The sequence below is a fragment of the Macaca fascicularis genome, chromosome 10 (genome assembly GCF_037993035.2).
Source record: "Macaca fascicularis isolate 582-1 chromosome 10, T2T-MFA8v1.1".
NCBI classification, from domain to species: domain Eukaryota; kingdom Metazoa; phylum Chordata; class Mammalia; order Primates; family Cercopithecidae; genus Macaca; species Macaca fascicularis.
The window spans coordinates 56165383-56237471 of record NC_088384.1 but is presented as its reverse complement, the minus strand read 5'-3'; the positions used below and the strand labels follow the sequence as shown (position 1 = coordinate 56237471).

Sequence of the window (72089 nt, the reverse complement as noted above, 5' to 3'; positions counted from 1 at the left end):
TAGCCCTGGTCCTACCGTATCCCTGGCCTTGCCCTTATCCAGACCCTGCCCCTGCCTCTGCCCTGGCCCTGGCCTGGAACCTGGTCCTGTCAAGGACTTGGCCCGACTCTGCCATGGCCCTGGCCCTGCTCTGCCTTGGTCCTGGCCCTGACCCAGACCCTTTCCTGGCTGTGCCCTGGCCATGGCCTTTCCCTAGCCCTGAGTTGGCAGTGGTCTGCCCCTGGTCTTGCCACCACCCTACCCTGCCATGCACTGGATGTGTCATGAGCCTGCCCTGGCCCTACCTTGTCCCTCACCCTAGTCTTCGCTAGGCCCTGCTCTGGACCTGGCCCTAGCCCAGACCTGGCCCTGAGCCTGGCCCTGGCCTTTGTCCTTCATAGCCCTGGGCCTGAAGTGTACTTGGAGGTGTCCTGGCCCTGGAGTGACCTGGCTCTGCCTTGGCCTGTCCTTGCCCTGCCCCTACCATCACCTTGCCCTTTTCTGTCCTGTCCTAGTACTGACCCGGCTGTGGCATTGCCCTGCCCTACCCGGCCTTGGCTGTGCCCTGGCTCGATTCTGGCCCTGGCCCTGCCCTGTGCATGCCATGACACTAACTCAGCCTTGGCACTAGCCTGGTCCTTTCCTGGCATCAGCCCTGCTCTTTCTATGGACCGCCTTTTGTCGTGTCCTGCGCTGGCCATTCCATGCCCTGCCCTGCCCTGACTCAGCCCTGGCCTTGGCATTGCCCTTGGTCCTGCCATATTTCTTGCCCTGTCCCTATCCTGGCCTTGGCCCTGACCCTAACCTTACTCTGGCCCTGCCCTTGCCCTTACGCAGCCCCTGGCCCCATCATGGACCTGCCCTGGACCTGTCCTGGCCCTGTCCCTGCCCTGCTTCAGACCTTGCCCTGGTTCTCCCCTGGCCCTGACCGTGAAATGCCTGGCCCTACCCTGGCCTTGCACTGCCCTGGCCCTTGCCCTGACTCTGGTCCTGTCACTGGAAAAGCCCCAGCCCTGTTGCTCATCTTCCCATGGCCCAGACCCTGCCTTGGCCCTGCCCTGACACTGTCCTGGACCCTGGCTGTGCCAAGAACTTGCACTGTTGTTGCCCTTGTTTTGCTCCTGTCCCGAACCTGGTCCTGCCCAGGCCATGGCCGTGGCCCTGTCCCTGCCCTGGCTGTTCCCTGGCCCTGCTCAGGTCTTGGCACTGTCCTGGCCCTGCCCTGCCTTGGCCCTATGCTTTCCTGGCCCTGCCTTGCCTGCCCTGGTCCTGCCTTGGCCGTACTCTAGCTTTGACCCTGCGCTGGCCCTACCTTGGCCTTCACCCTAGCCTTGCCTGGGCACTGTGCTGGACCTGGCCATAGCACAGACCTGGTTGTGGCCCTGGCCCTGCCATGGCCCTGTCTCCGACCCTAGCCCTGCCAGGTACCTGTCTTGGCCCTGCTCTGGGGCTGGCTTTGTCCTTGGTTCTTAGATGACCCTGGCCCTGCCCCTGCCCTTGCCCTGGCACTGGCCTTGGACATGTCCGTGGTCCTAACCCCGGCCCTGCCCTGGAGCTGTCACTGTCTTGGCCCTGCCTTGGCCCTGGCCCTGCCACAGCCATAGATCTGCCCTGGTTGGTCATGCCCTGCCTTTACCCAGTGCTACCCTGGGCCTGCTCCACCCTGCCCTGGCTCTGCCCTGCCTTTGGCCCTGCCCTGACCCCGCCTTGGCCCTCACACTGGCCCTAGTGCAAACCTGGTCCTTGCTCTGGCCTTGGCCCGGCATTGACCACTGCTCCTGACCCTGGTCGTGCCATGGCCCTGGACCTGCCAATGATCGTGACAGTCCTGGCCCTGGCCCTGTCTTGGCCCTGTCCTGGCCCTGAAGTGGATTTGAAGGTATCCTGTCCCTGGTTTAATCTTGCTCTGCCTTCGCCCGTCCCTCTCCTGGCCCTACCATGGCCCTGCCCCTTCCCTGGCTCTGCCCTGGTCTTGTGCTTACCCTGAGCGAGAACTTGACCATGCCCCAGCCTTGTCCCAGACCTGGCCATGGCCCTGCCCCTGCCCTGGGCCGGCGCTGGCACTGGCATGGACCGTGGACCTAGCTCTTGGCTACTTAAGGCCATACCCTGGCCCAGCCCTCCTCCTGACCCTGTCCTGGCCCTAATTTGCCCTGGCCCTACCCTGGCATGCTATTCTGGCCCCACCCCAACCCTGTCTCTGTCCTGGCTCTAGCCAAGTTGCTGGTCCTGCCATGGCCGTGTTCCTGACATTGCCCTTTCCTGGTCCTGGCCCTGGCCCTGCCCTGGCCCTGCTCTGGCCCTGGTCTGAACTCCGGCCCTGCAATGGACCTGCCTAGACCCTGCCTAGACCCTGGCTCTGGCCCTGTGTCTGCCCTGGCCATACCCTTGCCCTGGCCTGGACTCTGGTCCTGGTCCTTGTCCTGCGCCAGCCGTGGCCCCGGCCCTGTCTTGCCTGTACCCTGTTCTATCCTGGGCTGGCTCTGCCGTGGCCTGGTCTTGCTATTGCCCTGCCCTAGCCTGCCTTGCTTGTGCCCTAGATCTGCCCCGGCCTTTGCTCTTGTCTTGGTTCTACCACTGACTCAGCCCTGGACCTTCCCTGACCTTGCCTCAGCCCTGGCACTGCCCTGGCCTTGCCTTGGCATTTGCCCTACTCTCTGTAATGCCTGGCTCTGGTCCTGCCTTGCTCTGCTCTTGTTCTGTCCTGGCACAGCCCTGGCTCTGGCCCTGGTCCTGCCCATATGCAGGCCTGACCCTGCCACTGCTCTGGCTTTGACCTGGACCTTGGCCATACAGTGACCCTGCCTTGACCCTTTCCTGGCCCTGGCCTGGAACCTGGCCCTGCCAAGGACTCTCCCTGGCTCTGTCATGGCCCTGGCGTTTTCCTGGATTTGGATGTGTCCTGTCCCTTATTTGCCCCGGCCCTTCCCTGGCTCTGCCCTTCCACTTCTCTAGGGTAGGGACAGGGTCAGGACCAGGCTAGGGCAGGGTCAGGACCCGGGTAGGACCTTGGTAAGGCCTGAAGATGGGAAGGGCCATGGTAGCGGCAGGGCCAGGGAAGGGTCAGGGCCAGGGATATGGTGAGACTAGGGGCAGAGCCAGCGCTAGGGCTGAGCCAGGGTAGAGCAGGAGAGATTACATTAGGCTATTATTTACAAATTTTGTTGTAGATTTTTAAGGTAACTATAGTAGTAGTAATAATATCTGTACTATGTTGTTTGTACTAGCAATAGTATTTGTAGTAAATAATTACTAAATTTTAACTTATACTTTGTTTGTTTCCGGTAGTGTTCTATGAGTATGATTTTATAAATACGTATATATGTGAGGCATCGATTCTCACAATTACTCTATGTGCTGGGTACTTATGACATCCCCCTTTTCCTAACATAGGAAACAGACCTAAAGAGGTTAAGTACTTGGCCAGATTACTCCCAGCACTTTGGGAGGCCAAGGCAGGTGGGTGGCTCGAGCTCAGGAGATTGGGACCAGCCTGGACAACACTGTGAAACCCCATCTCTACTAAAAATGCACAAAAATAGCTTATTAAAGTTTCTTGTAGGATTCTGGTTACAAAACACTGGTCAAATACACAGGGCATGGTTTGGGCAGGGCGGCGTACAAGGTCGGGCCAGGAAGGGGCCAGGGCCAAGGCAGGGCCAGAGCTAGTCTTGGAGGTGTCCTGGCCCTGATTTGCCCTGCCCCAACGTTGGCCCAGCCCTGCTCTGGCACTTCCTGCCATGCCCTGTCCCTGGCCTGAGCATTGGCCCTGGCGCTGTCCTGATTCTGGCCCTGTCCTGGAGTTGACCAGGCGTTGCCATGGCCCAATCCTGCCATCGCCTTGCCCTCTGTCCTGGTGCTGCCGTGGCCCTGCCTTGGCCCTAGCTCTGCCTCAACCCTCGACCTGCCCTGACCCTGCTCAGCCCTGGAACTACCCTGACTCTGCCTTGGTGCTGGTCCTCTCCTCTCTATGGCCTGGCTCTGGCCCTGCCTTGTACATGCTCCGCCCTGCATGTCGCAACCTGGGCCCAGCCCTGGTCCTACGGTGTTCCTGGCCCTGGCCGTACCCTTGTTCTGGCCCTGACCGTGCCCTGGCCCTCTTCTGGCCCTTCCTTGGTCCTGCTCTGCCCTTCCATGTCCTGGCCGTGCCCTAACCCTGCCCTGGCCCTGCATTGGTCCTCCTCATCCCTGATACTGCCTTGACCCTGGCCCTGCCTTCTCCCCGGCCTTGTCCTTGCCCTGCCCTGACCTGACCCTGGGCCTGCCATGTCCATGACATGGCCCTGGACCTGCCTTGCCATTCTCTGTCCTGGTCCTGTATTTATTTATTTATTTTTTTTGTTCATTTATTTATTTTTTTTTGAGACGGAGTCTCGCTCTGTCACCCAGGCTGGAGTACAGTGGCCGGATCTCAGCACACTGCAAGCTCCGCCTCCCGGGTTCACACCATTCTCCTGCCTCAGCCTCCCGAGTAGCTGGGACTACAGGCACCCGCCACCTCGCCTGGCTAGTTTTTTGTATTTTTTAGTAGAGACGGGGTTTCACCGTGTTATCCAGGACAGTCTTGATCTCCTGACCTCATGATCCACCCGTCTCGGCCTCCCTAAGTGCTGGGATTACAGGCTTGAGCCACCACGCCCAGCCCCTGGTCCTGTATTGTCCCCACCATGCTCTGGTCTAGCCCTTGCCCTGGCCCTGTTGTAGTCCTGCTACTACTATGGCCCTGCCCTGTTTTTGGCCATGCCCTGTGTTACCGTAGCCCTACCCTGCGTTGGCCCTGGCCCTACCCTGGCCTTCTCTTATCCTGGCCTGTCCCTACGCTGGCCTTTTCTACCCTGGCCTTTTCTACCCTGGCCTTGCCGTTCCCTGGCCTTGTCCTGCCCTGGCCTTGCCCTTGCTCTGGAACCTCCCTGGTTCTGCCTTCTCCCTGGCCCTGCCCTTGCTCTTGTCCTGTTCCTGGCCCAACTTTGTCCTGGGTCTGGCCCCTGGCCCTGACAATGCCCAGGTCCCACACTGACCATGCCTTGACCCTGGCCCCTCCTTTGGCCCTGCCCTGGCCCTGTGCTATCTTAGTCCTGCCCTGACCCTGAACTCGCCCTGGCCCTACCCTCACCCTACCCTGGCCCTGCCCTACCCTGGCCTTGCCCTGCCATGACCTTGCCTTTGGTATGCCCTGGCTCTGGTTCTGCTCTGGCCCTGCCCTTGCCCTGGACCCTCCCTGGCCATGTTTTTTCCCTGGTCCTTCTCTGGCCTTGCCCTGGCCCTGGCCCCTTTTTCGTCCTGCCGTGTTTCTGGCCTGCCCTGTCCATGTCCCAGACCTGGCTCTGGTCCTGGACTTACCTGTCCCTGCCCTGCCATACCCTGACCCATTCCTTGCTCTACACTGAACCTGGCCTGCCTTGGCCCTGTGCTACCCTAGCCCTTCCCTGACCCTCTGCTGGCCCTGGTCCTGCCATGGTCCTGGTCCTGCCATGTCCCTGCCCCGGCCCTGGTTCTGCCCTGCTTTGGGCCCTGGTCTTGGTCCTGACTTGTCCCTGGCTGTGACCCTGCCCCTGGTTTTTCTTTGGCCGTGACCCTGCCCCCGTTCTGTCCTAGTCCTGGCCCTGTCCCAGTTCTGGTCCTGCCCTGACCCAGCCCTGACTGGTCACTGCACTACCTTGGCCCTGCCCTGCCCAACGCTGCCCATGCCGGGGCCCTGCCTTGGCCCTGGTCCTGACTTGACCATGCCCTTGGCCCTGGTCCTGATCTGGCTCTGGTCCTGCCCTGCTTCTGGCCCTGCCCTGGCCCTGGCACTACCTTGGCCCTGGCCTTGCCAAGGCTCCCACTTTCCCTGGCCTTTCCTTGACCTTGTGCTACCCTGGCCCTGCCATGCCATGGCCCTGCCTCTGCCTTGGCCCTGCTCTGGGCATGGCCTTGGCATTTGGCCTGCCCCTGCCCTGGACCTGCCCTACCACTACCTGGCCTGTCCCAGCCCTGCCCTGGCCCCATCCTGGCCCTGTCTTGGCCCTGTGCTACCCTGTCCCTGCCCTGTCCTGGCCATGCCCTTGCACTGGCCCTTCCCTGGCCCAGGCCCTGGATTAACAAAGTTGTACAATCATCAATCACCACTGATTCTGTGCAGAACATTTTCATCTTCCCAGAAAGAAACCTGTTAGTAGTCACTCCCTGTCCCTCTCCCCTCGCAGCCCTTGGCAACCACTATTGTAATTTTTTGTCTCTGTGGATTTACTTACTCTCAACTAGACATTTCGTATAAATGGAATCATTAACATGCCTTTTTTTCTGGCATGTACCAAGATTTTTGAAGTATACTTTTTAATTTTTGTCGGATGTTTTCTAGATTTTAAAGTTTAGATTTTTTAATCTTTCTGGATTTAGTTTTTTTGTTTGTTTTTTGGATTTTTTTTTTTTTTTTTTTTTTTTGAGACAGAGTTCTTGTTGTCCAGGCTAGAGTGCAATGGCGTGATCTTGGCTCACTGCAACATCTGCCTTCCAGGTCCAAGCAGTTCTCCTGCCTCCGTCTCCCTGATTTAACCTGGCTCTGCCTTGGCCTGTCCCCGCCCTGGCCCTACCATGGCCCTGCCCCTCCCGTGGCTCTGCCCTAGTCTTGTGCTGACCCTGACCCAGACCTTGGCCCTGCCCCAGCCTTGTCCTAGACCTGGCCATGGCTGTGTCCCTGCCCTGGACCGGCGCTGGCACTGGCATGGACCCTGGCCCTTGCCCTGGCCCTTTGCTAGTTAAGGCCATACCCTGGCCCAGCCCTGGTCCTGATGCTGTCTTGGCTCTAATTTGCCCTGGCCCTACCCTGACCCTGCTATTCTGGCCCTAGCCCTGGCCCTGTCCCTTTCCTAGCCCTAGCCCCATTGCTTGTCCTGCCATGGCCCTTGTCTTGACATTGCCCTTTCCTGGTCCTGGCCCTGGCCCTGCCCCAGCCCTGCTCTGGGCCTGGTCTGAACCCTGGCCCTGCAGTGGACCTGCATGTAATCCCGAATAGCTGAGATTACTGGCATATGCCACCATGCCCGGCTAATTTTGTATTTATAGTAGAGATGGGGTTTCTCCATGTTGGTCAGGCTGGTCTTGAACTCCCACCCTCAGGTGATCCGCCTGCCTTGGCCTCCCAAAGTGCTGGGATTACAAGTGTGAGCCACCATGCCTGGCTAAAAAATATGTTTTAAAAAATGTATTACAAAAAACAAACTAGCTAGATGTGGTTGCAGGCACCTGTGATCCCAGCTACTCAGGAGGCTGAGGCAGGGAGAATTGCTTGAACCTAGGAGGTGGAGGTTGCAGTGAGCTGAGATCATGCCACTGCACTCTAGACTGGGCAACACAGCGAGACTCCATCTCAAAAAAGAAAAAAGGAAATAATAAAGTAGTATTCTTACCCTTTTCTACTGACGTTCCCACTGAGCTTATTAGTATTATTGGCTGATGTTTATCCTTCCACTCACATCTACTTACCCATACATTCAAATGCAAAATACACACATGTAGGATGGTTGTGGTTGTATTTTAAAATGAAATTATTTTATGCACATTACTTTGCATCTTGCTTTAAGAAAATATTTTAGCTGTTCCTCAAAGTAGTTGATAGAGATCTAACACATTCTGAGTGCTCAGCAGACAGCTTGTAAAGGCAGCACCACAGCAACAGTTGCTCAGAGGGAACTGATTCAGGAACCTCAATTTAGCAATAGAGCCTAGGGTTTTTCAGCTCAGTGTCTTTAGCCTGTCTCTGCTCGTCATGTAAGTTACGTACTATTCAATCCAGGAGGCGCTATTTACATTGTAGTACATACACAGTCATTGCCTACTGAGTCATACAGATAGAAAAGTCAGTTATAAATTTTATGCCCCCCATTTGCTGCAGCTCTCAGTGGTGAGAAGAATGAGTGCAGCTATAGGAGACTAGTTCCATTGGCATGCCACCTGCCTAATATACACAATTTTGTTAAGATATACAGATAGAATTATTATGCTAATAGCAAATATTTTAGGTAGCTCACTATGTTCCATGTACTCTTCTAAGGGCTTCATGTTCGTCCCCAGTTAAACCTGGTTGGGGGAGGTGACTCATGCCAGTAATCCTAGCATTTTAGAAGGCTGAGGCAGGAGGATCGCTTGAGCCCAGGAGTTTGAGACCTGCCAGAGCAATATAGTGAGACCCTGTCTCTAAAAAAAGAAAAAAAATTTAAACACTTACTGAGGCATGGTGGTGCATGCCTGTAGTCCCAGCTACAATGGGAGGCTGTGGTAGGAGGGTCACTTGAACTTGGAATATTGGGACTGCAGTGAGCGGTGATCAAGCCTCTCTTCTGCACTCCAGCCTGGGTAACAGAGCGAGACTCTGTCTCATAAGTAAAACATTTTGTATAGATTCCCATAGAAATGAGTTAGACATCAGGCATAGAATTATTAGCCACTTCATGTCTGCCTTGAGTGTAAAACATGTAGTAAGGGGCAGCTTTAAACCATCTCAATCAATAGCCTCTAACTTCTCAAGAAGGTTCTTATTTCATTAATTTCTAAGCAAGAGACTACCTGGATTAAGACATTTGGTGGAGGACTCTGGTCTATTCCATTGGTCTATATCTCTGTTTTGGTACCAGTACCATGCTGTTTTGGTTACTGTAGGCTTGTAGTATAGCTTGAAGTCAGGTAGCGTGATGCCTCCAGCTTTGTTCTTTTGACTTAGGATTGTCTTGGCAATGCGGGCTCTTTTTTGGTTCCGTATGAACTTTAAAGCAGTTTTTTCCAATTCTGTGAAGAAAGTCATTGGTAGCTTGATGGGGATGGCATTGAATCTATAAACTACCTTGGGCAGTATGGCCATTTTCATGATATTGATTCTTCCTATCCATGAGCATGGTACGTTCTTCCATTTGTTTTTCATTCCATTTGTCTTTTATTTCACTGAGCAGTGGTTTGTAGTTCTCCTTGAAGAGGTCCTTTACATCCCTTGTAAGTTGGATTCCTAGGTATTTCATTCTCTTTGAAGCAATTGTGAATGGAAATTCATTCATGATTTGGCTCTCTGTTTGTCTGTTACTGGTGTACAAGAATGCTTGTGATTTTTGCACATTAATTTTGTATCCTGAGACTTTGCTGAAGTTTCTTATCAGCTTAAGGAGATTTTGGGCTGAGACAATGGGGTTTTCTAAATATACAATCATGTCATCTGCAAAGAGGGACAATTTCACTTCTTCTTTTCCTAACTGAATACCCTTGATTTCTTTCTCTTGCCTGATTGCCCTAGCCAGAACTTCCAACACTATGTTGAATAGGAGTGGTGAGAGAGGGCATCCCTGTCTTGTGCCAGTTTTCAAAGGGAATTTTTCCAGTTTTTGCCCATTCAGTATGATATTGGCTATGGGTTTGTCATAAATAGCTCTTATTATTTTGAGATACGTCCCATCAATACCGAGTACTTTTTTAAAATTCTACTAGATCATTGAACTTTGATACTTTGTCTTTTTAAATAAAACTTAGACTTGGCATAACAAACATTTTGCAATAATACTGTTCTTTATTTGCTTTTTGGTTTTCTTTTTTTTTTTTTTTTTTTTTTTTGAGACGGAGTCTCGCTCTGTCGCCGGGCTGGAGTGCAGTGGCCGGACCTCACCTCACTGAAAGCTCCGCCTCCTGGGTTCCCGCCATTCTCCTGCCTCAGCCTCCCGAGTAGCTGGGACCACAGGCGCCCGCCACCTCGCCCGGCTAGTTTTTTGTATTTTTAGTAGAGACGGGGTTTCACCGTATTAGCCAGGATGGTCTCGATCTCCTGACCTCGTGATCCGCCCGTCTCGGCCTCCCAAAGTGCTGGTATTACAGGCTTGAGCCATCGCGCCCGGCCTGCTTTTTGGTTTTCAACTTACAGCAATTTATTGTTAATATTTAGAGAATAAGTAGTAAAATAATTAACTTATTAAAAATGTTCTTCCTATAAAATATTACTGTACACATCCAATAAATTATGTGCAATGGTCTCACTCCCAGAGAGAAGATTTTCTAGTCCAATATCCAGGTCTAAGAAGGTTTTACGTATGCTCTACTTACTGCCTAATTCTCTGGAACTATTAAAGAATGAAGCATACAATATATTCTAGACTTCAAACTGCATTATCATCATATTTGTTTTACTTAAACCCTAATAATAAGTTTCACTTTTGACACCTGAAATTATTACAATGGGATTCCATCATGCCAGTCTCAACCTCTCAATATTTCTGGCATTTGCAGTATTTTTCTGAGATATTTAAGAAGAATCATCTGAATAGTATTTTGTTTATCGGAGCCTCAATGAATATATACATAAATTTTTGGTTAATACAGACCCTTAATCTCTAAATACAAGTACTAAAATATGTTTTTATTTTTTTGGCTCAACTTTTATAGTTCAGATAGCCCAGGATTGGAAAGACCTGTTGATGTCTATTACTGTTTTATTCTCTTAGTTCTTGCTTACTTGTTTTTTTGTTTTTTTTTTCCCAAACTGAACCTATGTTCTAAAATTCTGAAATGAATTTTTTCATGCTAGTATGAAGAGGGTTTAATTTGAACTTTTTTTTGCATCTGATCAGGGTATGTAAAAATACACTTAGAGTTTGTACATATAATCTCCAGCTAAAGATAAATATTAATAGTTTTAGTATTATTGTGTTAAATTTTCTGAAAGTATATATATCATCAATGTCTTCTATAAATCCATGATTTTTTTATTTCCTCTTGTTTTTATTTCTATCAGCCACAATATATATTAATAAATTAGGCTGTATCTCTAACCTATTATCATATTCTGTTTTCCTTTTCTCCAAATAAATCATTAGTAAGTATATTTTTGCTTACTATTAAAAATGTTGGCCAGGCTCATTGGCTCATGCCTATAATCCCAGCATTTCGGGAGGTCAAGGAGGACAGATCATGAGGTCAGGATTTCGAGTCAAGACCAGCCTGACCAACATGGAGAAACACCGTCTCTACTAAAAATACAAAAATTAGCTGGGCATGGTGGCACTTGCCTGTAATCCCAGCTACTCAGGAGGCTGAGGCAGGAGAATCACTTGAACCCAGGAGGAAGTGGTTGCAGTGAGGCAAGATTGCACCACTGCACTCCAGTCTGGGTGACAGAGCATGACTTCGTCTCACAAAAATAAACAAACAAAAAAGTAAATAGTTTATCAGTTGTCCATTTTTACAATATTTCCCACTTTATATGTTACTAGTATAAGACATGTTTACAAGGATTTTAGAGAATTGTTTTATTTTAATTGTCAATTTGAGCTATTATTTATTGGCTTTTTTTTTCAAGTGGTTATGGATTTTGTATTTGCCCATGTTTAATGAGCCTTACAACACTGGTATCAGAGAACATGAGTTATTTAATTTTTCTTTTTATTTTTTACATTGACACCTAAAACATGTTTTTCTCATTTATAACATTGAGTTATCAATATATATTATTTTCATTTACTTTATTAATTTTATTACTGATAACTTTACAACTTCTAATTTATACATATTTTATAATATATATACAAAACCTGTCAGTTTTCCCAAAGTAAATATATATTGAATGTATATTAACTATTATACCATTTTCTATTATTAAATAAATGTTTTGGAAACAACTGAATAGTAAACACATTTTCATTCTAAATTATATATCTCAGTGTTACAAATAAACTAAATCAGGGCATTCTTAGACATAAAGAACAGTACAGTGTTTACTACTATAGCAAACAAGGAGATATTTAAAAACAACAAAAATATTTAAATTAATTATAATATCAAAATATTTTTAAAAAGTATTTGCTTTAAGCAACAACAGTTGAAGATAAAACAAAATTTGTTACATATGTTATCAGGATGTTGTTGGACCATCTAATAATTGCCGCATTAATTTAAGAGTAGTCATTTTAGTTTTTAACCTTATAAATTGTATTCTTTTTTTTTTTTTTTTTTTTTTTTGAGACGGAGTCTCACGCTGTTGCCCAGGCTGGAGTGCAGTGGCGCGATCTCGGCTCACTGCAAGCTCCGCCTCCCGGGTTCCCGCCATTCTCCTGCCTCAGCCTCCTGAGTAGCTGGGACTACAGGCGCCCGCCACCGCGCCCGGCTAATTTTTTGTATTTTTAGTAGAGACGGGGTTTCACTGTGGTCTCGATCTCCTGACCTTGTGATCCGCCCGTCTCGGCCTCCCAAAGTGCTGGGATTACAGGCTTGAGCCACCGCGCCCGGCCTCCATAAATTGTATTCTTAATGCAAAATTTAGGTAAATATGTTTTCATGGAAATTACCTAGAAATTTTATGACAGATTTTTTTCAAAATAAGATGGAGTTGTTCTTCATTAAATGTATAAATTTTACATGTGTAATTGAAATTAAACCAGAGTTCAGTAAAAATCAGTGACAAATTATTAAAACATCAAGAATATTATTTTTAAAATTTTACTTTAAGATGAAATTAAACTACTGCCATAATTTTTAGAAATTAGTTTCTTATTTATTGTTTCTATAAGCATAGATTTGTTGGACATCAATTTGTAACATGAATACGTTAAATGTTTCTTTCCACCTCTACAAATTAAAGAGAAAATAATGTAGATAAATTATGCCAATAAAGTTAAATTAATATGCTAGTTGAATTTTAAAGAATATAAGAAAGTGATTAAAATGTAAAATGAGATATATTATGTTAACATAAAAAATATAAGTGCAATGCATGAATACTATAGAATATTGATATACCAAAGTAAACACTAAGAAAGAGAGCTAAATTATTTATAACACTATAAAGTTATATTGGGCTCAAATATACAATGGAAAAATAATACTATAATCAGTTATTGTGGAATTAAATGTCAGTGAAAACCATTAGATTGTAGCTTAATTTTTCTAGGTCATAATTCAAAACACAACCATTTTTCATATTAAGCCTACATAAATAACACTGTAGTTATTGGTCTGAAAATTATACTGTGTTACTAAATAGGTTTGATATTAAATTACCTACATAGGATGACCGCACAAAACTAATCTACCACAAAAACTCAAGTTGCTATGATTCAGAGAAACTGAAAGGAAAAAGGTACTTTTAAAGTCCTTTTTGGCTCATTTTACAAACAAAGGAATAAAAAATCCACAAAAATATTTGATTAACATATATTGTAACTTGTTTGTAAAGATAACCTGATTTCTGCTTTTGTCCCTATTCTGAAAAAAAAAAAAAAAAAAAAAAGACAGGATTTACTTATTATGCTGGTGCTCTCCAGTGAGGCCTCTTTTGTAAAAGTTTTACAACTTTTGGTCCTGATTTCCTCCCCTCAAAAAAAGAAAGCAATGGGGCTAAACCTCCATTGCATGGAAATCCACACAAGAATGGCTAATCTAGTGAAAGTACCAGCCTGTGGCTCAGTATCTACCCTCTAATAATATTATTTAATTATTACTCCTATGTGAACAAGGCTAGTCCTTAATTTTTCTTCCACAAGAAAGCCTCAATGGAGAACATTAGCATAGGATGCAGCCATTCAGAGAAAGCAGACCATACAGTCTCTACGGATACAGAGAGATTACAAAGGTGTCCTGTTTGTGCTGTTACAACAAAATATCTGAGACCGGATAATTTATAAAAAGCAGAAATTAGTTTTCTTACAGTTCTGGAGGCTGCAAAGGTCAAAGTCAAGGCACTGGCATGTTTGGTTGTCTGGTCAGGGCTGCTGTCTGATCCCAAGATGCTTGGTTGGTGCGTTCTTTGTAGGGAAAGGGTACTGTGTCCCCACAAAGCAGAGATAGAAGGACAAGAAAGCTGAGTGCAGAGTGAAGCCTCTTTCATAAGAACCTTCCCATTCACAAGGGTGAAGCGCCCAAGACTGAATTAAAAAATAAGGAGCGTATTGAAGTTCAATTTAAAAATTATTTAAAAACATAGCGTTAAGTGCGAGTAAACATGCCTATTTCTGTACCAATAATAGAAAACCTAAGGCTTCATGCTTACAGAAATTCATCAGATGAGGCCGTGATCCTAGATAAGAAAGATGAAGCTTAAAAATAAATAAATAAATGCCACCAAAAGGCCAAACGTATGTTTACAGCTACCACAGAGAGAGTACAATGGGGTATTTTTTGTTTGTTTCTTTGTTTGTGTGTGTGTGTGTGTGTGTGTGTGTGTGTGTGTGTGTGTGTGTATGTATGTGTATGTATTTTCTTACTGTCTAGTTCCTTGCTTTAAAAGTTTGGGTAGGGACAAGAGGGGAAAAAAAAGAAAAAAAGAAAGAAACTCAACTAAACGTTTGTGGCAAAACCCTATGTTTAAGCAAACTTAGCAATTTACACTCACACTGTATCTTTGGTTCAGCAGCTTCACCCTAGAATATAATGTGTATGAACTGATAATATCTCTGGTTCACCTAGTAGAATTGAAACAAAAATAAACGTAGAATATAGAGACAATGTCTCGTATCATTTCAAAAATTCATTTTTTTTTTTTTTAGGATCCATTGCTAGAGAATTACTGTGTTTCTTTTGAAGATGTCATAACATTTTGCTTTTTCATAGTTCTAGTATTATTACACTGATTTCTTCACACCTGAAGAAGCAGTCACTTCTTATTTTTCAATTTACTTTCATTGGGGCAGGACTTTTTTTTTCAGGCTGTGACTAGGATGTATGTTGATGGAGGTCATTTGGCTTCGCCTCTGGGGTGCTTCAGCGGCGAATATTCAGTGTGGTTTTCTTGATGATAAATAGCCTTAGGGCCACGGCATTCTCAAATGCCAGTTGTAGTAGTCGTGTACTGGGCAGGTGAGTGGGCTCACAGCCTCCTGTGTAGCTGGGATGATGTGGGTGATGATAGTAGCAGAGAGCAGAGGTAGTAAGAAGCTTGTCTTTTTCCCAGGCACTGTGCACTTCTGTCAGCAGATGTGATGGACTGTGCAGGCTGACTTCCAGGCCTGTAGGTAGCACTTGCAGGTGACAGCCAACTGCAGCAGTGACAGTGAGTTTATGCTTGACCTTTGTTAACCAGGTGGGGTACTTGGGTGTCCCAGGTGATAGGTTGACCCATGGAATACTCAGTGGTTCAGAGGTCCTATGCTCGGCCTCTGAGGTGTAGGGCAAGGGTGGGAATCAGTGAAGCTGGCAGGGCTAAGCCAGACAAGCCTGCACTTGGAACCTGCGATAGCAGAAGCAAGTGCCAACCCAGAGGGGTGTGAGGCTCCACAGGCAAGTGAGCAAGAGTTGGACCCATTTGACTCTCACACTCTGGAGCAAGTGAAGCTCCCTTCCACAGCACAACCGCAAAGTTCATGTCAAACCTCACTCAGTTAGCACGGATAATAGTGCTCTAAAGATAAATAAATCATCCCAAGTCAGAGCACAGGAAGAGCTTATCCTCAGTAAATAAGACTGCCAACACAATCCACAGCCAAATTATTCACAGCAACACATTTCAAATTAAAGTAGTTTAGACAGGTTTAAAAATAAATATATATGCATACATAAAAAATCCATTAAGGGGGCCACATTATGAACAAAAGCATTGAAACATTTAGAAATAAGAAAAATAGAACTTAAATAACATAATTTTATATCCGTATATATTTATGTTGAGTAGATTAGCCATTGAGATTAAAATGAAATGGCTATATAAAGTAGAAAGTTAGGTTAATCTATAAATAATTAGTAAAAAGAAAGATATGAAGAAGTCATTCATAATAAAGCACCAAGTGATTAAACATCTGCAATATATAAAACAGAGGTAATTCAAAATAGAATCCAAAATGATACAGGTCAACATATTTCAGATTTCCCAGAAAATGATACTGCTTTGGGAACACAATATTCAAATGAACAACGACCATTTTCTGGAATTGCAAATGGGCAGAAATGCTCAATTCAGGGAGCATAAGAAAGATAATTCACTCAGAGATTTTACAGCACCCCAGCAAATGCAAATTAGTACATCTGTAGATAAAACATATCTAAAATGTAGATTTCTCAGCCTCTGTTTCAGTCATGGGTGTTTTTTTTTTTTTTTTTTTTTTTTTTTTTTTTTTTTTTTTTTTTGAGACGGAGTCTCGCTGTGTCTCCCAGGCTGGAGTGCAGTGGCATGATCTCGGCTCACTGCAAGCTCCGCCTCCTGGGTTCACGCCATTCTCCCGCCTCAGCCTCCCAAGTAGCTGAGACTACAGGCGCCCGCCACCACGCCCGGCTAGTTTTTTTTGTATTTTTAGTAGAGACGGGGTTTCACCATGTTAGCCAGGATAGTCTCGATCTCCTGACCTCGTGATCCACCCGCCTCGGCCTCCCAAAGTGCTGGGATTACAGGCTTGAGCCACCGCGCCCGGCCCATGGGTGTTTATGTGATTAGATTTCAGTTTAATTCAACGTAAGCATATCTGATGTGGTCACTTTTCAGACTATCTGGAAATGAAAGAAAAGCTGCTTGCTCATGAGTTCTTCTTTGCTCCCTTTCTATGGTCTGCAGTGTGTTTGCGGCAGTGAGTACCTTTCACCTTGAATGCAGAAGTTAGAGTAAAAATGAGATCAATGTCCTAGGGGATAACACAGCAACAAGAAAATAGGGACCAAGGTCCCTGCATAACCAAATAGAACAGAGCTTTCCTATTAGCCTGGGCCAGCGTGGAAACAGATTACCACACATAAGCCAAAACTGTGAGATCTTTTTGTAATAACATCTTGGTATTTACTATCATGCAGATATTTAGGTACTCATATTGTTTCATCATTTGAGGAGAAAACAATAGCGAAAGGGAGAGAAAGAGAGAGAGGGTAATGAGTGGGTAAAGTCATAGGAGAGGGGAGAGACAAAAGTTTAGACTTTGTAAAATTGTCTCATGAAATTGTTTTATTTATAATAAAAAATAAAGTGAGAGAATATCAGCTTAGGGAATCCAAATACATTGCAGCTATGTGAAATTTATAAGTTACTCCCAGAAAACTTAAAGACTAAAAACATTAAAATTAAAGGTTGGAAAAATACACAACCAACAAGCAAAATTACTACTAGCCAAAAAAAAATTGTGAAAATGATATGAACAAAAATTGGCTGAAACAAGCAAACCTAAATGGCTAGCAAACATAAAAAGTGTCAAATTTGCTAGTAGTTATTGGGAAATAAAATTGACATATATGTATATGTGTGTGTATTATATATATGCATAAATGTATGTATTCATAGATGTATATATCAACTTTTAATAATTAAACTAGTAGAAATCTTAAGAAGAGAAAGCCTTGGCAAATAAACATTTATAGTACATATTGTTACAAACATTGTAGAAAGAAATCTGCCAGTGTCTATTTAAATAAAAGTCTGTAAACATACTAACCCAACAAGTCCACTATTAAAGCTCATCTGTGTAGAAATATCCATATAGCAAAATAATAAATGTGTCTTGTTAAAAAACAGGATTCAGGTACATAAGTTGCTAGGGCTGCCATAACAAAGTATCACAGACTGAGTGGCTTAAAGAATGGTCTTTTAGCCGATAGCGGTGTCTCACGCGTGTAATCCCAGCACTTTGGGAGGCCAAGGTAGGCAGATCATGAGGTCAGGAGATCAAGACCATGCTGGCCAACATGTTGAAATTCCATCTCTACTAAAAATACAGAAAAATTAGCTGGGCGTGGTGGCGTGTGCCTGTAGTCCTAGCTACTTGGGGAGGCTGAGGCAGGAGAATTTCCTGAACCTGGGAGGCAGGGCTGCAGTGAGCCGAGATCATGCCACTGCACTCCAGCCAGGTGACAGAGCAAGACAACGTCTCAAAATAAAATAATAAATAATTAAAAAATGAATAAAAAATAAAAAAGAATGGCCTTTTATTTTCTCACAGTTCAGGAGGCTACAAGATCAAGATGTCAGCAGAGCTGGTTTCTTTTTGAGACTTCTGTCCTTGGCTGGTAGATGGCTCTCATTTTACGTGGTCTGCCCTGTGTACACAACTGTGTCCTAATCTTTCCTTTGTATCAGGACACCAGTCATTAAATTAGAACTCACTCGAATGACTTCATTTAACTTAATTACTCTTTGAAAAGCTCTTTCTCCAACTACAGTCACATCTTGAGGTAGTGAGGGTAAGAACTCCAACACATAAACTTTGAGGGGACATAATTTAATGCATAACAATATAGCTGGCTATTCTACTGTATTTTTAGTAATAAAAATGCAGAAAAATTCTGAATTACCATTAATAGAGAAATCATTATGTAATATTGTAAGTCATCCATAATACAATAATTATACAAATTTAAAATATGATTTTATTAATTTATATTAATGTGTATGGATAATCATAATATGTTATGCTATGGTTTGGATATTTTTGTCCTCCAAATCTTATGTTGGAATGGAATATCCAGTTTTGGAGGTAGCTTGATGGGAGGTGATTGGATCATGGGGCAGTTTCTCATGGTTTAACACCATCCCCCTTGGTGGTGTCAGGGAGAAAGTGAGTTCTTGTGAGATGTGGTGGTTTGAAATTGTGTGGTATCTCCTCCCTCTCTTCCTTGTTCCGACTCTCACTATGTGAGGTGCTGGCTTTCCCATTTCCCTCTCCCATCATTAGAGGACTTTTCCAGAAGTAGATGCTGACACTGTGCTTCCTGTTTAGCCTGCAGAGCTTTGAGCCAATTAAGCCTCTTTTTCTTCTTTTTTAATAAATTGGCCAGTCTCAAGTTTTTCTTTACAGCAATTCAAAATTGGCCTAATATATCTGGTCAGGAGTAAAATGTAATGATGTTAGTTTCCTAGAAGGGGACACTTTTCCATTTTGCTTGCTAGAACTTAATTTGATTATTTCTTTTTTTTTTTTTTTTTGCTATTGAGTTGAGTTCCTTTTATATTTTGGGTATTACCTCCTTATTAGATGCATATTTTGCAAATGTTTTTCTAGAAGGGGAATCTGTGGATTGTCTATTATGTCAATTGATCTTTTTGATGTATGGAAGCTTCTCAGTTTGATGCAATCTTCTTTATTTATTTATTTTTTTATTTGGTTGCCTTTGCTTTTGGGGACATAGTGAAAGAAAAAAGTCATTACTTGGTCTAGTGTTGTAAAGCTTTTTTCCCTATGTTTTCATCTAGCAGTTTTACTGTTTCAGGTTCTACATTTAAGTTTTTATTCCTGTTTGACTTAATTTTTGTGTATAGAGTAAGATAAGGGTATACTTTTAATCCTCTGCATGTAGACATTCAGTTTTTCCAACACCATTTATTGAAGAGACTATGTTTTTCCTACTGTGTGCTCTTGCCTTTGTTTGAGGAAAATTAGTTGGCCTTAAATGCATGGATTTATTTCTAGGTTGTCTATCCTGTTCCGTTGGCTGATATGTCGGTTTTTATGCCAGTATCATGCTATTTTGATTACTATAGTTTTGTAACATATTTTAAAATCATTTATTGTAATGCCTCTAGCTTTGCTTTATAAAGAGTTAAAATTATCACAGGATTTAGTTATCGAAGATCAAAGAACTGTGATGAAATTGACAATGGCATATAGTTATACTGTGGTATAAATGTATCTAACTTAAGGCATGAAGAAACAAAGCATAGTGCATGTCTTCTTGGAAATAAGGTCCTGTAGTGGGAGGAAAGAAAATGAAAACAACATCCAAGGTAAGATTGAACTACTCATGGTCAGTATCTTATTCAAAATTCGCCAATTAGGTAAATGTTTATATATCAACTATTACATCATGAGTGAGGACAAAGTAGAAGCCAGGATTCTCAGGCAGTGGAGATTCTGTCAAAAAGTAAGGTAACGTCAGGAGTAGAAAAGAGGTAATCACTTTCATCAACATTTACTTATGAAAGATCATGGATCAAGAGTCATTTATGAGATTTATGTACATGTGAACATATCTGCATTATTGAAGAATAGCACATTTTAAAATATAGTAATATCAAATGTTTGAATACTCAATTGAATGCATTCTTCTTGTTGATTTTACATATATATTCTATATTTTGGATCAATATTTTCTGTCATTTTAGGTATAGTTATAGAAAGCTACACTCTTTGGAAATATAGAGCAATCAATATTCTATGCTAACAAAACAGTTATGAAAAAGCTTAAGGACGTTTTGAAATGATAATAAACTAAAAAGTAATGCTACAAGAAAATAAACGCATCATGTATTGGGCAAAATCACTGACTTTCACTAGTTTTTTTCAGGTTCTTTTATCTACTACAATTCAGGGTAGTATAATTTTAATGCTTAACAAATCATCTATATTAATGTCAAGAAAATAAAGTTAATCAACAATGTTAAATTTTTTCTGCATTTTTTTTTAAATTTGTAAGATTTTATTTTTCAATACACCAACCATTTTCTGTTGATTCCAGTAGTGGTAACTTGAGGTATATTATTATATTAACAGACTAACAAAATAGTTATATTGAAGTTCCAAGATACATTTTTTTTTCTTAATCTGCTACTAGCTAAATCTATGAATTTTGAAAACGTACAGAATATCCTTGTTTAGACGATGTTTGATGAATTATTAATTTATCCTCCTTCTTCTTTTTGTATGTACATATCAATTTGAAAATGCCAATTCTCAATATCTCAGGATTCCTGTAAATTAGAACTCATCATGTGAGAAGTAAGCAAAGGTCTCTTGGAAACCTTTGAGAACATTATGTTTTCCTTGATAAAAGTGGTTGGCAAAGCTTCTTTCCTGATATTGCCTAGACTTTAAAGACTGAAGTGATGACAGACATCTTGTTACAATGAGAAAAAGATTAAGAATGTTTCAGAGAAAATGGCTCCGCTCTAGTCATTTTATTATGTGACACAAATGAATTTCCTTTAAATTTGCTTTTCGGCCATCTGTTGGATTTTCCATTACTTATAATCAAAGCCATTTCTGATTTACATATAAAGTTTCATTTTTCATTTGAAGCACATATAGGAAGTACAATAAAAGAGAAGAAAGATTTTTAAGATTTAACATAATATAAATTATGGTATATGGGTTTTATTGTCTCAGTTATTCATATTAAACTGATTTTCATGAATTTCTAAAAAAAGTGTTTATAACAAAACAAACCATTGCATATTTCCTACAGCTATTACTGAATAAATGCTCAAGAAAAGATAAATCCTGGAATCTAAAACTTCTAGGCATGGCAACAAAAAATTTTGAAAGATACATAAAAGATACATTTTTTAGCATGTATCTACAATTCCTTGAATTTTCTTATTATAGAATAGCATTGTGTGTCCAAAATGTGTTCTTCATCTTGAAGGATCTTTCTTGAAACAAAAACAGAAACTGAACAATACTAAGCCAAGCAAGTTACAACTTATTGATTACTCTTCATCCTCCCTATCAATCAATTAAAAATGTATTTTTCCTACTATTTATTTTCTTCTATTTAAATTTTTTGCAATCTAGGAGACAGAATATAGATACATACCCTGATGATGGTTAGAAAGTTAGGAATATAGCTACATAGATATTATAAAGTATCACTTAACACTACCAGTTCTTATTATAGTTCAAACAGGGTTTCACACTCATATTTTTTCTATGTTCTTTCTTAATATCAATATATTATTAATACTAAGTTGGTCATTTAAAAAAAATCTTATTTCACAAAACCTCTATGTAAGAACATTTGCTATACTAATTTTTTCAATGAGTAATTGAGGCACAAATAGCATAATAATTTATTTAAGTTCACACAATTAATAATTGGCACAGATAAGATTTGAACTCAGACAATCTCACTTCAGAAACTAACTTTATCCTATAAAGTTTTACTGTTTCGTTTTTTTTTTAATGTTAAAGTCTAAAACAAGTACGCTTTTTAATGCTGACATTCTTGCTTAGAAATAAAAAATTATTTGAAGTTTTCTGGTCAAAAAACAAAGTATTTCTATACTTCTGCTTTTATTTTTTTGGCAGGACATTTTTACAGTTTTCTGTCATTATAACACATGAACAATATGTTGTAAATAAGATGTCATTTTAATATAACACACATTGTTTTACATTTTAATAACAATTATGTTACATAGATCAGTAAAGGAAAACATACTATTTTTCTGAGACAAAGTCTTGCTGTATTGCCTAGACTGGAGTGCAGTGATGTTATGGTTGACTGCAGCCTAGACCTTCTGGGCTCAAGCAATCCTCCTACTTCAGCCTCCTGAGTAGCTGGGACTACAGGCATGTGCTGCCACATCTGGCTAATTTTTTGTTATTTTATTTTAATTTTTCTAAAAACAGGGTATTCTTATGTTGCCAAAGCTGGTCTTCAACTACTGGGCTCAAGGGATCCTCCCAACTTTGCCGCTGTAAGTGCTGCAATTACAAGCATGAGCCACCGTGCCTGGCCCTAAAAAATACTTTTAAAGTTTTTATGAAACTTAATTTCAGGCTACATCTGAAATCTCAAAATTAGTGTGTAAAGTTTATCATATTTTCTGAAAAGTATTTTAGTTTATATTGGCTTTATAAGCAAATATACAAGTTACTTTGTCTAATATTCTTTATAAAAAATGCACTAATGTAATGAGATTAAAATATAATAAACATTAAATAACTTAATAAATTAGTACATAGAAAAGAGTCAAATGACAGTGTATAAAACTTATTTATGCCAAAGAGGAGCTGGAAAAACTGAAATTAATGTCTATTTTTAATTAGAAACTTTTTTAAAAAATTGAAAGTTACCTAATTTAAAAATTACTTTTGGAATGCAAATACATATAATTCATAATCCATATAAATTAATGATTTATTTCAATATTTTAAAAATGGAGCCTTCTATACCAATGGAAAAGAAAAAAACAGGTGTTTTAAGTATATATTTTCATAGTTGTCTCCAACATGACTGATAACTGATTAGCTATAGTTTTTCAATGACTAAAATTAAGATTTATCTGTCTGTATGAATGTTCCATTTCCTTTCCATAGCCTGTTGGAACATGAGTGTTCAAATGTTAACATAGTATTTTATACTTTTTATACTCTTAATCATAATGTCAACCAAAGTTTTGTAAACTGAATATCTGTGATTTGAACTATGGGGACCTGTATATAGTAGAAGGATCTTTAGGAGTAAGTGGTTGATTGTTTTTGGCTGTCCCAGTAACCAACTAAAACCATTATACTTTTGACCACCATTCTCAGTTTTCCTAAGGTGTTCTACCAAAGCAAAAACAAAATCGGAATAAATTTATAATAGAATTACTTCTGAAATAAAATGAGTTGAAAATGTACAGAAAAACAGTAGTACAGTAGCCCTCCTTATCCCAGTTTCACTTTCCACAGTTTTCAATTACCAGTGGTCAACTGCAGTTTGAAATTATTCAATGGAAAGTTCCAAGAATAAACAATTTCTACGTTGTGAATTGCACACAGTTTTGAATAGCACGATGAGATTTTTACCCCATCCCAGGTGGAACTGAATGTGAATCATCCCTTTGTCCCACAAATTCATGCTGTCTGCGCTTCCTGTGGGTGAATCACTAAGGAGCTAGCTGGGTTATCAGATCAACTGTTGGTATCACAGTGCTTGTGTTCAAGTCACCCTTATTCTATTTAATAAGTGCAAGAGCAGTGTTGTGCAGCAATTAGGATATGTCAAAGAGAAGTTGTAAAGTGTTTCCTTAAAGTGAAAAGGTCAAAATTCTCAATAGGAAAAGAAAAACATATATACACTGAGGTTGCTGAGATCTATAGTACAATAGAAAATGTTAAGAGAGGCCAGGCATGGTGGCTCACACCCACTTACTCCCAGCACTTTGGGAGGCCAAGGCGGGCGGATCATGAGGTAAGGAGATCGAGACCATCCTGGCTAACATGGTGAAACCGCATCTCTACTAAAAGTACAAAAAATTAGCCATGCGTGTTGGCACCCGCCTATAGTCCCAGGTACTCAAGAGTCTGAGGCAGGAGATTCACCTGAACCCAGGATTTGAAGGTTGCAGTGAGCCAAGATCGCACCACTGCACTCCAGCCTGGGTGACAGAGCAAGATTCCATATCAAAAAAGAAAGAAAAAAAGAAATGTTAAGAGAGAGGGACCATATTCACATAACTTTTATTGGAGTATATTGTTATAATTGGCAAATTTTATATTAAATAATGTTGTTAATCTCTTTCTGTGCCTAATCTATAAACTTTATCATAGGTATGTATAAGAAAAATCATAGTACAGGTATATATAGCTTTCAGTACTATCCATGGTTTCAGGCATCCACAGAGGGTCTTGGAACATATTCTCCATGGATAAGTGGAGACTACTACTGTCCTGAAATCTTAGAACATATAATCTAATAATAAAACAAAAACAAAAACTGGTTACTGGTGACATAGGATATATTTTTGGAAAGCAGATATTTACTATATGATAAAAACTATGGAATTTCTTCATATAAAGATACTGTATTTCCCTCTTCTTCACATATAGGAGCAGGTTTAGAAACTATAATACATCACATTATATATCATACTTTCTGTGTATTTGGAGGGGAAGGAAGGAAGTATCTAAATAGTTGCATCACTTTGGATATATTTGCAATACTTGTCATTTAAAATGCTTAAATTCTTTAATGTTTATAAAACTACAATATGAAACTTTCAGCCAAATCTAATATTGTTAATATAAAGACAGAAAAAATATATACACAGACAGACTGCACAGTCCTTGTAAACTATAAATCTAAATATGTGTCTTAATGATGGCCCTGAGTGTAACATACTTTTTGTGGTTGAAAAATAATGTATTCCTAACATATCCTTGCTACATAAACGATTAATCTAGGAAGAAATAAAGGAATAGAGAGGATTCTTACTAATACAATTTCTCTTGACCTACCTGTGACAAAGACTCTTTCCTTTGAGTAAACCTTTAGTCAGGTATTTGAGTCCTTCTTAACTAGTCCTGACCTCAGACTTTTCTCTGTCCTTGTAGAACCCAGTTTGAACAAGAATCTTGCTAAGTCAGTGAAGGAGTTGAAAAGATTCCACCAGAAAATATGCTACTCTGGCATATTGACTATTTCCAATAAAAACAAAGCCCCTCCCCCCCCCCCAAAAAAAAACCAAAAAAAACACAAACAAACAAAAAACAAGCAAACAAAAAAACCCAAGGCAGGTTCAAGATCACTCTTAGTTTAACTCTGTTTTTTTAAAAAACAAGAGATGAAATTACCATGTGTAATACATATTCTCTATACCAAAAGTAGTCGCGTTCTTGCCATTAATGATTGGAAGGTAAAGCTGAGGAAAATCTGCACAAATAAATCTTGTTAAACTAACCTTTTTCTTCTTAGTCACTTCTCTAACCAATAAATTACTGTAACCCAAGCCCCTTTGACTCACCACATTTCACACCCACTCATGTTTAATTCAATAAATAACGAGTTGGACTCTTAACCACCTCTTTGGGTCTTCATTTCCTCATATAGGCTTTTATGCTGAGTAAAATATATACAGTTGACCCTTCAATAATGCAGATATTAGGGGTGTTGACCCTCCACACAGTTCAGAATACATGCATAACTTTTTATTCCCCCCAAAATTAACTACTGATAACCTACTGCTGACTGGAAACCTTACTGATAACATAAATAGTCAATTAACACATACACACATACTTCATACATTGTATGCATTATATACTGTGTATATAATCAAGTGGCCAGTGGTAAAGAAAGTTGGTCAAACTAACGAATGACATTTTAGATTAAAATTGACTTTTATGTAACCCAATTATTCTTACCCTATGCTCACAAAGTTGAGTTTAAGGTAGTTCGATGCAGATGGTCACTCCATTCCAAAGCCTGGGTCCAAATACCCTGTTTCCAGGAGGAGCCAGCTTTCTTCAGAAGGTGGCAAGAGCATTGCAAAGTACTGAGGAAAACTTTTTTTGCAGTATCTTTTTTCATCATTCCATATTTTGCTCTTTATAATTGCAACTTCTCTCCTTATACATGTCTCTTTTGAGACTTCTCACTTCTCTAAGGTGCTATTTTCCCTCCTCATCTATTTTTTTATATGTAGCATGTCCCTCCTTATTGTGCTGAAAAGGCTTCTGACTTGCTGTTCTTGCCAGGAAACATTTCTGCAGTGCGTATGGGAGTGGAACGACTTACAGAGTGTCAGGGCAAGTCCTTACATTTGTTTTATGCTTAGGACACAACACAGAAGATAATTTTCTAAGTTAAAGATTGTATGATTTTGTCTTGACTTCAGAAACTGGTCATACTTTTTACTTTAGTTTCTAAGAACCTCAGAGCTGAGCTTGAAACAACTTGAATAATTCCAATGAGACATTTGTTATTTATCCTTTTAAAAAAATACTTCTAAAAAAATAATAAATCATTTTATTATTGCTCTAAATTTGCCAGGTTCATTTTAGAGTTTTATAAACTGTCTTAAAACTAGTTTACGGCCAGGAGCGGTGGCTCACGCCTGTAATCCCAGCACTTTGGGAGGCCGAGGTGGGAGGATCACGAGGTCACATCAAGACCATCCTGGCTAACACGGTGAAACTCTGTCTCTACTAAAAAATAAACAATTAGCCAGGCGTGGTGGCGGGCACCTGTGGTCCCAGCAACTTGGGAGGCTGAAGCAGGAGAGTGGTGTGAACATGAGAGGCAGAGCTTGCAGTGAGCCGAGATGCGCCACTGCACTCCAGCCTGGGCAAGATCCAGACTCCATCTCAATAAATAAATAAAAAAATAAATATAAAAATAAACTAGTTTACATTAAGTTGGAATAAAGTTAACCAAATTAACACAAACATGTTTTATTGCACTTCTCTTTATTCACAGATATGGCCGTTTTTTCTTTTATTTACAAATGAAATGTTTGTGACAACCCAGGTGAAACAAGTCTATTGGTACCATTTAATAAACAGCCTGTGCTCACTTTGTGTCTTGGTTTCACATTTTGGTAATCCTCACAATTTTTTAAATATTTCATTATTATTATATTTATTATGGTGATCTTTGATCAGTGATCATTAATTTTATGGGAGGTGGAGTTTGCAGTGAGCAGAGATCGCTCCATTGCACTCCAACCTGGGCAACAGAGTGAGACTCCGTCTCAAAAAAAAAAAAAGTTTTTATATGTAGGGTACAAAATAATATCTGACCTTAAGGTGTGTGCAGATTTTTCTGAACTAATTAAGACTTAAATATTAACACGAGTGACTGTTTTTGTTACAATCGCCAGGTTCTGATACTTTCCCCAGAAGAAAGCATATACAAAATTTTCACATAATTTAAAAACATCCACAGATATGTACTATGGATTCAGTTTATGAATCAATAATTCAGCTCTTCAGAAGTAAAAGATGACATGAGAAAATATCTGATTTTGAGTTGGCAAGGAATAATAATGTTGAAATGTACCTTGTTAAAAACTGCAAAAGTTGTGGCTAAGTAAGACGTTGTGTGTTACTGAGATGCATCCATGTGCCCAGTGAGAAGACTTGTAAGAATCCGTTTGGGAATAATGAGAACATGAGCATTCCCCTCCCTACCTCCACCACTCCCCTCCTGCCATTTGAATGTTGTGAATATACCAAACATGGTGATTTAGGTCACTTTTATTATTTCAGAAATTCCAGATACTTTACTACTCATATTAAATAGGCCTCGAAGGGACGTTTGCCATTAATTAATGTCTAATACGAAGAAAAGACAAATGTATGTGATCTGTAGTGAACAGTAATAATACAATCTGAATAATACATTTAAAATTTTTACTCCACTTTCCAAGTAATAAAGCATTGATTCTAAATATATTCTCTATTTGTCAAAACAAATAGAAATTATTTAGTGTTTCATTTAGAAAAGTAATTAATTAATGATGTCTCTAAGTTAATTTTTTACCTCTTTCCCCCATATCATTTTTGTATTATATAAGAGAGCATATTTTTCTACTCTATCTTGGAATTAATTAGCAAAACATAAAGTATGATATTTAACCCACGGCTACCACATTTTATTCAGTGTATTTAGTAGGCTCTCATATATCTGGAAAAGAAAACTTAAGATATAAACATAAGCAAACTAGAATAACATCTTTTTTTCTTCTATTTACTTTACTTCTTGAATCCAATGATACAATATGGCTTCATCTACCTCTGAGAATACACTTAAAACTACAGAAGCAAATTAACATTCTCCCGATTCACAGGTAGTGCAATATTGAAGATTTCATCTCGTTGAACACATGTTGGATCAAATTTACAATACTAAAGCGCTCTTCTAAATACTGCAATGTGTAGATGGAAGACAAGCTAGTCAGGTGGCTGAGTGAACATCATGCTGGTAGGCCTTTTCAAGCTGTCACTTGCAAGATGTTTGACTGCTGAGAATGTTAGCCATAATTAATCGCAGAGATAGGAGGCTGCAAATGGGCGAGGTAATGTTCAAACGCATGGAATGAACACTAGTCATGGTAAAAGATAATAGATGTGGCCTCATTGCTTTGAGAAAATTTAGAGAATATTTTGGGTCACACGGATACATTTCTGCCTTATTTGTGAAATGTATTTAATGAAGTTACATCACACATGTAGACTTCCAGATCCTGTGTCTAACGTACTTTCCTTGGCTTTGTGGGAGAACACATATTCTAATGAAGCTCATTTTAAGGCAAATATTTTTTGAAAATCCAAAACTGATAGATATATGTATGCAGGGTTCCTTCTTATATGTCTTTTATAAACAGTGAGGTGGTATTTCTCCTTTAGTGTTTAATGTGTTTCATCACATAATGTCCTAGAAGTTTTATCAAATTTTTCTCTCCAGCTTTTGAAGGTGTATGAGAGCAAAAAAAAATGCAGTCTGCTTCTTCACTAATAAAACTAGGACAAAGGCCATTCCGACTGAAATATGTGAAACACTCACTTTTATTCATTTCAAGCATTTAAAACTCTAAATTTGGACTTGAATAAAGACATTTCATAGAAAAACAATTATTTTTTATTTATTTTTTAATCTTTATAACTTTTAATAGTTTACAGCCACAGTGGCAGCTTTTATATGTGTACATGCATTTAAATACAGTTTTGTACCATAAATAGCCATGTGGAAAAATATCTGCCTCTAGGCAAAAAAAAAAAAAAAAAAAAAAAAAAAATCTTTGCCACTACATAAATACCTTTAAGTAATACTGAAAATAGATGTGAGGTAATTTTTTTATCTAAAGTGACCGTAGCCTATATTAAGACATATTCACTGTAACAATTCAAGTTTTAAAATCCTTGTTTTATAACTTGAAAATGTGTCTTTTTTGAAAAACATCTTTACATTTATCGCTATTGTACATTTATTTGGTAGGAAACAGGGATGTTTGATGTCTTGCAACAGGGATGTTTGATGTCTTGCAATGATAAAATGATCATATTCAATAGAAAATTATCTCACATTCTGCATAACTTCTGAACATTCTATAAGACAATTACAGAAGTGAAAAACCAATTTGTAGATAACTGAATGAGTACGACCATTTAATATATGTGAATAAAGGCATTTCAGAACATTTTAATGTACACTACACTTTCCGATAGTAAGATTTTAGGTTAAAATAAGATTATACTTTAAAAAGTTGACCATTTTGAAAAAATCATATCACTGTTGGCAATGCCATTTTCATACTTGAGATGCTAGTCCAACATATTGCTTATCCATTTGCTTCTGTTTGATTTTATTGTTATTACATTCATGATAATGCTAAAATACACACATACACAATTACTTGGGTTTTTTTTTGTTTTTTTAATAAAAAGCCCAAAGAAAAATGCTGACAACGTTCAGTTGAAATTTTGAAACTGGGTTTTATAATTCTGCCCACACACCAAAAGCTGAAATGGTCTATGAAGATGCAGTTTTTGAACTAATGAAGCAAGTAGTAAAACTGACAAACCAAGTGAAAATTATACAAGGAAACACAATAATAAGTTAACAAATGAATTATATATAATACAGTTTTTCTTCATGTTGACAAGACATCATTTAATCCTTTTTAATATTTTCCCTTCTCTTTTAAATAAATAAGCTTATTTGTTAATACTTTATCTAACTCTTTTATTCTCTTACCAGTGTCAGTAATACTTTATTTTTCATTATTTCTCTTATAAAGTGACTTCTGAACTTGCTAGTTTGTTTAAACTATCACAAGGTCAGAAAACCAAACACTGCATATTCTCACCCACAGGTGGGAATTAAACAATGACAACACTTGGACACAGGGCGGGGAACATCACACAGGGGCCTGTCATGGGGTGGGGGGCGTGGGGAGGGATAGCATTAGGAGAAATACCTAATGTAAATGAGGAGTTAATGGGTGCAGCAAACCAACAGGGCACATGTATACATATGTAACAAACCTGCACGTTGTGTACATGTACCCTAGAACTTAAAGTATACTAAAAATAAATACGTAAATAAAATAAAAAATAAATACAAACATATTAATCATAAGTAAATGAAATATCTGATGATCTTATGTCTGGTAGTAATGTCATCTAAGTATTTAAATATTCATCGATATATTCCTTTGCTAAATTTTCTTTTATTTCTCTTTTATATTACACTTTTTTTAGAGAGCACAACTCCAAATCATCTTTTATTAATGTAGAAAGGTCATATTTAGCAAAAGACACAAGGCAGGGAAGTGTCAGGCCTGAGGCCTGAGCCCGTGCTGAGGGAGAAGGGGGCTCAGGGCGTGTGGGAGAAGTGCTGGGAAGGGCTGAGTTATGGGGGCCGCAGAAAGTTCCAGTGGGCAACACTGTGGGCAGGTCATGGGTGGGACTCACGGGGACCTCGCTGCTAACTCTCGTTGCGTTGGCGGAGTGGGGTGGGGGGAAGGGAGGATCATTAGTGCTGCCACCTGGAGTGAGAGCCACCCCTTGGTTCCTGGAGGGCACCATCAAGGGACACAGGACAGGAAGCGCAGGATGGTTAGTGCAACTAGGGATGAGAGTCAGGGAGAAGCAGGTGCTCTGGAGTGGCCAGGAAATGTCCAGACACAGAGGCTTAGGAGCTTCCTGTTAAGTGTGTGGGTTCCGCTCTGTCTCTGCCAGGCATTCTGACTAGGGATGGATGATCCCTCTCTTCAGGCGCTCCGTGGTGCTCTTGCTGCCAGCAAAGGTGGTCCGGATCCCTTTGCCCATCTCCCCTGTGACCAACAGCAGTTCCATGTGGGTGCTCTGGCAGCCCTGGGTGCCAGGTGGTTTCATGGCCTACACACAGCCGATGGAAGGTGGTCCAAAGTCATTAAACAGCGGTCTGAAAGGGACAGCGGCTCCTGGCACTGAACCCGACGGTGATAGGACGCTTCCTGTAGAGACCGGGGTGCCCAGCCCAGGGGTGCTGGAGCCGGGGGTGCTGCTGGGGGCAGGCGTGATGGGTTTGTAGGACATCCTCAACTTCTGGGCACTGCGGAGCCAGCAGGCCGCTCCTCAGGGTTTGGCTGCCTGGCCGCTCAGCTGAGATCTGATTTGCAAGCTGGCTGCACACCCCGTACTAAATCTATGTTAAATTTTTTAACCGCAGTTTTTATTAATCTAAATACAGTTCAGATATTCTCGATGAAAATTTCACATTTGAGTTGAGACGTACTAAAATGTAAAATACACAATGGATTTCAAAGATTTCATAAGAAAAAAGAATGCAAACTATCTCTAGTAATTTTTACATTGATTACATGTTGCCACAGTATTTTGGATTTATTGAGTTAAAATATGCAATTATTTTTTTAAAAAATCTATGCTACATTTTTGTTAAACACATTTAAATAAACTATGAAATTACTTCTTGGGATAGAAAAGGGGACATTATTAAATATTTACCTAAATTTTTTCAAAAACGTATCTTTAACAAAAACATTTTCAAACAAAACAAAAGTATTTTAATTTTGAATAGGTAAAATAAACTTATTCCTGCTGAAATTCAATCCTGGTATGATTTCTTTTTTACACATTTGAGGACTCTGTTTATAACCCAGATAAAACATAAAGCTTATGAAACTCCTCTGAGAATGTCGAACACAAATTACCTGTGTAGATATCAGGGTGCAGATGATGCTGAGGCCGGGCTGGCCAAAGAAGAGCAGGATGAAGATGCTGTACTGGCACAGGGGCTGGCCCCAGGTCACCCGCCCTTCATGTACGTGGTGATGGTCACCTGGCTCACCAGCAAAGTGAACAAAAGGTCGGTGGCGGCCAGCCGCATACCAGTGTGTAGAAGGCGGTCTCCTTCTGCTCCTCGTGCGACTTGCACAGCAGCACGATGACCACCAGGTTGCCCACCACCCCGAAAATGGACGGTCCCAGGCCGTCCAGCAGATTGGGCTCCAGGTGAGGGACACATTGACCTGGGAAGGGGTTAACATGATGGTGGCTGGTGGTGTGCAGCCCTGGAGTGTGAAGCTGAGTCTGGGGTGATGGAAGAGAGACAAAGCCTCCATGAGTGAAATGACCACCTGCAAGATGTCAGAGCCACGCCCAGGAAATGGGATGCTAACATGACAAGGGAGGATCTCAGTCCCACTCTCTGGATTGCAACCACTTACCAACTGCAGCCACCCAAATCTCCAGGCTCGCTCTGCTCCTGCCAGCGGCACACCATTGCTGATCTTAATATGTATAAACTGAGCTTCACATTCCTCTTCCTCTCCCCCGCCCCCCCCCCCCCCCACACGCCTATCTCACTACTCTGACAAGAGCCATCTTCAGGGAAAGGTAACTCCCTAGTATTATTCCTGACAGATTCTGAGTTAATAAAATGCTCACGGAAACCCTGGAAGACAATTTGGAGAGTGTTTTCTTTCCTCCCTGGCTCCACTGGCAGTGCCCCATCTCCACGCCTTCTACCCAATGGCCCAAATCCCATGTCACGTGTAGCGGCCCCAGTGGTGGCCTCTGCATGAGCCCCCATGGTCAGCCCTCAGCTGTCCTGGACCAGCCTCCAGCCTGCCTTCACCTCCTCCTGCTCAGCCTGGAAAGTGCCAGGGCTTTGGCTTCTGAGAGCCAGGTCTCAGTGGCTGCGATTTAGGGATCTGAGGTCAGAGTGGCCAGTTTTCAAAAACGTGGGAAACAAGAGGGCCAGCGGGATGGATCTGGAAAGAACAGTGCTGGGTTACTCGTTCAATTTTTTTCCTTCCTTCAAACATGAGTCCCAGCTTTGCTGTGCCCCCCGGTGTAGGCTGTGGGAGGACAGCTTGCAGGTGTGCGCCGCACGTGCAGGTGGCAGGAAGCCTGGGTCCCAGCTCTGGCCGCTGTCCGCCCCAGCCGCTAGCAGCGTCAGCAGCTACTGATGTTGGCGGCTGCTGCTCACTGGCATTTATAAAGTACTCCACCCTTGGCTGGGTGCGGAGGCTCAGGCCTGTAATCCCACCACTTTGGGAGGCCAAGGCAGGTGGATCACCTGAGGTCAGGAGTTGGAGACCAGCCTGGCCAGTATGGCAAAACCCTGCCTCTACTAAAAATACTAGAATTAGCAGGGTGTGGTGGCGGGTGCTTGTAATCCCAGCTACTGGGGAGGTTGAGGCAGGAGAATCGCTTGAACCCGGGAGGCGAAGGTTACATTGAGCCGAGATCAGGCCATTACATTCCACCCTGGGCAAAATGAGTGAGACTCTGCCTCAAAAAAACAAAACGAAACAACAAAAACCCCTGCTCCTCCACCCCCTAGCATCAGAATACAGCAGAACATTTAGGTACCCACAGAACATAAACCAAGATGGTCTGTGTCCTGCATTTTAACAAACATTAGAGTTTTAAAAGAACTGAAATCATGTAGAATGTATCCTCCAGCCAAAATGGCATCCAATTAAAAATAAAAAAGTAAGATAATAGCAAAATCTTAAATACTTGAAAGATAAACAGCACATATTTTAGTTTTGTTGGTTTTTTCTTTTTTACATTTTTATTTATTTTAAGTTCTGGGGTACATGTGCAGGATGTGCAGGTTTGTTACACAGGTAAATTTGTGCCATGGTGGTTTGCTATACATATCAACCCATTGCCTTGGCATTAAACCCAGCACGCATTAACTATTTTTCCTGATGCTCTCCCTCTCCCGCCCCCATCCAGGGGCCCCATTGTGTGTTGTTTCCTTCCCTGTGTCCATGTGTTCTCATTGTTCAGGTCCTACTTATAAGTGAGGACATTAGGTGTTTCGCTTTCTGTTTCTGCATTAGTTTCCTGAGGATAATGGCTTCCTGTTCCATCCATGTCCCTGCAAAGGACATGATCTCATTCTTTTTTATGGCTGCATAGTATTCCATGTTGTATGTGTACCGCATTTTCTTCATCCAGTCTATCATTGATGAAAATTTGGATTGATTCCATGTCTTTGCTATTGTGAATAGTGCTAAACAGCAAGCACACTCCTAAGGGAAACGTCTCAAGGGAAACTATTAAATATATTAAACTGAATAAAAATACGACATATCACACTTGATTCAACACAGGTAAAGCCAGTGCTGGCAGGAAAATGTGTTTCACTAAATGTGTATGATGGAAAAGTAGAAATTTCTCAAATAAAATTTCAGCTATCACATCAAGAAAGTAGAAAATAGTAGCAAAATAAAACCAAAACAAATATAAGAAAGAAGCCCGAGCTCTGAGCGGCAGCCGTGGCCACCGGCAACAGCACCGCCACGAGTGTCTTGTGGGCTTTCCTCAGAGGAGCCTGTCAGCATCCTCCAGTTCCAGGCGCTCTAGCCCCTGTCCTGCTTCAAGAGGCTTTTTCCAACCAGAGGCCTCTCCTCCATAGCCTGAAGGCTCGGCCAGTTCCCACAAAGTTTGCCGGGAACGCAAGGCTGTCACTGATATTCGTGGGACCAAGACTTGTGCGCAGGTTGCACACATTGGCCACTGTCTGTGCCACGTGCAATGACGCCGCCTGAGGCGCGCACACCGCACGCGCACGCGCATAACGGCTTGGCTTGCCTGTAACGGCTAGGCCTGGCTCTGCGTTCCTGGCTTGGCTTGGCGTTCCTCCCTTGGCTGGGCGTTAATCGCTTTGCCCGGTGTTTCTCGCTTGGATTGACGTTTCCTCCATCGCGTTCCTTTGCTGGGCTTGACCTTTTCGCTGCTGGGCTTGGCATTCCCTTGGCTGGGTTGGGTGTTTCCTTTGGGCGGGGCGGGGCGGGGGTTGGCCCTTCCTGGAGGGGGGGCGTGAGATCACCCCGGCTGGGCGTGGGCTTTCCCCGGCTGGGTGTGGGTTTTCCCGGGTGGGGTGGGCCGGGCTCCCCTGCTGGGGTTGGCAGGTTTTGGCTGGGATTGACCTTTCTCTTCAAACAGATTGGAAACCCAGAATTTCCTGCTAGTTGGTGAAACTGGTTGGTAGACGCGATGTGCTCGCTACTACCGGCCTCCCCTGGCTGTTCAAAGCAGATGGTGGCTGAGGTTTCTTCAATACCCGCTGCCTCCGCTGTGAAGAAGCCATTTGGTCTCAGGAGCAAGATGGGCAAGTGGTGCCACCACTGCTTCCCCTGCTGCAGGGGGAGCGGCAAGAGCAACCGGGGTGCTTCTGGAGACCAGGATGACTCCGCTATGAAGACACTTAGGAGCAAGATGGTCAAGTGGTGCTGCCACTGCTTCCCCTGCTGCAGGGGGAGTGGCGAGAGCATTGTGGGCCCTTCTGGAGACCAGGACGACTCCGCTATGAAGACGCACAGGAGCAAGATGGCCAAGTGGTGCTGCCACTGCTTCCCCCGCTGCAAGGGGCACGGGGAGAGCAACGTGGAAGCTTGGGAAGACTACCACGACAGCGCCTTCATGAAGCCCAGGTACCACGTCCCCAGCTGCAAGGGGCGCGGGGAGAGCAACGTGGAAGCTTGGGAAGACTACGACGACAGCGCCTTCATGGAGCCCAGGTACCACGTCCCCAGCTGCAAGGGGCGCGGGGAGAGCAACGTGGAAGCTTGGGAAGACTACCACGACAGCGCCTTCATGGAGCCCAGGTACCACGTCCCCAGCTGCAAGGGGCGCGGGGAGAGCAACGTGGAAGCTAGGGAAGACTACGACGACAGCGCCTTCATGGAGCCCAGGTACCACGTCCGTGGAGAAGATCTGGACAAGCTCCACAGAGCTGCCTGGTGGGGTAAAGTCCCCAGAAAGGATCTCATCGTCATGCTCAGGGACACTGACGTGAACAAGACGGACAAGCAAAAGAGGTAACCGGGCCTGGGCTGGGAGGAGGCGGGACGTGGGGGGATGATGGGGACATACCCTCCTGGCGGGATCGGGATCCTGGCTTTCTGTTCCTCCGCAGGCCCCACACCACCCTGGGTGTGGAAACCTCAGAGAGGTCAGGGCACAGGCCCTTTATGAACAGCAACACAGAAACAAAACTTTAGCTGATTTCCTATCCGATTATAATTTCCCTCATAGAGCACTAATAGACTGTATGAAAGTGACTTAACTCGCAAAATCAAGTCGATGCAGCAGATTATTTTTAATGTACACATTTTAAAACAATGTTCTATACATTATAGAAAGGTGTATATTGAGAACTAAGTCCCATAATATATCAACTTCTGGGCTAAATATTTTTCAAATAAAATCCAATATGGATTTGATATCAATGTACCCTATGTAAATATGTCCTTTACTGAGGAACCTTACAAGGAAACTGAAATGGGAAGATGGTTTGTGTCCTTGAATAGGAAGATTCGTTTTTCTTAAGATGTGAGCTTTTTCTGTGTTTATCACTTTTACGTAAGCCAAATAAAAATAGCAAAGTTTTAGCATTTTTACACTGCACATCCTGTATTTTATTGCTGTAATAAATTAATTTTTTGTACCAGAATGGAAAAAGACTTGCTTTTCCAGATATCAAAATGTGAATGTGCTATTTCCACAAATTGTTTACTAACAACTGAAAAAATATCAATGAATAGAACAGAATAGGAAATCCAGAAATACCCAAATATATGTAAGAATTTAGCACTTGATAATGGTGATGTTTCATATTGATAAAGCAAGATTAATCATTAATAAATGAAATGCATGCTGTTTGGAGAAAACGAGCTAGATTTTTATGTCACAAAAGTAAGTTCCTGGAGTATAGATTAAAATTTTTAAATATACAAAAGGAGAAAAGTACCAGAAGAAAACACAAAAGCCTATTTATATATGCAACTATTTATTTATTTATTTATTTATTTTTCTGGGACAGAATCTCACTCTGTTGCCCAGGCTGGAGTTCAGTGGCGCAATATCAGCTCACTACAACCTCCGCCTCCCGGGTTCGAGCAATTCTCTGCCTCAGCCTTTTGAGTAGCTAGGATTACAGGTGCCCGCCAGCACACCCGGCTAATTTTTTGTATTTTCAATAGAGGCAGGATTTCACCATCTTGGCCAGGTTGGTCTTGAACTCCTATCCTTGTGATCCACCCGCCTCAGCCTCCCAAAGTGCTGAGATTACAAGCCTGAGCCACTGAACCAAGCATATATATGCAGATAAAATAAAATAAGCTCAATTTAAGATTGGGCAAGGTACTTTTTTGCATATCTACCAGTGACTTGTGCACATAGGAAAACGTAGTGTTCCTGGTAAGAGAAGGAATTTAAGTTAGAAGAGGAATGAAATACTGTTTTCTATTGAAGTTAGAAGAGGAATGAAAGGCCGGCCGCGGTGGCTCACGCCTGTAATCCCAGCACTTTGGGAGGCCAAGGCAGGTGGATTACGAGGTCAAGAATTTGAGACTAGCATGGCCAGCATGGTGAAACCCCGTCTCTACTAAAAAATACAAAAAATTAGCCAGGCATGGTGGCATGCACCTGTAATCCCAGCTACTCAGGAGGCTGAGGCAAGAGAATTGCTTGAACCAGGGAGGTGGAGGTTGCAGTGAACTGAGATTGCACCACTACACTCCAGCCTGGATGATGGAATGAGACTTCATCTCAAAAATAAATAAATTAATTAATAATAAAAATAAATAAATAAAGGAATGAAATACTGTCTTCTATCCACAAAGTTTGTGAGGGTGAAGAACAGTGGAACCTATGTAGTTGCTGAAAGTTTAGGCTGCTGCAACTTTTCTAACACACTTTGATGATAAGAACCACATGTTAAAAATGTGTATGCCTTTTACCTATCAACTCTATTATACTGAAATATCTATATGAAATAGAGACATATGTTTTTCTTGGTATTGCTTAAAATAGCAGTGTATTGAGAAGAGCTCACATAAAGATTTTATGAAAAAATTTCAGTGCATCCATAGGATGGAATAATATGTAACCATTGAAGGTGTCAGTAGATACAGAGATATGTTGATGTGCAAAGATGTACTTTGCTATATGAAGTGAGGAAAAAATCAGTTTGTTAATACACCTACACAAACAGAATCTGCTCTTGTGTTACCTGAAAACATGTAGAAAACATAATCAAACTTATTTCTGGGGATTTGTAAGTGAAGTTCTTCCCTTTCTCTTATCTGTGATTTCTGCAATGAATATCTGAAAAGTTTTAGTTAAATTTCACTAGTAATGAAATAATCCTTGGGAAGAGAAGGAATGTACTACTTGCATAGATACAAATAATTTCTCACATTTTGTTATTTATTTTTATTCCTGTGGATAGCTATCTTCTGTGAACTTTTACCCTCTTGAGAAGTAGAGGGTTTCTGTTTACCTGTTCCTGTAGATTTTATTGTATATACATTTTATTATAAAATTATCTTTTCATTATATATATAAACATGTGTAAAAGGTATGAATTAATTATTTTATTTTAGTTATATATTTATGAAAACTAAAATAGCAAATATAAATGACCATTACTATTGTAAATGTATTGCTCTACTCAACAGGAGCATTCTTTAAAAATATTGAACTCCCAAGCTGTGTTTATGCATTCTTTCAATCCGTTTAGTCATCAAACATAAGCCAGACACCTATTATGTGGAAGGCCTATTCTACCATCTCTCAGGATCCTTCCGTCTTTGAAAACTTCATATTTACCTGCTGGGCCTGAGCAAGTTGAGAGATTTAAAATTGGGGCATTAGGAGGTAATCTCAATTGAAACTTTTCTTCCTTCCTTTCAAACAAAAGCATTTCTGAAGGTAGACAATAGTAAAAGATAACCCTCAACTACCCTTCTGAAAATGTATAAGTCTTGGGTAAAGACTGTTTTAGTACTTTTAAGAACTAAAATGTGGCACACAAACAGCATGGAATACTATGCAGTCATAAAAGAAAGAACGAGAGCATGTCCTTTGCAGGGACATGGATGGTGTTGAAGGCCATTATCCTTAGCAAACTAATACAGGAACAGAAAACCAAGTACCGCACAGTCTCACTTATAGGTGGGAGCTAAATGATGAGAACGCACGGACATCTAGAGGAAAGCGACACACACTGGGGCCTATCAGAGGGTGAATGGTGGGAGGAGGGAAAGAAGCAGGAAATAGAACTAATGGGTACTGGGCTTAACACCTGGGTAGTGAAATAATTTGTACAACCAACCCCCTTGACACATTTTTACCTATGTAACAAACCTGCACCTCCTGCACCTGTACCCCTGAAAGTAAACGTTGAAAAAAAGCTCCACAAATAGTTTCATAAATTCATTTTAAAAGGAGAAGAATTATAACAGTCTTAAATCCTAATATGAATGATTGGAAATATCTAATGTACATACATTGTATAAATCTAAGTATTGATAAAAATGAGCCCATGCCATTCATTTGAATTTCAAGCTTTCTTTGGCTTAAAGTTTTTGAAAACCAAAGTAAGAAATAGATTATTTTAGAAATTTGTTTGTGTTTTCACCTCAGCCCTCTTATTCCATACTTCTTTTAAGAACTAAAATTTATCTAAATGCTAGTCATCTGACTGGAACCGCCCCAGATGTGTTATATTGTAACATATTCTACTTAATGTAAGGCACCAGGGATTGTATTATGCCCCATTATTGTATGTCTCAATAAGAGAATTATTTAAATGCTGCCAATTATAGTTATAGTAAATCATGAATTATAAGTGGCATTTCAGTGTGAGAAATGGTGAAACATAGAGACAATGATCATCTTAGAATCACTAAAATACATCGTTACCTGTAATCTTTAAAACATACCTGAAAGTGTAGGTATAATTGTATCATCTCATTGAATTCAAATGTTGTCTTTAGTGGTATTAGTAAAAATTATAATATCTTACAATTACTGAGCTGTTATTTGTGTTAGGAACTATTCTATATCTTTCGTGTAGAGTCTTATTTAAGCATTACTGTGGTTTCCTCTGAGAAATCGACTCTTTTCATTCCCATTTTATTGATGAGGAAATTGAGAGCCAAAATAGGTAAGCAACAGCTGGGAAGCATCAGAGCTTCAAGTAGGATTCCAGCCCACGTTGAATGCCATTCAAGGGCTCTGGTCTTCCTATTCAAATAGGCTGCTCTTTCATTCATACAGTGAGTCATGAGGTAATAAGTAGTGTGCTTTCTTCAAAGGGAAATTAAGTTTGTTTTGAAGGCAGAGTAATAGCAGGCTATTCTGTGTTTGCTATTGCATGAATCATTGATGTAGCTGTAGATAGTGCACTACAATTTCCTAAAAAGTCTTCTCACTCTCATAGGACTGCTCTACATCTGGCCTCTGCCAATGGGAATTCAGAAATAGTAAAACTCCTGCTGGACAGACGATGTCAACTTGATGTCCTTGACAACAAAAAGAGGACAGCTCTGATCAAGGTATGCAGTAGTCAACTATATCAGCATGAGATGGCTTTGATTTCAATACATAGCATAAAAATGAGTTTTCTCATTTAAATGGAACTAGTTGGTGAAAGCTGTGGAATGTTACTTTTAATTCTCAGGACTTATAATTTATTTTTGGTCTAATACTGACAGGCTGTACAATGCCAAGAAGATGAATGTGCATTAATGTTGCTGGAACATGGCACTGATCCAAATATTCCAGATGAGTATGGAAATACTGCTCTACACTATGCTATCTACAATGAAGATAAATTAATGGCGAAAGCACTGCTCTTATACGGTGCTGATATTGAATCAAAAAACAAGGTATGGGTCTACCAATTTCACCTTCAAAATACTGAAATGCATTTATTTTAACGTTGACCTGGGTAAGGGCCAGTTTTCCATATTTGGAAGCTCAAGCATAACCTGAATGAAAATATTTTGAAATGAGTTAATTATCTAAGACTTTATTTTAAATATTGTTACTTTTAAAGAAGCATTCGAGGGTACAGTTTTTTTTTTAATGCTCTTGTGGTTTATGTTTTTTTTAAAAACACTGAATTTGTATAAGGTAATACTTTGTTTTTTTTTTCATGCCAGGTTTTTTTTCCCCTAATAAATGTAAAATGACAAAATTTGCCCTGGAAATAGGTTTTACATTAAAACTCCAAGAAAACTCAAACAGAGTTCAGTGAATAGTAATCCTGCCCCTTTGGCAAGTTCCAAAAAAAAAACAAAAAAGCAAAAAAAAAAAACAGTAATAGATATGAGGTGATGGATTTCTCAGTGACAAGTCTTTTTCTCAGTGACAAGTCTTAAGATATTTCTGATTGCACATGAGGCAGAAGCGGAAAGGGAAAAAGACAGCAATCAGAAATATCAAGGCCAATTTGGAAATTGGGTAACGGAGGGAAAGACCATGAAGAGGTTTTCTGTGTGTGTGTGTTGCTGTTGATCATTCATTTGTTTCCTTTGTATGGTGAGACAAGGTTCTTTTCAATTTTAGAGAATGACAGTTTTCAGTTTGGGAGAGGGAGTTAGTGGGTTGTAAACTGCTTAGAGATCAATTTCAGGAAGCCTCTGAGGATCCAGATAGGCAGTGAATAGGTGGTAATGTAGTGGGAAACACTTGAGCAGAGGGAACGACAAGTAATTAACTGACTTAGTGTCCTATTCTGGTAAAAATGGCCAATTGGAGTCTCAACTCTGCTTTCAACTCTAGAATATCTTGATGGGAAGGTGGGTGATAAGGGGCTTATAAGGGGCAAGATCAGGTTGGATTTTGAGTTTACTAGACCTTGTTCTACTCTTACCGGGGAAAATTATGTGATGTTTTCAGCAAATGAGTCTCTCTCCTACTCTTTCCTCTTTTTGGCCAAATCCTCAAATGATAAAGGGAATTGGTTATGTGGATGAGCGCTGAGACTGAAGTAATCATCTATTGCACTAGCTTCCAGCTAGAGTTGTGCATTCCAGTTACCTCAGGAAAATTTTCAAATAATCCACAAGTCTAGGCTTTCCCCTGAAGGTTTTGATAGAGTAAGTCTAATATGTACATTTAAAAATGTTTCCTTGAAGCCAGGCGTGGTGTTGCAGGGCTGTAGTCCCAGCTGCTGGGGAGTCTGAGGTGGGAGGATTGCTTGAGCTCAGGAGTTCGAGTCTAGCCTGGTCAACATAATGAGACCCTGTCTCTAACAACAACAACAACAACAAATTTCTCAAAATCTGGATACACTTCTGCTTAAGAACCATGAATACATAAGTGTAATATGTAAATTCTTATGTCTCAGAAACTTAAGATATTTCCAGAAGAGTTGGAGTTGCGTATGTGCTAATTCCTTTCAATCTTTCCTTTCCAATAACATTAATCTAACTTTTTTTTTGGTTTGTTTTTGAGATGGGGTCTCAATCTGTTCCCCAGGCTGTAGTGCAGTGGTGTGATCACAGCTTACCACAGCCTTGACCTCCCCAAGCTCAGGTGGTTCTCCAATCTCAGTGGTTTTTTTTGTTTTTGTTTTTTGTTTTTTTGTTTTTTAGTAGAGATGAGGTTAATGCCATGTTTTTCAGGCTGACCTTGAACTCCTGGGCTCAAGTGAATCACCCACCTCAGCCTCCCAAAATGCTAGGATTACAGGTGTGAGCCACCATTCCTGGCCAAGTCTGACTTTTATATGTGGATGAGACATTAAAATGAATATTATTGGCACTATCAGCTTACGGAATAATACCTTTTCCTTTATACCTTCAGTTATTCCCTGCCATTCAGAAGGTCTTTAGAAATTTGCAGTGAGTAGTCTTTCATTAAGTAGAGAATGGCCCTCTCAGGATTTTGTGTCTCTTTGTTCACTTATTCAAGTGCTTAGGTCAATAAGTCATTGTTAAGAGCAGAGTTTTCTCAGTTAGAATTGTAGCAAATTCTAAACCTTTTTTTTAATCAACTGAAGCTGTATTGTGGACTATCCATTATGTCTCTTATGTTTGCAGAGCTTTGACATAATCAAGATGGCAGGTTTAAACACTAAAAACCATGGAGTTATTAAGAATACAGACGGGAATTCTGTTAGTTTCAGTAATCCTATGAACTGATGATTTAGTTAACAATCTGGAAAAAGTAAATACAAATAGATTTTAAATGAATGAATGGAAAAATTCTTCAAATGGGCAGTAGGAGTATTAATAGCAATTTTTATTGCACATTGGAGCTTGAACTTTTGGTAAAACATGTGAAACTAAAGAAATATTTTACATTCAAATTCTTGCTTTATACACAAGAATTTTGTCTTAGGGTTGGATAATATAGAGATGAAAGATACATCCCCTGCCCTCAAGAAGCTCTTTGTTTAAATGGAAAAAAAATCGTCATCCAAAAGTGCCATGCCAAATGCTGGGTTAGAAGCAAAGAGTCTTAGAAGCAGTAAATGTTGAAAGTGAGTTTTTGAGATGATCAGAGTTGATGTGGTCAGGCAGCGAAGGGGTGTTTCCAAGGGAAGCAACAGCATGTGGGAAAGCACAGAAGAGTAAGATGGAAGCAGCTACATTTGATTTACTTTCTGTGAGTGTAAGTCCACGGGATCTTATATAAAGTTTCCAGTTCAGCTGAGAAATAGGTAATTTTTTGAATTACATATTGTTTTTGTTTTATATTGTTTTACAGCATGGCCTCACACCACTTTTGCTTGGTGTACATGGACAAAAACAGCAAGTGGTGAAATTTTTAATCAAGAAAAAAGCTAATTTAAGTGCACGTGACAGATGTGGAAGGTATAGTTATTTCTTTTAATCTGTGTGTTGTTCGAGATTGATAGCAGTCACTCAAGTCATAAATAATAAATTAGTAAGATTAAATTATACTTATTGGGACATAGTGATGAGTATCAACACAAATCAGTTAAGTAGAAAAACAATTATTTGGACTGGGCCACATGAAGAACAGTTTTAGTAGGATTCATCTTCTCTTATTGTATTGACTGATGTTATTTGTTGTATGATGTTTTTGGTTAGATGAGATTATGTTAGTTAAAGGGATTTCATGTTAATTTTATGAAATGTGAACTTTAGCTTTTAGTTTACTTTATGACCCAGTATTGAACTTCTTAACCTTTTCTAGTAGTTTTTAACCTCTGTGTCTTATATGCTTTTCTGCTAAATATGCTGCATGAAACCTAAATAGGAGTTGAAAATCCTTTTTTCTATTCAATGACTCTGCTTTAAGTTGCCTTGTTTGAAGAATATTAATGTTAGCTTATCCCTACTTGACAATTAATTGCTATTCCCACATACTGTGGGTCCAACAGCTTTTCCTTTTTTATTTCCAGTGTATTTTGATGGTTTTATTTTTAATTGGTATGGAGAGAGGGAGTGAAGATAGTTGTAAGTGGATACACTTTTCCTTTAATGAAGGCAAGCCGTAGGTGGGTGATAAAGAGAAAAGAGCTAGGCTTTGAATTCACACAAGACTGGGTTTAATCCCTAGCTTTCTTACTTGGTAAGTGTGTGACCTTGGGAATCTTATTTACCACCAAATGTGTTGTCATATATGAAAAGTAGGAGAATATATCCTTCAAATTGATTGTGCATAAGTAAGGAAGATATATATGGCATTTAATTCAGTGCCTAGCACATGCTTATTGGCATCATTAACTGAAACTCCTATGTCTATTCTTACCATTATTATTAATATTACTGCTTTCAGCAAGCAGAGAGGTCTTACTTATCTTACCCTCTAGCTGATTTTCTATTACAGCATATCAATCTAGGGAAGCTGTAAGGAAATTTTCACTTATAACTTTGTCCACTTCAGATAAGTGGCCCTAGCATTGTTTTTTGCCCATTGAAAGACTTTAAATTAATGTCTTCTACTTTCCAATACCTCACCGAGATAAGAGGTTTCCTTGTTGTCCCTTCTTTTAAACCTTGTTGGTATTTTACAAAGATGAACACTTAAGCACCCAAGTGCTTGTGTGTTTTAGTGCATGTAAATCTTTAATTCTGTATGGACAGGTAAGATGTTAAGTTGATAAAGTATATCAAATTAGCTTTTAAAATAAGTTTATTACAGTTCCTAAGGGAGAAATTATCTCTGTCATTTTAGAAATGCTCTCATACTTGCTGTATGTTGTGGATCAGCAAGTATAGTCAGCCTTCTACTCGAGCAAAATATTGATGTCTCTTCTAAAGATCTATCTGGACAGACAGCCAGAGACTATGCTGTTTCTAGTCATCATAATGTGTAAGTGTTTACATTAAAAGGTGAGTTAATGCTAAATTGAGGTTTAAAATAATTATAACAATAGCATCTTACATATCAGGTGAGATGTCATAGTGCGGTTCAGCTAGTTTTAGAGTGGCAGTCAGTTAGTCCCCTGCATCAGCCAGAAATAAAAAAAAAAGCAAGACGATTTAGAAGTACCAATGGATACAGGATTCTTTATCTCAGGACTTTTAAGACCTTGATACTTAGAGATCCCAACATTGTTCATTTCATCCAAGTATAACACCTATGGATGGGATTAAAAAACAGTGTCATATCTTTCATTTTTCTGTTTAGTTATTTGAGTCTTGAAATGTCCAGCTTAACAGAAAACCTTGTACTGTCTTCTGGAGACTATTTCCTACATACTCCTTGAATTTTTCAATAACTGAAGGGATTCACTAAATCCAAGGAAGACAGTCCCTTTTATCAAGTCAGAAGGAGGAGAATAAAAAGGACATTCCAGTCATTCTGATGTTTCCCTTGTTTCTGTTGCTGCGTTGTTGCCACTCAAACTGGTCCTGTTGCCTGGTAATGGTTGACCTTTGACACCAAGATGCCCTTACTGATTCAGATCCCTCAAGTCTTTAAGTTCCCATATCTATGCTTCTATGCTCAGCCATTGTTCCCAAAGCACCAGCACCCTGCTCTGGCAGCTGGGCATCCTGACTTGATCTGCAGACAAAGTGAGCAAAATGACACTTGCCCCCATATTCAGAACCTAATGTGGAAACCACATCTTAGCCAAGAATTAGCTGAGACCTTCATGGTACAAAATCCTTTGAGGCCGTTGTTGGTCTTTTCTCTGGCAGATATTAATTGGGCTTGTTCTAAAGGGTCAGAGGGGTTCAAATAATGTGACAGAAAGAGATCAGTGTTTGTTTCTTCTTCTTTGCTATCAGATCTGTACTGTGAGGCACCTTTATATTCTCTATAGAACCTTAGGCAGTAGAAAGTCCCATATGAACCTTCTCCAAGCAGTGGCTCCCAGTTGTGGTCGGCCCTTGAGTGATCTGTTTTACATGATAATGAAAATCGTCCAAGCTACTTTCATCTGTAACTCAAGATTTTAAAATATCTTCAAATTCTACCTCACAGGGAGCCATTGAAGAGAATTCTCAGAATCTCAAGTAGGTTAGTTGGACTTAACAGAACCAAGCCCTGTGCATGACTCATCACTAATCATGTGTAAAAATAGGGCTTTGTGCTTGCTTCCGCAGCACATATCCTAAAATGGGAACAATACAGAGAAAATTAGCATGGCTTCTGCATAAGGAAGCAGCACAAATTTTTGAAGCATTCCATAGTTTGGTCAGTCACTGGAAGGTCATTTGACTATTTGCTGACTAGCTCTGAGGAAACAGTGTGAATCAAAGCAAAAAATGGGTGCCACCAAAATATTGAAATTGTGATTTGTACTAAAAAAATAGTCATGTAAGATGGTCTATGAGGTGATTCAGAGCTGAATAATGTGTTTGGTGCAAAATATGTTGTTAGTGTGTATGTCAAAAATTAGAGAATGTCAACTTACAACTTCTTCATGGAAACTAAAAAACATATAGGTAGAGTTTTGGTCTCCATGTCAGGTGGAATTGAACATCAATATAAACCATTATCCTAAGAAACATCTGCTGGCTCAGAGTTGGAGTCGGTACAGAAGGATCACTGGTCCAAGCCAGGTCTTAACATCCATTGGTTTTTCTGCCGTTGGTGTGATTGGTCAACTCCGTAATAGTGGACACTCACATTATCTACTTTAATGAGATATTTATGAGTAAATTTAGTTACAAACTAAGACGTAGTTGAGATGCCCAGAATTATAAGCCCTAAGGAGCAGGAAAACTAAGAAGCAAAATTAAGACTTAATAACATTTGCTGAAAACTATAACATTTGCATATTAGAACCTATGAACAAAATATGCATTGGGTTTTATTTGGGATTCCAAGATAATTTTAGTTATAATGTTTAGGAACAGATTATTACTTTGCTTTACTATTTCTCTGAGCATTTAAAAAATGTTATCTTGTTAAATCTTTGTAACAACCTAGTGAAAGAAGGTAGCAGAGTCCTCACTTTGTTGAAGAAGATAAGCAAGTCATCCAAGAACAAATAGCAGCTGTTCATTATGGAGCTAGGACTTAAGCAGAGTTGGAACGCTTTCTATTATGTCATGCTAATGCAAGCTAATTTACTGGGTCACACTGCTCTCGATTTATGAGCATTTCACCCTACATTTTTGTCTTCTTTACTTAGAAGCTTCAAGAGAAGTTTGTAGAATGTACTCATAAGTGGATGGGATAATACTGTTAAGTTCTGATATTATGATATTGTTTGAAATACTCTAAGAATTTTACATTTGGTAAGTGTTTTACATCAGTATTAAAATAGTAATTTGGTTTATTACATTTTTATACATAGAATTTGCCAATTACTTTCTGACTACGAAGAAAAACAGATGCTAAAAATCTCTTCTGAAAACAGCAATCCAGGTAACCCTTGTGATAGTGAATTACTTTAGGTCAGTTGTCCCTGATCTTTTTGGTACCAGGGACCAGTTTTGTGGAAGACAGTCTTTCTATGGGCTGGGGGAAGGTGGGGATAGTTTCAGGATTATTCAGTCATGTTACATTTATTGTGCTACTTTATTTATATTATTATTACATTGTAATATATAATGAAATAATTATACAACTTACCATCATGTAGAATCTGTGGAAGATCTGAGGTTGTTTTTCTGCAACTAGATGGTCTCATCTGGGGGCAACATGAGACAGTGACAGATCATCAGGCATTAGATTCTCATAGGAAGCACACAACCTAGATCCCTCGGGTGGGCAGTTCACAACAGGGTTCATGCTCCAATGAGTATCTAGTGCTATCACTGATCTAGGAAGGGGCAGAGTTCAGACAATAATATGAGCCATTATTATTGGTTGGCTGTAAGTACAGGTGAAGCTTCCCTGGTTTGCTTACTGCTCACCTCTTCCTGTGTGGTGTGGTTCATAATAATCCATGGACTGCTACCGGTCTGTAGCATGGGAGTTGAGGACCCCTGCTCTGGGTGGTCCTACCATAGATAAAAAAGTAAAAGTAAGGAACTTTTGATCTCAAAAGAATGCTGAAGCAAAGTTATGTTACATATGCTTGTCCCAACAAGGTCTCACTATTACTGACTTCATTCCTCCTCATTTGAAGTTGGAAAGAGACACATTTACTTTGTTGGAGGAAGATGTGCTCTTCTACCTGCTGGTTAGTTGTCATGATAACAGCAATTTTGTTAGAACAAATGCTCTGCTACCATTTGCCAAAAGATTGTCATAATAAATATACAAATTTCTCAACTCTAGGCTCAGAAGATTATAATAAAATTAGAAAAATGTTTCACAATAACAAAAATGCTAGTATGCTACCTGGTTGTGGACACCTAATACATTGTATAACCCAAACGATATGAGAACACCTTTAATTTAGCCATCAATTTATCAAAGAACTTTTATAAGTTTGGTTTTATAAGTTGCAGGAGATAAAGATGAAGCAGATGTAGTTTTGATCCTTAAGGTGCTCATAATAGAGCTGTCTCTGTTTCATTTCTGTGCTTTTTCAATAGAATTTACAAAGAAAATATTTCCATTTATGTTTTCACTTCACTTAACAAATAACTATTGAATGTCTTTTAGATACTAAGCATTTTTCTAATGCAATAGAACACAATTAAAAATACAGACAGGAGTTTGTTATTATCATTGTCATTATTTTTTTATTTTACTACTTTATTCAGTTCTTACTGTGTGCTAGATGCCCACTGGAAGCTTATAATTTATTATATATTGATTATGTGCCAGACATAAGTGATGAGGAAGGAAAGTTTTGGTAAAAAAAAAAAAAAAAAAGTAGGTATGATTCAAGGGAAGCATGCAGAGTGAGAAGAATTTTTCTAGGTAAAGAAGCAGAAGAATAATGTTTGACAGAAGGAACATGCAACAAGATGGTGTGTTGGCCAGAAGGAACATCTAAGGAGATTGCCTGTTTGGCAGGAAGGGAAGCAAGTGCAAAAGACAAGATGCTTGAGTGAACTTTGCAGGGTTTCTGAGCAGTTCAGTTCTGCTAGCACCAAAAGTGTGAGATACCAGAGGTTGGGAATGAGGTGAATACTTAGGTAAGGCAAGTTTATGACAGACTTTTTAATACTACAGAAATGAGTAGATTTTATCCTGTGGGCCATGGGAAGTTTACCAGGTAGAATGCTTTGGACTGCAAATACTGATGAACAGTGGTGAAAACAGTAGGAACCAGAGTTGTTTTGTTTGTTCAGTGATATCCTAGGGATCCCTCTTGTCCCTCTTTCTGTGCTGTGGACAGTGTTTTATTCATGTCTCCTTTCATGATTGGGTAATCTGCAACAGCTCCAAACATCTTGTTCTCACAACACAACATCTCAAGGGCTTCTTTTCTTCACCTGTGTTTTCTAAACAGGGAGAAAACTTAGAAGTACACAAGGGGCTTCCTGTAACATTTCATTGGCTGTGTTACACTACCTGCTCATTCCCAAACCAGGCACTGGGAATGCAAATACGTGATTAGCTTAGAATTAACGTTTCCCTTTCTAAGGCTGAGGAGGGAGATTGGGATAATAAACACCCAATAGACTTGTGTTTCTTCTGCAAGAAAGAATAAGGAATGGCTATTGGTAGGGAGTCGACAATGTTTGCTGCAGGGGCTCATTGGAGACATGGGAGCAGGGGAGTCACAAGATTAGATGTGAGTATTAAGGCATTCTGGTTATGGTGTAAAATGGGTTAGCAAGCTTTTCCTGTAAAGGACCAGGTGGGAAATATTTTAGACTATGTGGTCTCTGTCATAACTTACCCCTGCTGTTGTCTGCTGGTGTAGAATGAAAGCCACCATGATTCTATGTAAGCAAACAGGCATGACTGAGCTCCTTTAAAACTTTATTTACAAACCATAAGGCAGATTTAATTTGGACTGTGGCCTATAGTTTCCTGGGATTGGTGGAAGGTTACCATGGAAAGAAACCAGGAGACAAAGGAAGCTTTTGCAATAGTCAGCTATAGTTTTCGTCACACGTCCTCGGACTAGTATCAATGTATTATAAGGTTTTCACCCATCCATGGTGGAATAAAGTTAGGAATCTCAGTTACTCATTTTAATATGTTGGTCTTTGTTTTTATGGTGTTATGCCTTTTTATTTGTTTTGCTTAATTTTTTCATGTAAGAACTAACATTAGTAGTTGACGGTTTTCTTTTAAATAGAAGCCATTTTGTAAAGTTTATGTTCCCAGTGGCAGTGGGAATATAAAGCAGAGGCAGAAGAGAGGTATAGTCCATATGATTTAGTGATAATTGAATGAGAAAGGCTTGGGGGACCGAGAGAAATGTCAGATGATTTACAGGTTTCCAGGTCGTACACTAGTATTTAACCTGGACATGAGGAAGGAGTAGGAAATTTTCTGGTGAATACAGAAGAGCAAAGAGCTGCAGGTCAGCAGGAATGACCATTTTTTTCCTATGCATGTTTAATGGAATATTCATGTAGTATATTTTGAGTAGGTAATTGGATAACCAGCATTTATATCTCACATCCTACTACTTTGACTCTCAGTAACAAGACTTATCAAAGATCAAAGAATCTGAAAGTTGATGAAACTGTCCATGTGTATCACCATCAGTGACCGAAAGTTGGCATCCACAGAACACAGAATTGGGATAGGTGAACTTAATAGATAAAGATGAATATCAGAATTGTGTTCCTCTTAGGGAATGATACTCTCCATGACCTGTGTGAGTCACGGCCGCCAGAAAAGAAAGAGAGCAAGGAGTGTATTAAAGAAGCACAGCAAATTCAGTCCTAGAGTGCCCTGCTTGACTTCAGTGGGGCATTTTTGTGTTCTTCCTTTAATAACAGCAACATATAAATAACAAAAAGAAGTAAGAGAAAGAGTGTTTTTTTATAGGCTAGTATTTAACGTAAACTTGAGAGTGAGTACCAAGATTATACTTAGAATTTACAGACCGGGTAGGAAGACGAGATAGAAATCTGAAGATTACTGACTCAAACACAGTGTAGTTTCATTGCTTTATTGTCACATCTCTGAATTCACAACTATGAATTATATTCGTATGCACTATAACTTTAGAAAGCACCTTCCCAAACCAAATATTAAGTGATTGATTATAATTTCTTTGACTTATTATAGAATTGACTTTCCAAGTGCTCATGAGAATTATTGAGAATTTGCTACATAGTAACATCTCAGCTGTGTCCACAAGAGCTATCTGTCACCTTGTCTTAATGACTATTGGCTCACTAGGAATATTGGTTTTGGCATTAAAATGATATTTTTCTAAATGCAGATAGGACCAGGGATCACTCTTGAACATTAATGTCCAAGCATCTTAAAATTACACATCAGGTTTCATAATCTGACTTCTGCCCCACTCTCCATCTTTAGCCCTTTTCCCTGTGCGCCCTTTCTCTGGCATTACTGAGTTGCTGGTAATGTCCTACTCACTCGTTCACTCTTTCAGGCCTCACTCCTGCTCTTGCTGCTGTGTGGAATGCTGTTACCCTTTCCTTCCCTCTACCACTTTTAATCTGGCTAGCCTCAATATTTCAGTCTGTGCTTGGGCATGTGTTCTAGAAAAGCCATCCCTGATATGCTTTATTTTCATTGTTTTTAAACCCTAATGCCTAGCATGTATGTAGCAGGACTCAATAAGAAATTTCTGAGTAAAATAAAGACTGTTTTTACAAAGATGATGTGCAAGACTGTTCTCTGCAGTCTTGGAGCAGAGGGGACAGATATGTGGGGGAATAACGTAGAGTTCAGGTGGTAAAGATGCAGTAGAAAAATCAGTGAAGTCAGAAGGCAGCCTCAAGAAGGAGGTACCTTTTTATCTGGGGAAAGACATGCAGAATCAAGGAAGACTTCACATATCATTGTTTTAAAAGATGAAAATAAGGCCAGTTGTTGTGTCTCACAACTGTAATCCCAGCATTTTGGGGGGCTGGAGGAGGTGGATCACAAGGTCAAAAGATCAGGAACATCCTGGCCAATCATGAAACATCATCTCTACTACAAATATGAAAAATAGCTGGGCATGATGGTGCATGCCTGTAATCCCAGCTTCTTGGGAGACTGAGACAGGAGAATCGCTTGAACCAGGGAGTCAGAGGTTGCAGTGAGCTGAGATTGTGCCACTGCACTCCAGCCTGGTGACAGAGAAAGACCCTGGCTCAAAAAAAAAAAAAAAAAAAAAAAAAAAAAAAAAAAAAAAAGAAGAAGAAGAAAAAAAAAAAAAAGAAAAGAAAAGAAATTTGTCAGAATAGTAGAGGAAACATTTTAGATATTAGGAAGACATTGTGCACTAATAAAGGTGTCAGTAGTAGTTTTGGAAATCATTTATAAGGTACTATTGTTGCAGAAAACAGTAGGCAGGAGAGACCCAGTGGGTGAAACAGGAGGATTTTATTTAGGTGCACACCGGTTCAGTGGATTTGCATCCAAATGCTGAGTCCTGAACAAAGACAGAGCCTAGCTTATAAAGGCAAGCTTACAGAAGCAGAACAAAGGCAGTTAATCATATAGTGATAGTTTTGCAACCTCAGCATAGCTTGTGACTTTGCAACTACATTGAAGGAAAAGAAGAACTTGCAAAATATATACATTTGTACAAATAGCTATGAGTAAATGCTGAGGGGAAGGGGAGACGGTAAAGGAATTTGTTTTCTGAACCTTGCTCTGGGATGTCTGGACCCATACCTGTGGGCTCTGGCTTCTTGGACAGGGTCAACACAACCTTACCTGGGCCCCGCCTGTTACTATCCTTAGAGTCAGAGTAGTTAAGTGCATGAAAACTTGTTTCTCTTTAAAACTAAATTTCCTTTTCATTACATTTACTGCTTCATGATTAGGAAGTGGAGAACAACATTCTGTGTTACCTTATTTTGTGAGTGAATCTCATCAGGCATCTCCCCAAGTGGTTTGTTGAAGTCTTAGAGAGTGATTTCCTAAGTAACTATTTCATGAAACACTAAACACTCAATTTATGAGATAAAATAAAATGTTGTCTTAAATCTATTTTTATAAAGGCAATAGTTTTTAACTGTTCTAAGTGGTTCATTTTAACTGAATATATGGATTTCTCAACAGAACAAGACTTAAAGCTGACATCAGAGGAAGAATCACAAAGGCTTAAAGGCAGTGAAAATAGCCAGCCAGAGGCATGGAAAATTTTACATTTAAATGTTTGATTTAATGTTGTTTTCTTTGCTTTAATAATATTAGGTAGTCCAAATGAAATTATCTTTCAGACTAGGTTTTGAGGATGAATAGATTCTTTTTTCTAAGAACTTTTTAATAGATTCATAAAATTTAATAAATTCAGCAACCTCATTAACAGAAGAATCAATAGATTCTAAGTTAGCATTTGAAACTTACCTTAAAAAACATAACCACTATAAATTTTAAAATACTCTTACTTTACAATATTCTTATTTAAAATATTCTTATCTGCCTTTTTGATTAGCTTATAGGTAATCTTTCCTTTTGGAATAGAGGCAAAAGAAATTCCAGAACTTTGTTCTTTTATTCTTACAACACCCTGACATGATAAAGAAAGTAACATCAATTATTGGATTATATTATTAAGCAATAGAATTATGAACAAAGTAACACTGATGGTCCCTGAGCTGGATTCGTGGTTGAAGAGTAATCACGGCCAGTGATTGAAAATCTGCAGTTTTATATTGCAGTCACTGATAGCAAGGTGAAAGATATATTCTGCCTTGTGATCTCTCATTGACCTCAGCGTTTCTCTTCAGGGAGGGAACCAGGTCATAAAAGCAACCCAAATGCCTATTACAAGAATCGTATCTTGCAGAGTGGGACCTTTGGTGTTAGTGCAGAAACACAATAACATTTGAACTTACTGCAGTTGCAGAAAATGAGTACAGATTATTAAAATTTTTATCCACTGTCATTAGTACACATTAGAATATATTAGAACTGGACTTAAGCAGATAAACTAGATACATAACACTATCATATTACGACATATAATTTCAATTAAAATTTAAGAATTTGCATTTCTTTCTGTTTGGTGTTGATTTCAGCTCCTAATAACTGAAAGCATGCCTACAATTCAGTTAGTAATCTGTAGAGGCTCACTGGTTAGGGTTTGGTGAGGTAAACTCTTTTCAAGTGAGGAAGACTTTGCAACACTACAAATCATCCGCTGATGCATTTTTGGCAGATTTAACACGTAATAAATTAAGTGGAGTCCAAACAAATGGTGACAAACTTAAGTTTGCTGGTTCATGTTTATCTTCTCCCGTTGGCTAAGGTGAATTATTTTTCTCATGTTAGTCAGAAGCCAGTGATGTGGCAGTAGCTGAACGTAGATTAAAAAGTTAATTTTTAATTTTAATTAATTATTTATTTTAACAGTTAAATTTTAATTTTAATTATTTTCTAATTTTTCATTGTCTATACTTGATTACTTAAAATAAAATTATTTTTAAAACATGCATTCCAAAAGAGGAAACATCACAGAAATACAACAAGCAAATTAACCTTCTATTTTTGCATTTGCAGGAAATGTCTCAAGAACCAGAAATAAACAAGGATTGTGATAGAGAGGTATACCATTATATTCAAATGTTTCTGTTGAATTAGATTTTTACATTATGTTGTTTAATAAAGTGTTGTAAGTATAGGCACACATGATCCTATCATGTAAGTAGCATAAATCATCAGTGAAAAATTTAATATTTAACTCAGAAAGAATTCTGTAGATTGAGTTTTAAAGAGATACAAACCCTAGAAATATTCTTTCATTATTATGGAATAATCCTGAATGGTGCCGTAAAGTGCTAGGTCATGCGACTTTAGGAGCTTTGGATCAATCATTTTATCTTTCTTGGTTTTAGTCTGATTATCAATAGTTAATGTGGCTAAAGAAGATAATTTCTTATTCTGTGTATCTTCCAGCTAGAAAACTGTACGGCTATCGAATGTGAAATTTGGGGAACATCGTATTTTCTGGGCATCCACGCTTGTACCTCAGCAGTTTCACTCTGCTCCTTGTGTTGTGGCGAACTTTGGTTCCCATGTTTCAGTGAGAACCATCATGTTTTTGATATCCCAGGGACCAAATGAAAAAAAATGATCAAAGGCAGTGGGGGAGAAGAATATCTCAGTGCAGAAAAGTGCAATCTTCCTTTCTATTCCTGAAGCCCCACAGTGTCTCATCCTCTAAATCTGACTGCTTAATGTGAGATCTAGGTGGTAAAGACAGAAGAAGACACATTTTGCATCTTTGTCTTTTTATTTGTGTGTTCCCACGAGTCAAATGGGATAAATACATATATAAGATTCTGAAGAGTCATTGGGAATAAAAGCACAAAATGAAGGAGGGCCCTTTTTGAATTTTGAAAAATTCTGTTTTATTCAGTCAAGCAGAAATGAAGCAAACTTTACAATGATATGATAATTACATCTTAAAATTAGAGGGTAATTGTTCTGTATATATGATCAAACTTAAGTGTGAAATATTTTTAATGACTACAATAATGACAAACTGAGTCAATTGATAAAATCAATCAAAAAGGTTCTTTTTATTCAATAAAGTGAATATCCTTAATATCAAACTTCCACTCAAGGCTGAAGAAGACATGAAGAAGCACGGAAGTAATAATATGGGATTACCAGAAAACCTGACTAATGATGCCACTGCTGGCAATGGTGATGATGGATTAATTCCACAAAGCAAGAGCAGAACACCTGAAAGTCAGCAATTTCCTGACACTGAGAATGAAGAGTATCACAGGTAAGCCTATGACAACATTTAATAGGAGACAGCCATATGCTGTCAAACTAATCCTAATTTGGGCTAATATTCATGATTAAAAATTTTATATTTTTCCTAGGATATTCAGCCTTGCCTGGTAATCAGAAAAATGAAAATCAGCAAAAAATGAGTTACCATTTTTTCCAGTCATTAATTTATTTGAAAAATAACGAGTATTGGCAAATGTGAGGGGAAAGGAATTTCTTTACATTTTAGTGAACTTTTATTTTAGCTTCAGAGGTACATGTGCAGTTTGTTATATAGGTAAACTGTATCATGGAAGTTTGGGCTACAGATTATTTCATCAGCCACATAATAAGCAAAATACCCAAAAGGTAGTTTTTTGGTCGTCTCCCTCCAGCCATGCTCCACCCTCAAGTAGACCCTTTTGCCTGTTATTCTCCTCTTTGTGTCCATGAGTTCTCATTGTTTAGTTTCCACTAAATGAGTAAGAATATGTGGCATTTGATTTTCTGTTTCTGCATTAGTTTGCTTAGAATAGTGGCCGCCAGCTCCATCTGTGTTGCTGCAAAGTAAATGGTCTCATTGAAAAAGACATGTCGTACACTGTTGGTAAATGCATTTCGAACATTAATTGAGTAGCATATTCACACACACATATATAACATAGTAAGGTTATATATGTATGTTAAGGATACTTGTATAGATTAGTTACGTATATACTTACATATAAGAACATTTATTACAGCATCATTATATCAAAAGATGGATCCTTATCAGTAGGAATTTATCATTATTAAAAGTAAATCCTTACCAATAGGAAATAGCTCAATTTTCATTCCCAGAAAATAATGTAGTATGGAACCATTTTTTACAAATGAGGTTAGAGCTAGAGTATACGGATTATTTCACAATTAAAATGTATTTAAAACCTTTACTTTGATAACACATCTTAAGATAATTTTGTTAGAATTCTTGTAATATCTGCTGTGTTGCAAATGGAAGCTGCATGCTCCATTGACACTGTACCTTGATTGCTAGTTATTAAATTTTTGTTGTCAGTGCCTGAGTGCTGAAATATTGGATCTTCAATCTGAATATTGCCAAGGGATTGTATGGGAATCTATATTTAATATAAACATTTCAGTATATTGGGTAAAACTTTTATTAAAATGTATCAAAGGATCTTTCATCTACTAAACCAGAATTTGGTCAGATTTTTCTGCAAAGAGTCAGTTAGTAAATATTTTAGGCTTTGCAGACTGCATATATATTTTTGAGACAGGGTCTCTGTTGTCCAGGCTGGAGTGCGGTTTTGTGATCATGGCTCACTGCAGCCTCCACTTTCTGGGCTCTAGTGATCCTCCCACCTCAGCCTCTCTGCTAGCTGGGACCACAGGTGTGCAACATCACACCCAGCTAATTGACTCTGTGAACTGTAGAGTGAATAAGCATGGCTGGGTTCCAAGATACTTGACTTACAAAAACAGGCAGTGGGATTTGGCCCACAGGTGCTAATGTGCTGACCTTGTGCTAAAAGGAAGGTGCTACTAATGCAGTAACTCTTATTCATAAAAGTGTCCGGCATGTGTGACATTATCCTTCCTTTTAGAAAAGGATATATTTCAGTATTCACCACACCACATTTTTCCACAGTGACTTCATATAATTTTTAAAATTTCATTTATAACATAAGACTATTTTCTGCATTTCTGCCATTTTATTCCTGTTAATAGAACTCAGTAGTTTACTGTGATCAATTACTTTGTATATTTGATGAGTATCAACTGTTCTAGAATTGGCTGATTTTTATCAAGCCAGAAATACTCTCCTTGAAACGTTTAGTGTTTCTTGGTCTTTATGTATAAGCATGAACAAAGTGATATTCAGCTTATGGAATCTAGAATTGTTTAAGGTGACTTTTAGTTCTATACTTTTAAGAATTTAACACCTCAGTCTGGCATTTTTAATGCCACATGTGTATAATTTTATAACTTTTAAAATATATAATAGTTATGTAAAATTTGAAGACTACACCTGTTATATAAAATTTGAAATTAATTGTCTATTATTTTCCATGACTGTGGAAGAAAATAACAACATTCTCAGCCATGACTTCTAAGTATGATGTCCTTAAAAGAACATGTCTACACTCATGAACTCAATTTTCTTTTCATTCTCTCTTGATCTCACACCAGTAAGTCTTCAGTTTCAGTACTCCTCCAACGTTGTTTTTCCTCAAAATTATCACTAATTTTTTTCTGTAATAAATCTAGGCATTTTTCGTACACTTCATTTTATTTAATCTGTTAGCAGAATTTGAGCCAATGGAGGACATCTCCTCTCTAACAGCGTCTTCAACTTGGCTTTCAGGACCTCAGTCCCTCAGGCTTTTCCTCCTGCCTTTCTAATCCATTCATCATGGCCTCTTTTGCTTGCTCCTCCTCATCTTTCTCCATTTGGACATTGTTTTTTCCGAGGGCTCAGTCCTCAATCTTCTCTCTCATGACTTTTTCTTTTTTTGAGACAGAGTTTCACTCTGTCACCCAGGCTGGAGTTCAGTGGTGTGATCTCGGCTCACTGCAACCTCCACCTCCTGGGTTCAAGTGATTCTCCTGCCTCAGCCTCCTGAGTAGCTGGCATTACAGGTTTGTGCCACCATGCTCGGCTAATTTTTGTATTTTTAGTAGAGACAGCATTTCCCTATGTTGGCCAGCCTGGTCTCAAACTCCTGACCTCAGGTGATCTCTCTGCCTTGGCCTCACAAAGTGTTGGGGTTGCAAGTATGAGCCACTGCACCCAGCCCCTCGTGACTTTTTCTACCGTGTATATGCTAGTGATTTCCAAATGTATGTCTCTGGCTCAGATCTCTCTCCCTAATTCCAGATTTCCATATGAGCCTGCCTACTTGATATCTCTATTTGGTTAGCTATTGGGTATCACACACTTGTCAGACCCAAAATTGGGCTACTAATGGCCTTCCTGAAATCTACCCCTCATGTATTCTTTCCTACTTTGGTTAAGGGAAACTCTTCCAGTTGCTCTGCCAAAAATCTCGTTGTCATTCTTGACTCATCTCTCTCTCCGTCTCTCACACCTTACATCTATTCTCTCAGTAAATCTTGTCAGGTCTGTCTGAAGAATATGTCCAGAAGCCAGTCATATCTTCTACATCTGAGCCACCCTCATCTGCAGTCTACATGAGTGTCATAGACTGGTAATTGATAGTCCTGGCTTTTAAAAACTTCCCTTTTCATCAATTCTTAACTCAGTGGATGTACCTAAAATATAAGTCAAATTGTGTCAGTCCTGTGCCCCAGCCCTTCTGATTGCCTCCCATTTCACTCTGAGTATGTATCAAATTTCCTCCTAATTATCTCCCTTGCTCTGCTTTAGCCACACTGAACTTCTTGCCATCCCTTCTCTACCCCTAGTGCTTAAAGACTCCAAGCACACCTCTGTACTTGGCAGTTCCCTCTGTCCGGAATGCTTTTTCCACGGATATCCTCCTAGCTTACTCTTTCCATTCCTTCAGTTCTTTATTTAAAACCTCCTTTCTGCTAAGAAGTAGAAAAAGGGTAAAAAGAAACACATTATGGAACAACCACTTTCTGAGGAAGAACCATGTACTACCCAGATGCGTCATGCTTAAGATTCAACTGGGAGTGTACCAGGGAGGCTCTCTAATGTAACCAAGGGAAGGTTCAATGAAACAAAGTGATTTATCATCTCTAACTTCAAATCCATTTGTATCTTGACATCAACACTCTTAACCTTATATCATCATTTCTTAGAGTCTTTGATATACAAATAAAAGGTTTTTTGTATTAGAAAGAAAGAAATCCCCTTTCTCAGCAGAGACTTTTCTGACCATCCCAACTTTCCTACCACCCTCCCCATCAAACACATAAACGTTTCATTTTCCTGCTTTAGTTTTTCTCCTCTAACATACTGTATCTTTTGTCTTCTCTGTCTGTTGTTATTGTGTGTTTATCTCACTCTCATGAATAAGGATTTTATTTTTCACTACTGTATCCTCACTGCCTAGAAAAAGGCCTAGCGTATTGGATGTAGCTACCTAATAAATCGTTATTAAATGAGTGAATGGAGTTTATCCTGGGTATTTGTTTGATTGATTCTCACTTTAAAATTTTGACATGGGTCATTCTATTAGTTTTGTCTGGTAATTATATGCATTTTAATTATTGTTTTGGCTTTTTATAATAAGCTACATTCTTTATATTAATTTTTTTATTTAGGGAGAAAAGCCCAATATTGTGGTTATTCATTATTTATTCTTTTATTTGTAATCATAATTGTAATTATGGTAAACTGAGTCAGAGGAATTGCAAACTTTACTAGTATTTTATTTGATTTGATTTTTGAGATAGAGTCTCACTCTATCACCCAGGCTGGAGTGCAGTGGTGGGGTCTCAGTTCACTGCACCCTCCGCCTCCTGGGTTCATGTATTTCTCCTGCCTTAGTCTCCTGAGGAGCTGGGATTACAGCGCCATGCCACCACACCTGGCTAATTTGTGTATTTTTAGTAGAGACTACTAATTTCACCTTGTTGGGCAGGCTGGTCTCGAACTCTTTACCTCAGGTGATCCACCCACTTTGGCCCTTCAAAGTGCTAGGATTACAGGCATGAGCCACTGCACCTGGCCACCTGCTTTAAAAAAAAAAAAAATTGGGGTGGCACATTTAATGAACTTACAAATTCTTTTCAAGGGATTATGAACCTTTGGTATTTGAAATAAAATGAGAGAGTTGGAAATTTTTTGCTTCCTATAGTAAGAGGAATACTGCTCCGGCACTGGCTATTCTGATGGAGCAGGTGCTGCTGCTTGGCTGTATTTCAGAAGCAAGCTGCTCACATCTGTATTGGTTGGTGAGCAAGACCAGTGGTCATTGATTGGTTGATTAGATTTCAAACTGGCTCTGGGTGGCTTCTTGTTACCATTGGTACAGGTCATTTCTTTCCTAAGTTATACTCAACTTTAACTAACATTTTCTGTTTAAAAGTTGCCTTCAATTAACTATGTTCAAAATGAAACTATTTTGTATTCCAGAATTTTAGACCTCATTTTAAAATTGTGGTCACGATGAATTGGTTAATAATAGCTCTCAGGAAGATCTATTTACATTTTTTAAAATACATATTTCTTTGCATAATTTATTCCTTAAAATTAATTGCCTTGTTTCTGTTATTGGTATTTCTAGAAGCTTTTGTTCAAGTCCTAACATAAACTCCAGTAGGAGATTTTAGTCTCTTTGTCAGTTAATATATGTATATGGTAGTGATATTCTCTTTTTAAATTCCTTTTCTTGTTCACTGTCTTCTCTGTACAATAACAGTAATATTCTTATGCATTTTTACCTCATTAAAAATAATTACAGTTTTCAGGTCATGTGATGCCAACATGTTTGTTCCTTTTGCTTGGTGTGTGTGCTGCTATTCAGGCTCTGTTGTGGTTCTACATGAATGGCAGCTTTTTAAAATAACTCTGTGAAGAATGACATTGGTACTTGGATAGAAATTGTATTGGATCTGTAGACTTCTTTGGGCACTATGATCATTTTCACAATATCAATGCTTTCAGTCCAGGAACATAGGATGTATGTTCATTTATTTGTGTCATCTCTGATTTTCTTCATTGGTGTTTTCCAGTTATCCTTTTATAGTTGACTCACCTCCTTCGTTACGTTATTTTCCTAGGTATTTTACTCTTTTGCAGCCATTGTCAAAGGGACTGGGTTCTTGACGTGACTCGCAACTTGGTTGTAGGTAGTGTATAGTGGTACTACTCATTGGTATTTGTACATTTTGTAGCCTCTGAGACTTTACTGAATTCATTTATCAAGTCTAGGAGTGTTTTGTAGGAGTCTTTAGGGTTTTCTAGGGATAAGATCATATCATTGGTGAAGAGATAATTTGACTTTCTTTTTTCCAATTTGGATGTCCTTTATTTCTCTTGCCCAATTGCTCTGCCTAGGACTTCCCAGTTTTATTCTTAACATGCATGAAATAAAAGTAAAATCAAAAGTGATTAATGATTACTTTATTTCACATCTCTGTCACATACACAGATAAAATTAATTCAAAGTTGTATGTTAAAAACACAATATTAGACCCTGTCTTGTTCCAAAAGGAATTTCTGAGTTGTCTATAAAATACAGAGGAATCAAGAATATAAGTGGAAAGTGTTTCCCAAAAATAAATATAAAAAGTATGGGTTAACACAGGGCTTCCCAATCCCCAGGCCATGGACCAGTACCAGTCCCTGGACTGTTAGGACCTGGACCACAGAGCAGGAGGCTAGTGGCAGGTGAGCAAGCAAAGTTACATCTGTTTAAAGCCACTCTCTGTCACTCACATTACTGCCTGAGCTCCTCTTCCTGTCAGATCAGTGGTGGCATTGGATTGTCATAGTAGTGTGACTCAAACCCTGTTGTAAGCTGCTTACACAGGGTATCTAGGTTGTTCACTCCTTATGAGAATCTAATGCTTTATGATCTGTCACCATCTACTGTCACCCCCAGATGGGACCATCTAGTTGCAGGAAAACAAGCTGAGGCTCCCACTGATTCTACATTATGGTGAGCTATGTAATTATTTCATTATATATAAGTAATAATAGAAATAATATGCACAATGAATGTTATGTGCTTGAATCATCCTGCAACCATCCCCCAACTCAGGTCTACAGAAAAATTACCTTCCACAAAACCAGTCCCTGGTGCCAACATGGTTGGGGAGAGCTGGGTTAAGAGATGTGAGACCCCTTTGCCTTGTCTTGGATTAATGTGCAGATATGCATTGTGTGAATGACATCTGATGGCACCATGTTGCCCTGTAGATCATTTTAGGGACACCTCCAGTATTTCATGAAAATCAAAATTTCTTCTAGTGATGAACAAAATGATACCCAGAAGCAAGTTTCGGAAGAACAGAATGCTGGAATATCACAAGAGATTCTGACTGGTAAAAAAGAGCAGATGGAAGTGGCTGAAAAGAAAATGAATTCTGAGGTATTTTCTTTAGTCATTTTCAAATGTTTTAATATGTGTATTTATTTAAAAGACAACTTTATGTATTTTGGAAAGCACACAGGATTTTTAAAACAGAAGTGCAATGTTTAGATGCCTACATGTACATTGTGGAAGGGTACAATGCTTAAACAGTTATGAATAAATGCAATTCTTATAACTGACTGTAAAAATATTAGAAAAGTAGTATATTGATAAAACTTTCTTCAGAAAAAGGAACTTAAAGAACTTTAAGAAATTGCTTCTGTCCAAATATATGCATAGCTAAGGTTCTTACAATGGTGTGGTTGATAGATTAGATATCAGAGAATAAACCCAATTTTAAAAATATACTCAAGCCTATTAATCTTATATTTTATGCATTTGTGTTTTTTATAATTCAGAGAAAGGCTTTTCCAATTCTGAAATTCTAAAAATCCTCTAGTGACTTATTTTTCATGGTCTTTAAATAAGTATTTCAACTTTTTGGAATTTACACATTTTTAGATTTGAAGTTTTGTCCAACTTTTTTCCAGTTAAATATCCACTATGGGAATTCTTTCCTTATACAAATATAAATGTCATACTTTAATTTCAGAAGAAATCATGATATGTCATTCTCTTGAGTGCTAATTAAAAGTTCCCTTTGTTTACTTAGGTTTCTCTTACCAATAAGAAAGAAAAAGATCTCTTGCATGAAAATCGCATGTTGCAGGAAGAAATTGCCATGCTGAGACTGAAAGTAGACAAAATAAAAGAGCAGAGCCAGCTAAGGGAAAAGAAACTTTTGGAGGAAATTCAAAGTGTGAAAGCAAAGAATGATAAACTTCTAAAGGCTGTAAAATTAAGGGAGGATCATTAACAAAAGTCAGCATTTAAGTACAGTGGACAGCTTAGCATTTTGACAACTGAGAATAATGATAAACTTCTTAAGGCTGTAAAATTGAATGAGGAAGCATGAGTAAAAATCAGTATTTCAGTAGAGTGGACAGCTTAGCATTTTGACCACTGAGAACGCTCAGTTCTGAACTGCAGAATGTAAGACACAGCTAGGAAACACTGGAAATGGAAATCCTATCATGTCGTTTTAGACTGACTACTGCCCTACATGACTGTGATCAATGTCAAATAGATGAAAGAGACTTCTTTACAGAGAACAAACATGAACAGGTTTATTTACAGGAAAAAAATGAATTCTCATATATCTAACCTAAAAGATAACAGTGAGATTCTTTCTGAACAACTCTAATGTTGACAGCAAAATTAACAGCCTAAACATTAAGCTGCATCACACAGGATAAACTCTGAGAGACAAGATGGGGCAGGCCCCCATCTTTCCTGTTCAGACAACTTAGTCATTCTAGTGTGTGGGCTTTGGAGACTACAAACCCATCAAGGGCAGAAGAGATCCTGTGGCACGGCACAGCTGCTTTACCAAATCATGGCCAGACTGCTTCTGTAAGCAGGCCCTGATCCTGTTCCTCATCACTGGACAGGACCTCCCACCTGAGGCCTCTAGCTACCCCCACTAGTGTTCCCTGGCCAACGGAGATTTGAAACTTTCCTGGGACAGAGTTCCCAGAGAGAGGGGAGGGCCACCACCTTTGCTGTTTGGGTACCTAGCCGTTCTGGCCCATGGGCTTTGGAGAGCCCAAGCTGACCAGGGGTGGAAGTGGTGTCTCAGTGCAGCACAGCCACACTCCAAAAATGTGGCCAGACTCGTGTTTAAGTCAGTCTCCGACCACATTTGTAAACACTGGGTGCAGGCTTTCAACCAGGGTCTCCAGCCACCTTCACTGCTGTTCTCTGGCTGACAGAGGTTTCAGACCTCCCTGAGTCAGAGCTCCAGGGGAAGGACCAGACTGTCATCTTTGCCGTTTGGACAACTTAACCATTTCAGTCTTCAAGTTTCAGAGTGTCTGAGGCAACCAGGGGCTGAAGTGAACCCCCAGCACAGCATAGCCACTCTACAAAAATGTGACCAGACTTCTTTTTTAAGCAAGTCCCTGTTCCTGTTCCTCCTGACTGTTCAGGACTTCTCAACTTGCCTCCAGCCACATCCTACAGGTGTGTACAGATTGGCAACTGGTTAATACCTCCGAGGTGCAGAGCTCCCAGAGGAAGGGGCAGGCTATCATCTTTGCCTTTTTGCAGACTTCACTGCTGATACCTTCAGGCACTGGAAAATAGGAGGCCATTGGGGACTGGAGTGGACCCCCAGCATACCACAGCAGCCCCACAGAAAAGTGGCCAGACTGTTATGTGGGTGCCCATTTCCATATCTCCTCAATGGGTAGGCCCCCCTGGCAGGGTCTCCAGCCAGCCCCCCACTGGAACTATCAAGCCTATAGCAACTTGGCAATTCCCTGGACTGAGCTTCCAGGAGCAACTGAAATCCTCTCTGCCGCTGCCTCTGCAGTGGAACTGCCCTTGCTTCCCTCAGAATATCAAGGGAGCAAAGACCCTAAGTGCCATATCGACACCTCCAACAAGCTGCAGTTGACCCAAGGAACACACCAGTCCATTTACCACAGGTATAACACACCCTGCACTGTTCATCACCAGACAGGGAACCCTGACTTGGGCTCACAGCACAGACCCTCCATCCTGGGGTGATTACATTAAGTAACTGCTAACTTACATCTCTCTCGGGTGGAGCCTCCAGGAGACAAAGTTGTAGAGCAACAAGTCAGATGATATGCAGCCCAGAGGGCAGGGACAGCTATCTCTCTAGCTCTGCTTGCTCTTATGAGACACTTTATCCCAGCACTTAAGGAGTGCTGCGGTCAGACCAGCCCTGTCTCATGTGCAAGATTGCCCAGCACAGATCAGGTCTAAGAGTTACCTTCTTTAAAAAGGGGAGTTGCTTAAAAAAGAAGTCTGGCCATGTTTGTGTAGAGCAGTTGTGCTGTGCTGGGGTTCACTTTTGAGAGAGTTCTCTGAGACCTGATCTCTGCTAGGCAGTTTTGCACATCAGGTGGGGCTGGTCTGACCTCAGCACCCCTTAGTCAGCTTGCCTCTCCCAGGACCCCAGCCAGGCCACACCTGCTTACAGGACACTCTCGGGTGCACACACCATAGCTTCTGTACCAGTGGACCGTGCCTGATTAGTGGAGAGCTGCAGCAAGGTGGCCCCTACAGCCATGAACCAGCCTGCACATCACCTCTCCATACTGCAGCCCTTTATATGGAAACTTCTCACATCCCTTTGCTGTGTCTGTTTACACAGGTGGGTTTTTCTGTACTTGCCCTGATAGCACATGGGAGTGCAGCACACACCCCAACCCACACCAACTGCCACTGAAGACGAAGCTGTGGTTGGAACAGAGCCAAAAACCCCATCCCTGTCAACATCTCACCCTTGAGGTAATGCTGTGCAGAGAAAAAGGGACCTTCTTATATCCTGAGCGACCACTGCTGTTTTGGGGGAGGGGGGGCTCAGAGAAGGCACCCAGAGGTGCACTGGCCAGCAGTCCACCCCAAACCAGCACTGCCTCCAGTGTAACAGCACACAGAGTCAGCAGGGGCCCCCTGGCCCACACCCCAGCTGTCTTGCCTCCACCCCCTTGTCAACGCTCTCAGGGAGGCAGGGACTCCTGCATCCGCTAGCATTCCGCTGCAGCTGCCGCACTTGGATCCCCTCAGTGCAGTGGACTCCAAACCTGGAGGAGCGAGAGAACAAAGATGGGGCCCAATACACGTTCCCCAGAGTTAAAGCACACAGTTCAGGAATTGGGAGCTGCATGTTGGCCCCCTAAAATCCTCCAAAAACAAAACCAGTTGGCTGAGTCCGCCTTACACCACAATCAAATCCTCAAGGTCATCAGATATAATAAAAGAAAAATATCCTGTCCAAAGGTCAGCAACCTCAACGACTGAAGGAGGATAAGCCCATAAAGATGAGAAAGGATCTGTGCAAGAATACTGAGAACTCAGAAAGTCAGCATGCCTCCTTCCCTCCAAATGACTGCATCAGCTCTCCAGCAAGTGTTCAGAACTGGGCTGAGGCTGAGATGTCTGAAATGATACAAGCAGAGTTCAGGATATGGGTAGGAATAAAGTTCACTGAGTGAAAGAAGTACGTTGTCATCCAATACAAGGAAGCTAAAAATCATTGTACAACACTACAGGAGATGACAGACAAAATAGGCAGTACAGAGAAAAACATAACTGACCTGATAGAGCTGTAAATCACACTACAAGAATTTTCATAATGCAGTCACATGGTGATTGTGTGTGATGGCATTATGAAAATTATTGTAGTGTGTGTGGGCACCCGAGAGTGCCCTGTAAGCAGGTGTGCCCAAGCTGGAGCCCTGGGAGAGGCAAACAGAGTAAGGACGGCAGAGGTCTCACCAGCTCCATCTCATGTGCAAAACCACCCAGCAGAACAGACGAAGCAGAGGAAAGAATCTCAGATCTTGAAAACTGGCTTTCTGAAATAAAACAGGCAGACAAGAATGGGGAAAAAAAAGAATGAAAAGCAATGAACAAAATATCCGAGAAATATGGGATGATATAAATGACCAAATCTGTGACGAATTGATGTACCTGAAAGGGATGAGGAGAATGGAACCAACTTGGAAAACGTACTTCAGAATATCATTCATGAGAATATCCCCAACCTAACCAGACAGCCAACAATCAAATTCAGGAAATCCAGAGAACCTCAGTAAGATATGTCATGAGAAGATCATCCCCAAGACACACAGTCATCAGATTTTCCAAGGTCAAAATGAAAAAAAAGCATGTTAAAGGCAGCTGGGGAGAAAGGCAAGGTCACCTACAAAGGGAATTCCATCAGACTTAGCAGACCTCTCAGCTGAAACCCGACAAACCAGAAAAGATATTCAACTTCTTAAAGAAAAGAAATTTCAACCCAGAATTTCATGTCCAGCAAAATGAAGCATCATAAGTGAAGGAGAAATAAGATCCTTTTCAGACAAACAAATGCTAAGGGAATTCATTATCACCAGATCTATCTTACAAGAGCTCCTGAAGGAAGCACTAAATATGGAAAGAAAAAACCATCACCATCCAGTACAAAAACGCACTGAAGTACACAGTCCAGTGATGCCAAAAACCAACCACATACACAAGTCTGCAAAATAACCAGCTGACAGCATGACGACAGGATCAAATCCACACATACCATGATTAACCTTAAATGGAAATGGGCTAAATGCTCCAATTGAAAGACACGGGGGCAAGCTGGATAAAGAACCAAGACCCATTTGAGTATGCTGTCTTCAAGAAACCCATCTTGCATACAGTGCCATACATAAGCTCAAAATAAAAGAATGGAGAAAAATATTTCAATCAAATGGAAAACAGAAAAAAGCAAGTGTTGCACTCCTAGTTCCTGACCAAACGAACTATAGCAATAAAGATAAAAAAAGAAAGGGCCGGGCGCGGTGGCTCACGCCTGTAATCCCAGCACTTTGGGAGGCCGAGGTGGGCAGATCTCGAGGTCAGGAGATCAAGACCATCCTGGCTAAGACGATGAAAACCCGTCTCTAATAAAAATACAAAAAACTAGCCGGGCACGTGGCGGGTGCTTGTAGTCCCAGCTACTCGGGAGGCTGAGGCAGGAGAATGGCCTGAGCCTGGGAGTTGGAGCTTGCAGTGAGCTGGGATCGTGCCACTGCACTCCATCCTGGGTGACTGAGCGAGACTCCATCTCAAAGAAAAGAAAAAAAAAGAAGGAGATTACAAAGGTGGTCCTGACCTTTGATAAATCTCATTATTGATTGATACCAACCTGGGCTATCTTTATTGCCCAAACCAATAGGATAATTTGCTGAGGTTGGGGAGCTTCTCCCCTGCAGAGAGTTCCTGATCTCCCAAAATTTGGTTAAGATCTAAAGTTGATTTTGCTGTACAAGTCCTTTTCTGAAGTTTTACTCATTTCCAACAACGAAGGCAAATTTTCCTGCTTCCATGGCGATGGAGAGCAGGCACCTCCTTTCCTGAGTTTCGGCTTGCTTCTGACAGGAAAGGTAAGTGTGTCAGTTTTTTTCAGCTTCTAAGATGGCAGAGAACGATCACCAGCCTGAGCCTTATTTCCAGGTAAGTAACTGAATTAGACTTTTGTCTTAAAATTTTTTCTAATGACTAAAATTTAAGATTATCCACCAGCTACTTTTAATTTCTCCTTACCATGAGAACACTCAGTAATCATATAAATGGTGCATTTGTTTGTTTTGCTCAATTCTTTGTGTGTGTTTGTGTTTGGGGTTTTATTGTTGTTGTTTCACTTTTCTCCCATCTCTTCCTGACTTGGTCAAATCCAAGGGAATGTTCCAAATTGTGGGGAGCAAGGCATCTGAATTGGCTAAAAGCCCTGTGGCTGCAAAAATGAAAAAAAAAAATTCCAGTTATCAGAAAATATTTTTTATTTTTATTTTTTTTGTTTGTACATAAGCGGGCTCACCTACATAACAAGGCCATCTTTTGCTAGCCAAGGCCAGGCTGAAGGAGTAGTCTTGGTGACCCAGTGTTAAGATTCTGCCTGTTAACTACAGAAACCTGAGTTTGGTTCCTAAGTCTAGTTCTTTCTGTTTGATGTTTGTGTTACTTTTAAAATATCAGCAGTTTGTCCAAGCTATGATGTGGTAGTAAAAGATTCAAAAGGATTTTTTTTTTTAAAGTTCTATGATTAAAAGTTTACTTAAAAGCAAATTTCCTTTTTTTAAAATTATACTTTAAGTTCTGTGGTGTATGTGCAGAACATGCAGGATTGTTTTATGGGTATACACATGCCATGCTGGCTTGCTGCATCCATCAGTCCGTGATCTACATTATGAATTTCTGGTAATGCCATCCCTCTCCTAGCTCCCCACCCTGACAGGCCCTGGTGTGTGGTGTTCCCCTTCCTGTGTCCATGTGTTCCCATTGTTCAACTCCCACTTATGAGTGAGAAGGCGTGATGTTTGGTTTTCTGTTTTTGTGTTAGTTTGCTGAGAATGATGGTTTCCAGCTTCATCCATGTCCCTGCAAAGGATATGAACTCATCCATTATTGTGGCTGCATAGTACACCATGGTGCATATATGCCACATTTTCTTTATCAAGTCTATCCTTGATGGGCATTTGGGTTGGTTCCAGTCTGTGCTGTTGTCAACAGTGCCTCAATAAACATATGTGTGCATGTGTCTTTATATTAGAATGATTTATATTTTTGGGGGTATATACCCAGTAATGGGATTGCTGGGTCAAATGCTATTTCTAGTTATATAGATCCTTGAGGAATCATCACACTGTCTTCCACAATTGTTGAACTAATTTATACTCCCAGCAACAGTGTAAAAGTGTTCCTCTTTCTCCACATCCTCTCCAACATCTATTGTTTCCCGATTTTTTAATGATGGCCATTCCAACTGGCATGAGATTGTATCTCATTGTGATTTTGCTTTCCATTTCTCTAACGACCAGTGGTGATGTGCTTTGCTTCACATGTTTGTTGGTTGCATAAATGTCTTCTTTGGGAAGTGTCTGTTGATATCTTTGCCCACTTTTTGATGGGGTACTTTGTTTTTCTCTTGTAAATTTGTTTATGTTCTTTGTAGATTATGTATATTAGCCCTTGGTCAGATGGAGAGATTGCAATAAATTTCTCTCATCCTGTGGGTTGCCTGTTCACTCTGATGATTGTTTCTTTTGCTCTGCAGACACAGTAGTTTAATTAGATCCCGTTTGTCAATTTTGGCTTTGGTTGCCATTGCTTTTGGTGTTCTAGTGATGAAGACTTTGTCCATGCCTATGTCCTGAATGGTATTGCCCTACTCAAGGACATTTCTGTGCCTGAGTGCCATACCACCTAAAGTAATTTATAGATTCAGTGCTATTCCCATCACGCTACCACTGACTTTCTTCAAAGAATTAGAAAAACTGCTTTAAATTTCATATGGAACCAGAAAAGAGCCCACACAGCCAAGAGAATCCTAAGCAAAAAGCACAAAGTTGGAGGCATCACAGTACCTGACTTCAAACTATTCTACAAGGCTGCAGTAACCAAAAGAGCGTAGTACTCATATCAATCCAAATATATGGACCAATGGAACAGAACAGAGACCGCAGAAATGACACCATGCAACTAAAACTGTCTGATCTTTAACAAACCTGACAAAAACAAGCAATGGGGAAAGGATTCCCTATCAATAAATGGTGTTGGGAAAACTGGCTAGCCGTATGCAGAAAACTGAAACTGGGCCATTCCCTTACACTTAATACAAAAATTATATTAAGATGGATTAAAGAGTTAAATGCAAAACCTAAAACCATAAAAAACCTATAGAAGAAAACCTAGGTCACCAACTGCAGAGAAAGGTACTTGCAGTGAAATGCATGGTACAAACACGCATTCCCGGCTTCCCTGAGTGGGTCAGGTTGACGAGTGGTCCACCTGCTCCTGGCGGATCCCTGCAGACATGGCTGGTTGCTCTTTGAGCCAGCTTGGCCTTGCCTGGCATGCACAAGCTGTAGTGCAACAACTGTGCTTCAAATGGAGCCACACAGAGAAAAGCAGCAGCCGGATCAGGTGCAGGGTGTGCGCTGCCTTCAGAGTTCCAGTCCATTCCTCAGGGCTCAGATGGCACTGTGGGCTTCTTCGTTGCAAAGAGGGAGACCACAGGCCATCTTGAGGAGGACTTTATGTTCAAGTGCAGAAAGCAGCCAGGAGTTCCACCCAGTGGACTCGGCCTTCTGTGCCCCTGGCCAGATTTAGAATTTCACCCGAGGCAGGACAAGCTCACTCAGAGTAGCATGGTGGTAGCTGGGGTCTATGCATG

At 40.2% G+C, this 72089-nt stretch overlaps 1 protein-coding gene, 1 non-coding gene and 1 pseudogene across 4 annotated transcripts; 2 read left to right on the top strand and 1 right to left on the bottom strand.

Moving 5' to 3' along the window:
• Positions 1-31022: 31022 nt before the first annotated feature.
• Positions 31023-31394, bottom strand: LOC135965343 (cyclin-dependent kinase 2-associated protein 2 pseudogene; annotated as a pseudogene).
• Positions 31395-35375: 3981 nt separating this feature from the next.
• LOC135965572 (POTE ankyrin domain family member B-like) lies at positions 35376-64262 on the top strand. Of its 3 annotated transcripts, none has more exons than XM_065522631.1 (13): positions 35376-35622; positions 35995-36157; positions 40567-40681; positions 40841-41014; positions 43845-43951; positions 45282-45419; positions 47860-47930; positions 53613-53683; positions 55056-55100; positions 56123-56289; positions 63184-63304; positions 63960-64106; positions 64215-64262. In XM_065522631.1, the coding sequence occupies exons 1-13, from the start codon at positions 35376-35378 to the stop codon at positions 64260-64262; spliced, it is 1614 nt and encodes a 537-aa protein (XP_065378703.1). The 3 variants fall into 3 exon arrangements, with proteins under 3 accessions (XP_065378703.1, XP_065378702.1, XP_065378701.1); XM_065522630.1 differs by having other exon boundaries at positions 35376-35770; positions 36032-36157; XM_065522629.1 differs by having other exon boundaries at positions 35376-35770; positions 36032-36157; positions 63960-64136; positions 64236-64262.
• LOC135965786 (U6 spliceosomal RNA) lies at positions 46645-46751 on the top strand. The gene has a single exon (XR_010578899.1). It is a non-coding gene; the product is annotated as a U6 spliceosomal RNA (small nuclear RNA).
• Positions 64263-72089: the final 7827 nt, after the last annotated feature.

What these genes read in the sequence shown, in the direction of transcription:
- LOC135965572 (XM_065522629.1), top strand. Translation starts at nt 35,376, where the DNA reads ATGGTGGCTGAGGTTTCTTCAATACCCGCTGCCTCCGCTGTGAAGAAG. An exon ending in AGAGGACAGCTCTGATCAAG is followed by an intron (nt 40,682 to 40,840) that starts GTATGCAGTAGT and finishes TAATACTGACAG; the next exon opens with GCTGTACAATGCCAAGAAGA. An exon ending in GTTTCTAGTCATCATAATGT is followed by an intron (nt 45,420 to 47,859) that starts GTAAGTGTTTAC and finishes TTTTATACATAG; the next exon opens with AATTTGCCAATTACTTTCTG.